This window comes from Mytilus galloprovincialis, chromosome 13 (assembly GCF_965363235.1).
Source record: "Mytilus galloprovincialis chromosome 13, xbMytGall1.hap1.1, whole genome shotgun sequence".
Lineage (NCBI taxonomy): Eukaryota > Metazoa > Mollusca > Bivalvia > Mytilida > Mytilidae > Mytilus > Mytilus galloprovincialis.
The window spans coordinates 22,828,445-22,900,533 of record NC_134850.1 but is presented as its reverse complement, the minus strand read 5'-3'; the positions used below and the strand labels follow the sequence as shown (position 1 = coordinate 22,900,533).

General features: G+C 31.6%; 1 protein-coding gene across 2 annotated transcripts; it reads right to left on the bottom strand.

The window, feature by feature from the left end:
• Nucleotides 1-19,405: 19,405 nt before the first annotated feature.
• Nucleotides 19,406-70,702, bottom strand: LOC143057120 (histone-lysine N-methyltransferase MECOM-like). Of its 2 annotated transcripts, none has more exons than XM_076230364.1 (7): nt 70,617-70,702; nt 44,178-44,428; nt 31,629-31,742; nt 29,065-29,176; nt 23,895-24,033; nt 22,535-22,631; nt 19,406-22,052 (listed from the first exon to the last, which is right to left on the bottom strand). In XM_076230364.1, the coding sequence occupies exons 2-7, from the start codon at nt 44,358-44,360 to the stop codon at nt 19,998-20,000; spliced, it is 2,700 nt and encodes an 899-aa protein (XP_076086479.1). In that variant the 5' UTR covers nt 44,361-44,428; nt 70,617-70,702; the 3' UTR covers nt 19,406-19,997. The 2 variants fall into 2 exon arrangements, with proteins under 2 accessions (XP_076086479.1, XP_076086478.1); XM_076230363.1 differs by having other exon boundaries at nt 70,497-70,651.
• Nucleotides 70,703-72,089: the final 1,387 nt, after the last annotated feature.

Genomic DNA, 72,089 nt, shown 5'->3' with positions numbered 1-72,089 from the left:
CGGAGAAGACCCTTTTATTTTAATCCTGTCTATACATAGAATGATATATCTTCCGTTGATGGTGTTCGATCTTGATTGTTTAAAGATAAATTGGAATTTGTGTCAAATTTTTATCAAAACTTTTGGAAAATAATGGAAAAAGAAAATGGTTGGTAAATAATACAGATAACAAGTTTGGTCTCGTTTTCGTCAGATAAACTGTACAATTCAGTCGTTGATCAGTCCACACTGGAAGGACAATGGAAGGCGCAAATTATTCAAGTGATTTTTATTTACATAGTTTACATTTATTCTACATTCAAATCTAATCCCGAAACTTTTATCACTATTGGATGAAATTTTAACAAAATGTAAATAAGTAGTGGGGAAAAAAGAATTAACCAGAAAAATAATTCGTCAGTTAGTTAGTTAGTTTCTGTCCAGTTCCAGGCGACGTTAAAACATATTCGAACCACAAAAGCATAATATATCCTGGTCTTCGTTTTCATCTTGCCGAAAGGAGTGGTTCAATCGCATTTATGAAATATTCTTAAATTTGTATATTTAATCAAATTTATACGAACCGGTACAATATAATTTAATATCAAGCTTTGTATATATCAAACCGTTTGATTACTTTTTTAAATCATTCCCAATTTTGTCATCCCGTGTCCTTTTAAATAGCCAACTACATATACAATGAAATTCGCGCATTGCTGAAGGTCGTGAGGTGCCCTGGAACTGATTAAATCTTTATCATTTGGTCATAATTGTCATATTGGCATTCATACCACATCTACTTATTGTTATTACAATATTAAACTGCCGACAAATGATGTATCTTCATAAGCAATATTATATTCAATTTTTAAGTGCATTTTTTTCTTCGTATAGACAGTCTTTTTGTTGTATTCGTTTTGAAGATTAGCTTTGAAAATATTTTATCTACATGCAAACGTATGTATTCATATATAAGTTAATAGGTTCATCGACACAAATAATTTGTATGGCGCATTTCTTTGTAAAAACGTGCACTGTCTTTGACTAATGGAGTGCAAAAAATATCAAAAAAATAATTATAATTCAAACGTGCCAATTTTTCTAAATTTCATTTTAGTGTCGTTATGTTGGTAAAAAAAAACTCATCTTTTTAGACAAAAGTAGTCTGTTTCTTTATCGAAATACCTTAAAATATAGAGACAAATTAATGTTCAAGTTGTGAATCGTCTCTTTGATGTTCAATCAAACTCGTCTGAAAGCGTTGTGAAGCGGCACCTATGTATTTAAATTCAAATTTTTGCAGTAATTATCCAAAATATTAGTCATATGTAAAAGCTAATAGCGAGTCAATTTTCAATCATTTCATCTGATAAACTAACAAATACGAATTGTTCATTATCTATTTGCCTGTGAAGAATAGAAAAACTTTCAACTGTTTTTTTAATTTATTTATTCATTAAGAATCTATTTTCATACAGGAATTAGATTTTTTTTGTCTTCGATAGGCCAAGGATAGATACTTTTTTATATTATTTCTGATTCATTCTCTAATTCATGAAACAAGATTAACGTGATCTGTCAGAAGATGAAAATAAGATATTTTTTTTACAATTGCGTCTGTAGAGCAAAGTTTTCTTCACTAGAAGCGCTCAAGCAAATATTTTAGAATAAAAATATAAAATTGAGGATGTATAAGTACCGAAACACATACTGTTTATAAACATCCTAAATATTTTTATTAAAGTAATAATAATTACTTTTGATTTTGAAAATACCATATTACAAATTTTTGGTAAAATTTGTAATATCATACCATACTAATAATATTATAATAATACTAATAATGATAACAATACTACTACTAATGATAATAATAATAATAACAATACTAATAATGATAAATTATATGAAAATAACAGCTCATTAAAATATTTTTACACGTGCTTCGTTATCAATTCTTAAGCCAAAATAAATTTTTCATATATTATCATATAGTTTTTTATTTTGCATATATTTCGCATTTTATCATTATCAATTCATTGACTAAATATAAATTCCATTCTGATGATTATTTCATGAGAAAATCGTCCAATTAAAAATTGAAGATATGGAACGCCCGCCATTAAAGTATGAATAAAAGACTGATTTCATTCCACAATGCTGTGTCCCAACTAACCCCGCTCGGTTGATAAAAACCGTTTTAGGATAGATATTATAATAAGACAAGATAAACTAATTTTATACCCGGTGTATTCACAGATCATAAATTGTACTGAGTGACCTTTCCTAAGGAGATTTTGGCACTATTCAATATATGAATGTATAAAAATTCTTAATAATGCGAGCAGCCGATCACAAAAAAGATGAAAATCTGCTCAATTATCACTAGATATTACATTTAACCAAATCACATTTCAAAAATAAAATACGTGCACTTATAGATATTGAAATTGATAAATAATCTAAATATTTTGACACTTTTTCAATTGATTTCTTTTTGAAGATTTGCTTATAATAAGTTTACTCTATCTATAATTGTGACCTTGTGAAATATTAATATTGATAAATAGAAAGACTCATTTCAACATTTGTCGAGATTAATTTAACTAGAAATGTATTTATTTTTTTAAATCGAATCCTTGTGCACGAAAGGAATTATTCTTTTCAAAATGCACATGCAAATAAAGTTAATGGAATATTATTCGAAGAAAATTATATTATTCAGGATATCCTATTTTCTTTATGATTAGTTATCAAAACCAGTTACTCTAGAAAAAATCTAAAAGAATATGAGGACGATATGTATTTCCATGGAGTATTTGTCCATGTTGGAGTCCCCCGCCTGATTCCATTCTTCAGTGTCTTTCCTTTTTTATGCACCCAAAATATTTTTTGTGTCAAAATGTATCGAGTAAGCGGTGATTTTGTCACCATATATATGCTGTTTTAAATAAATTTCTTCTTGAAACAAATACTTTTTTATATTGTGGTGTGTCAAGTTTATCTTTTTATAATTTCATAATTAATTGCTTTAATTTATCCTATATATATCCAATGTGGCTTTTTTGGGGGGAGGATGAGGGGTTACAATGGAGAAACTAACTTCAATATATATATTTTAGTGATGATTTTGAGGTATCTAATTCTAACCTAAGGCTGTGCATCTTTTTGTATTATTCGTATATTTATATTACTCCTATTTTTTATTTGTTTATTTGTTAAAACTTTTGTATAACAATCTTAGCTTTTAATTAACAATTGGGCTTTGAACATTTATTGAACTTTGAATGACAAAACAAGTGCAGCACTTCATTAATCTAATAACTATCATATGTCAAAATTGTCTTATTCCGTGAAAGCGTGAGAAATTAAAAGAAAAGATAAGTATTTATTCCCTAATTAGTTCCTATATTTCGTCAAATACTTTAAAATAACATTCAAAAATAACTTTTATTCGACCTGAAATGGCTGTCACTCTCAAAATGTCATTTCGATTTAATTGCACCTGGCATAAATAGTACTATGTACATGTGCAATTGCATGCATGATCGACAACAAACGAACAAGTCATACATGTACTTTCGCCCGCCTTTGTGCACATCATATATGGGGCAGTAGGTCAGTTGCACGTTTTCCCCGTATACTAATGTAGATCTAGGGCAATTAAATTTAAGTAAGTAAGAGGGAAGTCTACAATTATCTGACAAGATCATATCACAGTACATTTTTTGTACATTGGAAGAGTTCAGTTTAAGGAAATAAGTTTTTAAAAATCCGGGTGTGACTTCAAATTATTCTATTAATAGCTTGTCGTCTGCTACAGTTGGCATTATGATTCGTGCGTAGTGCCTTAACGGGTGTGTCCATAGTCACGTCTAATGAGAATAAGGATGCGAAAGGTGGAATTGTGTCATGTTTTGTTGGACGTTAAGGAAACTTTGCAACAAACTATTTGAGAGGTTTGTGTTGATAAAAAAGCAAAATAAAGTTGTTAAATTAGATGTATGCCTTTTTGTGCTTCTCTGTTACAATGTCCGTTTTATAGTGATTAAGATGATAATACAACGTTGACTGCTGTACCCCTATTTTTGGACATTTTCATCTACTGTGTCTGGGTTTTTTTTGTTCACGCAACGTTGTCAATACAATGAAATTTGATGCGACTGTCATACAAGTCATAGGTTTAGCTAGCTGTAAAAACAGGTTCAATCCACAATTTTCTACATAACAAATGCATGGACCAAGTCAGGAATATGACAGTTGTTATCCATTCGTTTGAAGTGTATGAGGATTTGATTTTGCCTTTTGATTAGGGACTTTCCTTTTCGAATTATCCCGAAGTTCAGTATTTTTGTGATTAAACTTTTTTCTTTCTCTTTGAACATAATTACCTTCAAATCCCACATTCAATTTAAAGGTCCAATACACTCTGCAGAACTAAAGACTTATAATACAAAAGACAACTTTCGCGATCGATTTCGTTGCATTTCCGTCAAAAAACTTTGGTCATGCGTTTTAGGGACGTCGTCACATTCATTCCCATGTTGAGCGAGTGGTTCAAAAAATATGATGCTATATTGCAGGAATTATTTTGGCGCCAAATCAAATTCTTATAATTGATAATCAGCACTGCTGTCATTTTGGAATTGCAATTGAGTACATACGAGAAAAAATATTTCTTGTTTATCCTGTATATAATGACGATCACGAAAACGCTTGATGAACTTGTAATGAACTGATAATGCATGGATACAGACGACCCCTTCTATCTAGAATCATAAAGGCGCGCATAATTGACGAAATTTTCCGGTGAAGGACATAACTCGAAAGTGGCACTTCTATGACAACACCTACGTATACGTGACTCAGTGGCGGATCCAGGGGGTTAAACGATCAATGCATTTTAATGGGGACATATAGTTGGAACCCCCCTTTTTTGACTGAGTTTGGAATCCTCCCTTTTAAAATGGCTGGATCCGCCCCTGTGACTGCAATATTGTCGTGTTCGTTCTCGTCCTTGGTCAGCTATGTCAACGTTAAGTATCAAACAATCAGTTAATTCCCCGAAAACCTCTTTCTCGGAAACTCTCAGGTTTGAACCACTTATACGACGATGTTGAAACCGTATTAGTTCTAAGATAAGATGTTAATAATAGCTTTAGTTAACTTATATATATATTCTGTGTCAATGTACAGTTATATTTGAATTTATGTTTTGCTCTGGCTTTAGTTCTATCATATGTATTTTTATCATCTTAAGGATGTTTGCTCCCCTATTTTGTGAAATTTTGACAGATTTTCGGATTCCTCTGGTTTTATCCATGTATTTCCATTAAAAAAAATTGCCCACTAACCCCTATTTTTCTTTTCATAATTTAATTACATAAAGTTTAAAAAGCCATATTTCAAAATCTTATAAAATCCTTGTTATTTTTTCATAGCTTTTGATCCAAAAAAGGTGCCAATGTTAAATGTATGAAAACGCTAGAGAGAATTATTTCCCGCCAAATTTTCAATGGCTTATATCTCGAAAACAAGCACACGGACCCTCCATTTTTTTCTGCTTTTTTAGTTTCTTTATTTCTACACTATCAATTCATTACAGTCTTTTAAAAAGCTTGTTATTTTTAAACAGAGTAGCTAACATCCTTAAACTTTCATGCACAATTTTATATAAGTAATATAAATTTCGAAAAAAATTTTTGTATTTGTTATTTTTAATTTATAAATGATTCATTATGCATCGATCCGGACAATAAGAACTATGGGTAATTTCATGAAAGTTTTAGGGGCCCAACCCAAATTTCAGTAGCATTTGTTACTAGGACCGTCCCTACTAATCTTTCCCATGATAGTGTTTGCTATTTTTTTAATCCCTATTGACGATATGTAGCTACTTTTGAATTGAGGTTTCTAGCTAAATATCGTCAGCTTTCATTTTCGTCGGCATATTCAAGTTAATGTTTGACTCGGACCAATCTTGATCTTTGAAAGTGATCTCTAAAATATTTATAATTATGTTACATGTATATTTCATTTTTAATACGTTGTTATGATTGGCTAACAGCAATATAGCCTCATTTTGAAATCATTATTCATTTACAAATGAATTGTAATACTATTGATGACACGAGCTTCCACAAGAAAGTGCACAAAAAAGTCATGTAAATAAAGGAAAACTTGATAGAAATTGTTCTTTCGTGATCTTAGCAAAACAATGAAGTAATAAGTATGTTTGAATGTCTTTTTTAGTACTTTTATAGCGTTGCAATTAAATCGTTGACTGCGCGTACATTTTTAAAATGCACTTCGGTCAACGCGTTTACACTCCAATAAATTTACAAAAAGAAGCATTCAATTCTGAACGAGTTTTGATTTTAAGCGTAAGTCTTATAGAACCCTCCTGATATGATGTATCTGTTAATTTTGAGTCCGTTAATATTTCAGTGTGAAAATAAACCAAATGTATATTAGTGCAAACATGTATATATTCCCATTGCCTTGAAACTTACAGTTTAGATATATTTAGTTCTAATGAAGAAAATAGATTTGTTTGACGTCCAGTGGCATATTTTTCGTTCAGAATAATTGGGTTGGAGTGAAAATCCTTTACACAACAACGTTGAATTCATGCATAAACAGTCATTCTTGTCTGAGTATATACAGATAGAGCCGAAATCAATTCAACATTATAATTTTTTTGGAGATTTTTATTTTCTAAAAAACAACATACTATTATTGTATAAAGTATTTGCCTAGTATGTAGACATTCTTATGATTTTCTTTTGCGCAAATTATTCAAAGTTATTTTTACATTCAAATCAATTATAGTGCGATTATTAACTAATTATTACCCAACAAACATTCATTTGACTCGATTAACAAAATATACTTAGCATTTTAACCAAACAGGCACTTAACCCATGTCGTAAATAGAAATAATAATTTATGGACAAACATTAAGGCTTTCCAAATGACTTAATTTGCAAGTATGAAACAATTACGAAAAACTATAATCACAAGATGGCGTAATAATATATCCAGCATCTGCGTTTAAGATGTGATTTTTCAAAGAAGATAACAATACTATCACCCATGCTTCATTTCACCAAGACGCTTAAGATGTTTTCCCGCAAAATCATTATTGGAAAAGGGCGTGTTGAAAAGGGCGATTTATTGGTTGAAGATGCTTTTTATTAAACATGGAAAATGACGAGTTGTTTGTCGATTTTCGAATTAATTCTTGTGCTATTAAAATCATTTGGTGGCAGGTGGCTGTTCATGCTATTTTTATAATTGATTGCGGTATTGTGTCATCGCTTATGAAATACGACGGATTATAACTAAGCTGTTTGTGTTCAAGAAGATGTAATAGCTACATATTCTCTGTAAACAATCGTGATAATTCTAAATACACTGTATGTACAAATTAAATTTATCCATCTCAAATTAAACGTTAATATCGTTCTCCTAAACTAAAACACTCGACATTTAAGCAATTTTTCAATTTTTACAACTGTCTTTATATTTTATCAAAAATGTAACTTTATTATTCATATTCTGAACTGTATATATGTATCAATTTTAAACCAGCAATTCAAATATTGTAGATATAAATGACACTACACATGGCATCTACTCATTACAAAAGCATCTTTTAGAATAAGTTTACTATCACGGTAGCACATATATCGGCGTTTTGCATTTGCGCCGATTTGCACTTCATTTGCGCCGATTTTTTCTTTCATTTGCGCCGATTTTTTTTTTTCATTTGCGCCGATTTTTTTTACAGGTAAATTACAGGTAAAATACAGGTAAAATACAGAAAATATATAAGAATACGTCAATGAGACAACTCTTTTTTTTTAATTTTTCATTAAAGACCTCTTCCGTTAGCCAGTCGTACACATTTTATGAATTGTCAATCATAACATGTATACAACTGTTGTCCCCTGCTCACCACGGGGAGGTGGAAGTAGGATTTCGAGCAGGATAAGTCAATTTAATAGCACTATATTCACATACTTTAAAATGAAGAAGTAAAATCACTCTGTTATCTTAAAATCACGAACTAAAATCCATAAAAACGGAAAACATTAAAATTATAAATCTGTTCTTGCAGAGTATTTGTAGGCAACACATCTAATGTATTCCTTTCTTGTTATTTCGTCACTTCTATATTTGGCATACTTGTCGATAACGAAGTCCATCTTTTCTTTGTCTGGCTTGCGTACGGATGCTGGCATGTCTAGAGTTCGCATTTTTACATACGTAACGGCCTGGATTTTCTTGATAACATCCATAAAAACATATATGTTGGGATGGTGTGAATAAAATTGTTCGTTGTAATGAGAATGAAAAGATTCTGGACCGTTATTCGTCCTCTTGCAGTTCTCAACGGGTGCAGCTGCCCAGAAATGAGGTGGATATCGTGACGTTGTGCATATATATGTATTTAGTACGTAGTCTAAGAATGTATGGCATTTGTCATCAGAAGGAGCGTCAGACATAATGTCAAACGTGAAGCAGTCCTCAATTTCATTTGGGGGAAGGAATGGTAACCCGAAAAATTGGGATAACCATTTACCTATCTCACTGGATTTGTCTTTGTAATCGGTACTCAGCCCAACAGCTATCAATAATTAACGAATTGACTCCTCGGCTCGTTTCAGTGTGCAATATGTCCATCGTGTTACAACGATGTCCCAGAACAATATGAAATAAAATTAACTTAAAACCCTAAGTGAACAACGTTTATAACCAGATTTTACCAATATACCTTTAAGGTATAGTAGATGTAAAAGTATTAACTTACCTGTAAATCCAATTAGTAGAAAATATAAAATCGGCGCAAATGAAAAAATGAAATCGGCGCAAATGAAAGAATGCAAATTTTCAAAATCGGCGCAAATGTCATACGCCCACATATATACCTTAGAATTGTAATGCAAATTTATTGTATAAATATATTGTGCTAAAAATGTCCAATGATATTTCTCTTTCAAAATTAGGTTTCATGTATATTTAATTAAATCTAAGTAAACTACATCAAAGATACTTTAGTTGTTTTTTTTTTTTTGTTTTTTTTTTCAGAGAAAGCTACGATAAAGTACCAAAGCTACTTTAGTTGGTGTTTTTTTTTTTTTAGAGAAAGCTACGATAATGTACATCTCAATGCTGATTGGTTCAATTTCTAATGCGATACCTGAACGGGACGGGACTTCTTTTCTTTTCCATTTGTTAATTTTCCTTTTCATGGTGGTTAATAACCTTTAGTTGCTTAGCTCTCAGATGGTAATATACATATTTATTTTGCAGGGACTGACTCATATTTAAACACTTGGGAAAGTGTTGGCTGTTCTTTTTCGCCCTTCTCAATAATTTCTATGTTCAAATCGACGCGTATGTGCATGGGTCTTCCTGTCTCGAAAGTACACAATGAAAAATACTAAAGAGACGTTTAATATATGTTCGAAACCATTTTTTTGTTTGCAACTACCGATTTTATACACATTTACCCCAAGTTGTTTCCCTTTTGGGCAATTGTTTTTAAACGGACAAATTGGGTTGGCACCCTTGTAAAGCTGTCTTGGCATCTTAAGTTTTAACCAAACACTATCGATATCAAACGTTTTAGCTTAACAAATTAAATATTACATGTAATTGAACGAATTTTAAAATCTTGCAGATTACACATATTATATACGCTTGCTCTTGTATACTGGCAATGAAAATGTTAATCCATCAGAAATAATCCGGTCAAAGAGATATCTAAATGCAGAGTCAACTACGGAATTGGAAAATTAATTTTATGTACAATATGCAGAGAAAAAAATGTGTTCAACAGTTCCTCTTTATCTTTTAACCTAGTCATGTTTTTTTTTAATCAACTAATTTATGTGTATTATAAATATTTACAATACTTTTACGTTGCTATCTAAAGTAATGGACAACATTGTGCATTTCCGGGACGTAAACCGGAAAAAAACATTCCACCGTTGTAATGCACGTAAGTGTCTAACGTATGATAATGATATGCACACGCGATTTCCGAAAACAATGAGCAAATCGAAAGGAATTTTAAAGTTATCATATCCAAGTAAGCCGCTTACGAAGACGAAAAATCCTGTTTTGACTTTATCTGTTGTCAGCAGCCTCCGGAAGCCATTCTCAAGCTACTTCTATTTTAACCTTGTAAGAGGAACACTGTTGTCAAATTGCGATAATGACTGTTTACGATACTAACATATCGTTTTAGATATGTAATATACTTAAAAGTACTTGACAATATCCGTCCTCATTGCAAATTGTAACTACTGTGTATCACATCCCAAAGATAATTGTCTTTCTTCAAGGAACTACTTTAGAGGGACTACTTTAAAGTGATAGTATTACACTGGGCGTCTATCTTATTTTCATTACGAAAGGTTTCAAGAACCTTTGTCCTAACGAATTTTCAAGGTCAGTGCAATGACTTTGAACGTTTTGAACATTTGTTTTCTACATAAAATTGAGAATGGAAATGGGGAATGTGCCAAAGAGACAACAACCCGACCATAGAGCAGACAACAGCAGAAGGTCACCAACAGGTCCTCAATGCAACGAGAAATTCTCGCACCCGGAGGCGTCCTTCAGCTGGCCCCTAAACAAATATATACTGGTTCAGTGATAATGAACCTGTACATCTTCTTTTTTGTGATTTGATTTGTTTCATTTTATACCGTTGACCACGCTCTTGATTTTTTGTTTTTTATTCTTCAGCAAGTGTTACGAGTTAAATTCGATGTATGCAAACCCTCTTCCCCTTCTCCCACCCTCAACAGTGTCCACGCTCTTGTCTTTTTATCCTTCAGCAAATTTCACGAGTTCAAATCCTTGATGTAAACCCTTGTCCCCTTCCCCCACCTCCAACAGTGACTAGAATGGATTAGCAAAAATGAATAAAGATTTGGGGTTTTTTTCAGATTCTTTTCGGTCAATTGGATGATCCCTTAAAAGATTATTTGTCAGTATAGAAATATATCAATCACTGGCGGCCATATTGATTAGCCGATTTAACCAAAGAGTAAATCTGTTCCTAACGTATGATGTTTTCGTGGATTTGATGAAAGTTTACTATAACGTGGATTTTTGATATTGTGGTTTTGACAAATATTGCAAGCAAGTCTACCTGAAAAAACACTGAAGCATGTGGTAAGCATGATTCCCCGAAACATACAAAGAATAGTTTCCCATGGATTATAATAACGATTCCATAATAACTGTATATTTTTGGATGTTAAATGCATATTTTCAATTAAATAAAATTGTGAATAGAAATAAAAGTGTTCAAATAAATCATAACTAAGATAAAAAATGAAAAAATAAAAACAATAATCTTATGTAAACTAAGTAAATTGTTAACAGCATTAGTTTGCAATTAAATTTATTAGTCACGTTAAAAAAAAAAATTCACGTTGTTATTTATTCTCACTGATATACTCTATGACAAGGCATACTGTAAAACATGGTATGGTACAATGGTATGGTATGTGGTATGGTATGGTGGTATGGTACGAATACCATCATACCATGGTATGCATGACTGGTACCATGGTATGGTATGATGGTATGGTACAAATTACTATACCATGGTACAAATTTTTATACCATGGTATAAATTGATGGTTACGGTTTTTCGAAGTAGGAAATTTAGAAAAGTCTATAAACCTATTCTTAAACAGGATTTTATTAATTATCTGTTTTCTTATTTTTCTTTTTTGACCTATTCCAAAACAAACTTTTTTTCAATAAGAAACAGGAACAAGAGTATTTGTTGAAAAACAATGTAAACAAATTATTCATTGGTTCAATTTTTTCAAGACATTTAGAATCAAAACAATTAATTTAGAAAAAAATTGCCCACACACATTCAAAAGCGGAGTCTGTTCTTTTAAGTTAGGATATTGACATACGTTAAGCAAGTTAAGAACTTCATAAAGTTGTAAGCAAAAATTAGAATTGTGGAAATCTTGATTTATTCTTGTCCTATCCTTGCCACATAGTAAAACTATCATGTTGAAGAAAAACAGCCAAAGTGTGGTTGGTGATTAGTTGTAGTTAGTAAGAATATAATCTGCCGTGACTAAAACTTTTGTTCAATTAAAGGACTTTTTTATTGCTATTTTTTTATTTGCTGTGCAAGTGTTATTTTGTCCACTGTAACTAATTTTGTCATATTAACATTTTGGTTATAGTCTGTTAAAGTCATTAAGTCAAATGGCTATCCTGCTATAAGAATAACATAGCATGTTCTCTAGGTCAGTAGTAAATACTTTTATATGATTTATATGTTTTATTTTTGTAAACAAAGAGTTGGAGAATATTTGGAGATCATTTAGGTCAGTTGGAGAATATTTGGAGATAGATGTATATAAGAGCCCTCTGTTAAAGTGTTAAGGAGAATTGAAGGCGAAAAAAGACCCATACAATATGAAACTTTAAAAAGGATTTTGTTATTCCGGACAGATTTTAGCATATCTTGGGAGAACTTGTAGATTCATAGAAGTTGTGTTACATTACTATTCAACTGTATTTAGTTTTGATATTTTTGTCCGCTCAGACTGTTGCGTGGTTTTGTCCGCATAGTATTGGACACTATGCGTGTTTTTTGTGTGTGCACAGTATTGGACACTCTTGCTTATTTTGATGCGGAATGTAATGAAATCCATTTGTGATGTGTGAAAGTGATGTACCGATGAATCTTTGAATGTACATTTTGTAAACTGTATATTATGTAAATATTCCTGAAATGGAGCTTTTAATAAATTATAGATTAGTCAATTTACTCGGATATTTTTTTGAACAACATGACTAGACAGCATTGGATTATTGGTCGTTAATTGTCTGTTATTTCAATGTACCAGGCCTGACCTGAAAGTTTATGTTACTCAACCGCCATGGCATTGCCAGCAAATTGTGTCACTTCTGAAAATCTTAGTTCTTAGATGTTGATGTAATTAAAGGTCAAAGATTTACAATACATGCCATTATTGACCTTGAAATACATTTTAAAGAAACCTATTCTTATCTCTATCTGCACAGAAATAGCTGTCACTCACTGCATGCATTTCGAGTACTATTAAAGGTGAAGACAGCAAATTAGAAACACAAGTGACCATAACAAATTAATAAAAATAATAACTAGAACTTTTGATGGAGAATTGAAATATCAATATATCAATATACACATAAATCATTTTCATATTTGATTATATTAAAATAATGCATCTTAATATGACCATCTCAAGCTTAATTGCCGCAACACTAAAAAAAATGTTGCATCCTATGGGATGCGTTGTTGCACTGGTGTTTTATAATTTTCTTTGATGCTGTTTATCCTGAATTTCAAGACATAACTGGATATGATTATATTATTATTATCATTACATATAGTATACAAAATATTCAAATTTTGCAATTAATTAAAAACAAAATGAAATAAAGTTGTTTAATAAAATCTCACATAATAAAACAAGACACATTCCTTGGTTGATATTGTGTATTCACTTCCTTAATGCTCATTGTTTTTATATATAAATGAAGAAAACAAAATACACTCTACAACATGTGCTTTCTATCCATATATCAACTAACATAGTATTATATTTAGTGACAGTTTAATTTGAAAGTATGGTGTTTTCTAATCCACACAGGAGATGCATTCACCTTTTATTCACATTTTTAGTTTGATTTATTGGCCATAGATGTAGACAGAATATGCAACTGTTTGAAGAGTCATATTTCAAAACAATACAAAAGTTGACCATTGACAGAAGATTATGCATTAAAACTTTAACTACATTATCTAGATTATAATCATAAGATATGCAGTACTTCCCAAAATTTCAAAGAATAATTGACAGCCATTTCAACCTGTCAGAACGGGACATTATATCTATCTATCTTATCTTAACTTAATAGTTATCAGATATGTTTAAATTGAGTTTTTTCTTGTTTTCTGTTCACAGCATTATGTAAGTGATAGTCTATCTGGTTTGTCTACATCTATTTATTTTGTAAAATTTTATTTTCCTAAATAAAACAGATATACATTATGTATGTACATAATGTCAACAAATAAAAAAAAAATCATATTTTAGATTTTTCAAAATTTCCTACTTCAAAAAACCATACCATGCTTCATACCATCAAGTTATACCATGGTATTATAAGTTGTACCATGGTATAGTTACTTGTACCATACCATCATACCATACCATGGTACCATTCATTCATACCATGGTATGATGGTATTCGTACCATACCATCATACCATAACACATACCATACCATCGTACCATACCATGTTTTACAGTATGCCCTATGACAAGGCAATACACATGTAGAGATCGTAAACATATTTTAGTTCGGTGATAAGTATTCCTCTCACGACCATATCGCACCTGTCTTAAACCACATAGTTTAAGATCAATATAAGACAACAAACAAGGGAAGATAACCGATGTATCACATCTTCCTTATATTTGTTTTGACAGTTTACTTTCACAATAATTCAAATACTTGAAGTAAATAGTATACTCAGATAATATTGATTCAATGACCAATGGTCATTCACACAGTTATTCTCGACACTTTGATGTTATCTGTTTTTCTTGTATTTGGTTGACCACCGGTGAGCAGTGAAAAGTTTCATTGTAGTATTACAAACATCGGTAAAAAGTTCAAAAGGCATAGGAAACTTCTGTGTCAATAAAATCTTCAGTGGCAATATGGCCATGAATGAAATTATTTATTTTCATATCCTTTTATATCCTATTTTTAGACATATTTGTGTAGTATGTCACTTTACACGCGGAAGATTTCACTAAAGCAAAATAAGAAAATATTGTAAATTCTAAAAACAAATCTCAAGAAAGTACAATTCAAATTGGGAAGTAGAGTTAAATTGTTAAACTTAGAAAAAATTATGTTAGTGGAGAAAATAAATGTTACCCAAATTCTTTTCTTTTGTTTTTATTTCGTGCTTTGTAGTTTCTATCCTAAACTTTGCTGCAATTTTATATTTTTTGGGAGGGGGGTTCTAAATTTGTTTATCTATTAATTAAAAATAAGATACAAGTGTTAGTGGAGGTTGCAAAAGTATATAAGTCAACACTACACCGTCAAAACTACACTGAGCGAGATGGATACAGTGGCGGATCCAGAAATTTTCATAAGTGGGAGACCACTGGCTGCCTAAGAGGGGGCCCGATTTCGTCACGCTTCAGTGATTCCCTATATAAACAACCAAATTTTTTTCTCAAAGAGGGGGCCCAGGGGCGTAAATCCGCCTCTGGGATCAAAACAGCAACTATACCGAAGGTAAATTTTTTTATAAAAAGTAAACCAAATCAAAAGTAGTGTAATTCCATCCAATACAACTACTATGACAATAATATCAAGCGCATACCAAACCTTCACCCTTTAACAAAAGTTTTGGAAAACTAAATATATGAAACATGTGACTACATAAGTAAAAAGGGTCAAACTATAAAACAGAAAATGTTGACTAAGATTACAGTTGCCTGAGAAAGTTCGACCGTTAGTTTAAAAACAATCGCCTGAGAAAGTTCGAATGTTAGTTTAAAAACAATCGCATTGATTTAAAGAACAGTCTAGATCTTCGACGATTGTGTGTGTTCTCTCCGCAAACTATGACCTTTATTGTTATTCCAATGATTTAGTTTTAAATGTAGGTCTAAAAAAGTGATTTGCCGTGCCAGGTGTTCATGTATGTTCATGTCAAATGTAAGAAACCTATAGTAGGTGCATGGTTGCAAAGTTGTATTGGTGTGCTGGTTGTGGTTTTTGTTGTTGTTTTTATATATTTTGTATTGAATCTTGAATGTTGATCGCAGATACTTAACATTTATATTACTTTTCTAGACTCCAGTAACATTTCAACTTTCCATGTTGCAAGGTCACCTGATTGTTGTAGTTTTGTAGAGATGTAGGGTATACGGGAATGTGGCAACAACGAAAAACGGGAAAAAACGGTGAAACCTGTCTAAACCCAATTACTTCGGTGCTTGAGATTTTGTTCGGTTTGGTCAGATGGTCAGATGTTCGGTTTAATCAGGTTCACAATACATAAAATTTGATATGAATGGACTTAAAAACATTGTATACTTTCGACAGATTTTAGATTTATGCAAGATTCGGTTTACATAGGTTTCACTGTATTTCTATAGTTGCGCATACTCCTCTTTTCACTCACAATTACACGTTGATTTATTTTGTAAAACAGTTTTTATTAATGTCATTTAGATAATAGAATAAAATATTCAAATGGTGAAATGTCAGTAGTTTTTTTTGCCATAACATTAAGACTTTGAAGACGGTTGCTTCTTTATCGACCTTACAAATTAGCATAGTTGCAGTTTCCAGCGGTTGTCACCATACAATTGATCGAGCTAGCCGACGTTGTACATGCAGTTATTATTCAAATAATTCTTATATTTAAACTGACAACTTTATATTCATGTGAATATAAAAAAATAAACGTGTCACTGAAACATTATGATGAACAAAAACCGAATGAGAAAATAAAAATACGAAGTATTAAGCAATATTTGACACGCAAACAATTGCACTCTACTTTCTGAGAAGTGGGTGTGACGGAACAATAATAAAACGTTGTCATCACATTGATCTAAGTTTAAAGCGTCTTAATGAAATGAATAGTGGGATGTTCGGAAACTATCCTTTATGATTCAGTCTCAATTAATGGGGAGCAGTTGACTTTTGTCCGAAAATTAAAAGTCAATAAACATTGTTTATTAAAATGACTTTTTACACAGAGGGGGTTGAATTGTAAACCTTAGATATACATGACAGGTCCTTAAAATGTTTGAATTAGATCTTCTTTTTGTTAAACTTATTTGTACATGACAAAAAATCCAAATGATTGTTATGGAAAATTGTATCGCAAAGAATAATGTCTATCAGGAAATCTGCCAAAAGTATTTTATTATGTCGTCTGCTGGAAGGCTGCTGATAAAACTGCCTCAAACAGACTCCCACGAAACTTAGTTAAACAAGTCAATATAATAGGTCTTTAACTGGGATTATTGTCGCCAGAACGTGGCAGAATTCATGCTCAAATATTTCTTACATTCGAAAGATAGGATCATCCTATGTTTTTTTCTTCATTTTAATCTACTATAGAACAGTATGGGACTTTAACAAAATCTGTTTAGAATACTAGTACTATAGTATTGTCATTTCATCGGCAGCCTCAATTTGGTGTTATGTATTGCGTCTGCTGTCTAAACGATACATGACACCATACAACGCGGGAAATTTATACTTAAGAAAAAATCATGCCCTTCCGTTTACAGCACAACATCAAACAGCTCTCGCCCAAACACATCGATGGACAAACTATACCTGCGCAATGAACTTGATTTATAAAATTAAAATATACCATGTCGACCACAATCTTGCAATAACAAACCCTAATCATGTTTGACATTTTTATCACGACTGTCGACAGTTTGATAATCTTGTTCTTCTTTTTTTTGAATGGCAAATAAAAAATAGAAAATCGAATCCATGCATAGATCGATATTGACATGGAAAAAATCGGGAACGTTGCACAATTTAACGAATAATGAATAAAACGATTCTGGTAATATTTTACATTCTTAGAAAAAAGGGGTATTAAAATATGTCAGAACAATAGGTTGGCGGAATATTGGAAAGCATTTGGTGAATCAGGTGATATGGTTTAAACAAAAATGTAAATTCCGCACGACTTACAACGATCCTTGTCTATTGTGAAAGAGCGTATCTTGTCCTTTTTGGTTGTGGTAGGGTTACTGCCTTATTTGTATATATATATATCATCTTGTATATTATTATAGAACATATTTTTGGCTTACTTTGTTTTTGTAGGGTTATTGATATGTGTATATACTAGTCTTTGTAATTAAGCATGTCCTGACCTCTGTTTTTTTTTTTTTTTTTTTGTTGTAGGTTGGCTGACATGTTGATATAGACATTTTCTATTGGCGTATATTGTCCTCTTTTGGTTAGTTGCATTGGTACAAGTATAGACCTGTGAACAATAGTGAATGTTAGCCTCTTTTTCTGTTTATTGTTGACATACTGTTTCATTGGTATATGTATATCGTTGTCTATTTGTGGTACGGTAACAGTATTATTGATATTGGTATACACTGGTCATTGGCGGATCCATCCGGGCGTTGGAACCCCCCCTTTTTTTGGCCGATCAATGCATTTGAATGGGGACATATAGTTGGAACCCCTCCCTCTTCTTAAAATGGCTGGATCCGCCCCTGCTGGTATCTTGTAAAAGAGCTCTCATGTTGACCTTTTATTGTTTGTTGTAGAGTTTCGGTCACAGATGCCTGTGAATTGTATGATGTCTTCTTTTTGTTTGTTGTGGGATTACTGTCTCATTGACATTTATACCGGCAGTCGTCCATTGTTACTTGTAGGGGTTCTGACATGTTGATATATAGAGACATATACTTTTCTATTGTAATAGAGCGTATACTACTGGTTTCATTGGTATAAGTAGTACACATGCATGTGTATTTAAAAAAATGTATGTTGGCCTTCTGTTGTTTATTGTTGGATAACTGTCTGGCATATGTATATCATTGTCTATTTTACGAAAGCGAGTGTATGCATTGTTTCTTTTTTTTCATTTTTCATAGAGTTGCTGTCTGGTTGATAATACGTCCCTACGTCTCCTTTTACCTGTGACAAAAGAAAATGAAAACACTTCCATTTCTTTTAAATGTTAATTGACAAAAAATGAAAAGGATATCTGAGCGTCAACCAATTGAACACAATTCAATTTGTGTCAGATTAGAAAGATTTTCAATTCAATATGCTTTTTTTTGTGAACTTTTCTAATTTCCCAATCTCAAATCCCGTCGTAAGTGAAATCTCGTCCTCAATCTGCATGTAATAATAGCCACGACATTAACCAAACAACAATCAATCATTCAAACAAACTCTTTAAACATTGATTATCTTTTTAAACTCGTCTTGCAACGTTAATTCAAAATGAAGAATGGTATACGGTATTTTTAACATTGCAATAAAAGCGGGCTGTTTGGCTAGCCATAAAACCAGGTTCAACCCACCATGTTCTTCTTAAAACGTCCTATACCAAGTCAGGAATATGGAATGTGCTATCAAATAGTTCGTTTCTATTTATTATTATGCATTGGAGTTTGTTTTTGTTGCACATAAGTATTTCTGTTGTTCCGTTCTTTTACTCTTATAGTTGATGTGTTTCCGTCGGTTTTAGGTTGTAACCTAGATTTTTTTCTCTAAATCGATTAATGACTTTTGAACAGCAGTATATAACTATTGCCTTTATATATATATATATATAACTTAAAACAAATTATATTTTAATATTTATTTTATTTCACAATATTTTTCTCAAGACAGATGTATAATAATTTATCACAGCAAACGCTTGTGTGTGGTTTTCAAACATGTGACAATCACGTGACGTGATGTTGGAAATGAAATTGGCAGTGATTGTTCAATAAATAAATGCGCATTTAATTTACAAAATGAAGAATGAAAATGATCAATAAAGCCTTATATAGGAATAATTTGATATAAAAAATGAAGCGATTGTCAATAAAAAAAAGGGGGAAACAAATAATGGTAAAGGTAGCACTTCAAACAAAAATATACAAAAACATCATAGCACCATTTGGCTTTTGGTTATTGGTATACAGAAAATTATAAAGCATATAAATAAATAAAGCATAAACAAAAATCAGGATAAAATAACCAACAAAATATATGTAAATTGAAAAGAAATTTCAGCTTAGAAGAAAAATATATATGTATTTGTTCCGTGTCCTTATCTTTTAAAATAAAATAAAAAATGGTATCATTGGAAAAATGCATAAATTGATAGCGAACACAATCTACTCCCAATAAAAATAAATGCAAACATATCTAGATTGATGTAACAATAACTAAAATACAAGTGGCCTACAGTCTTGTTCGAGTTCATTTTGATCTTCAGTCTTAATGACAGCACTGAACGGTTCGGTCACAGTTTTATCAACATTATTGTTGTTTACGAGACAGTTTTCTCCCTTTAAGAACAGCGATTCTTGCTGTTCATCTTCTTCTTCATCTAGTAATTCATCATCTGAACAGTCAATATTTTCCTCGACGTCATCTTCGTCAATTTCACCCTCAATACTACCGTCAATTTTCTCCTCAGCTCTTTCGTCGAGATGATCAATCGGGTAGTCCGTTTTCATATCGGAATGAAATGCGGAATGTGGATGAGGAATATTTGTCGCCTTTCCGATAAAGTTTCTAATTTCTGAAAAGTATGATTCGTCTTTTTCGTCCAAGTCGGGTTCATTGACCGGTGAATCAGCAACGATAGGTCCGTCTGTTTCGTGTTTTTTAAGATGGCGGTCGAGGTTCGTCTGTTGACCGAAACATCTCTCACACAATGGGCATTTAAATGGTTTCTCTTTATTATGAATGTTTCTCACATGTCTTTGGAGGTTTGATGAAATACTGAAGGACCTTTCACAGTATTTACATTTATACGGCTGTTCACCCGTATGTGTTCTCAAGTGACGGGTAAGATTAGCAGACCGTGGAAAAACCTTCCCGCAAAATTTACATGAATATCTTTCTTTGAGTTTATTAATGGGTGAAGTATAACGAAATTGCTCTCCTAGTTTGTCCATTTTAAGTCCATGAGGCACTGGAAAAGCAGCTGATTCTTGTTTGAACATATTCTGAACAAACGGATTGAAACCTGGGAAGGATGGGTTGGTGATTGGAAATCTCGGCATCGACAATAATTTTGAAGCTGCTTTCATATGATCATTATCCATTCTCAGCGCATGCTCAAACATCATTGGGTTAGGTATTTGAGGGTATGCATAATGTAGTTTGTTTTCTGGTAATCCGATACCGCGCATGTCACCGAATATATGAGTCTTTCGGGAATTATCGGGTTGTGTTACTTCTTTTGTTGTCGATTTCCTGGTTAAGTCAAGTGGTTGTTCTGATGTAACTTTTGTGCTTTCTCGATCTGAACTTACAGAAGCAGGTGATGACGAAGCTGAACCTGGCTTTGATAAATCAAATGGTGTCTCTTGTTCAACTTTTGCTCTGATGTTCGATTCTCTTTGTGGTGAAATTGGTTTAGGTATAACTATATGAGGTTGGAACAATGTTCGGCTAATGGGTTCGAACTGTGAATTTGGAATTTCCTGCTTTTTGCTAACACTACTTTCGCTTTCTGCATCAGATCCTGATCCAGAATCCCTATCATTGTGAGAACTAAAACTCAAATCGCTATGTTCAGAACCAGATGAATTTCTTCTCATTCTTTTCTCCGGTGGCTGATCATTCTCAGTGTGCATATGTGATTCGTATGACGTCACAGATGACTGATCTGGAGAACCTGCTTGTCGCATCTTTGCAAGAGCAGACGGTGTTAGTGATGATGGCAGACCTGGGAATGGAGAGCTTCCTGGAAACATTGGAAACGTTCCTCCTAAAGGCGGATAAAAGGGGTATGGTGGACGGTACATTGAAAAAAGAGGGTTCAGAACTCCAGCTTGTGATGTGGTTTGGTGGAGATTAATAGTGTTCATTTTCTCTGGTGAAAATCCTAAATGGAGCCCGTTACGTAATGCACCTTCGCAAAATCGCTTGTGCTTGCTCAATGACGTCATAGTTGAAAATGCCTGACCGCAATCTTTGCACTTGATTTGTTGACGACAATCAGCATGCATTCTTTTATGGCGGCATAAATTTGAAAACTGGGTATATGCTTTGAGACAGACTTCGCATTGGAATGGTTTAATACTGCTGTGAATGTGTTGGTGTTGTTTTAGACCACTAGATGTCGCAAATGTTTTTCCACATTCAGTGCAGGTGTGACTTCTGGCACCGACATGTTGTGACCGGATGTGACGTTGAAGATTGCTTGGATCTGTGAAGATTTTATTACAATTTTCACACGAGTATCTCTTCATAGCATCATGAGCTGCCTGTAAAAAAAAAATACTCAATCAAAATTATATTCTAAAACAAGGGGGTATATACTCAACAAACAACCTAACCATCGTGCATGCATATTCGACAAGCTATGGTCTCAATGTCTTTTCTAAGAAGTACACAGATTTACAACAAATATTTAAGTTTTTCCTAACCTGATTAGAGATTCACCTTAAGGATTCTTAAACCATTTCTGTGACAAATACATTTAAGCTGTATGTCTATGACAAATACATACCGTATACGTTTTAAAAGAGAATTTATCTATTTTTTTCAATTTATATCAATGTGACAGCAACAAAAGTAAGGTTATTTTTTTCCAAAAATTTGTCCATTTTGGATAAACATGTGTTTTGGGTAGCTGTCACTATTTAAAACTAGAAAATTATTTATCATTTAAGGACGTCTAAAAGGCTGAAAACTTGGGAATTTTAAATGTTCCTTTTTTGTGAGTAACGTGTTTAGGTTTGCTTACCTGATGCTTTAACAGATTGGACTTCCATTGGAATGATTGTGGACATTCATCACATCTATAGTCCCCTTCTCCACTTTCCATATATTCTGCACTATTACTGAAAAAAGAAAGGGAACATATTTATGATTGCAAATTTACGGGGAGTTAATAATCTTGTATACCGGTCGTTTACTATAAATGGGATTCCCCATCAATTTAATAAAATCATAAAATGTTATTGCCATAAACGTGTGTGGTGTAATTGTTTTTTTCAAGTACTTTCTTGGAAGTTTCTCATCAGATACAGTTATGAGTCAGTCTATTTCAACTTCATAACTTCATTTTAACTTCGTATATCAATACAAATAGATATGGTGGAATGTAATATAAAAAGTTCGAATACATTAATGATTGACATTTAAACTCATAATAGAAATTTAATTCTGTATGAGACCGTAATACTGAATATAATAATTGAACTTTATTGTAAAGAAGACTAGGTGTAATTCAGTGGCATTATCGTCTATCAAAAACAAGCTCCCATTTGACCCAGATTGTTCAAAGTTTTACAATGACTTGTAAGATATTGTCAAGTCTTTTATGCGTTTAACAAAAGGTAATTTTTCATAAGTCGTCATTTTTTATTAGAAATGAGAAATTAAGTTTGATTATGAAAATTCATTTAGTACATTTTGATTCGGAAATAGTTCTCCTTTCACAGTTGTATGGAACAATTTAGTGTCAAACTTAATTTATTGCTCAAATAATTTTGCTAGCTCTACTGAAGTAGGAGCCGCAGACGTAATCGCTAATTACTGTCAGAAGTAAGTTTTCAATCAGATAACATAACAAGTCATGACACTATTAACAAAGTGATCTTTACGAGACCCCGAATGTCAACAATACATGATATATTCATTGTTAAAACTTTTGATAGCCTTTTTGAAAGATAAACTTTTGAGATCGTATTTCCATGCAAATTTTAAGAAACATTATTGTGTGGTTTTTATGTTCTTGAGTAACTTAGACGCAGTGTACATGTTATTCTCTGTCTTGACAAACAATTTGTGACCTCTAAAGTAGATCAAATACATTTTTTTATTCATTCTTGTTATTGAGGGACATTCGATGCAATACTTCTTGCAGCAGCATATATATTTAGGATGAAAACAAAATAAGCATTTTAAGAGATCTGACAATAATGACACAGGAAATTGTAACTGCACGTCGAATATGGGTATGATGTACAGTAGCAGAACCTTTATCATTCAAAAGGACCCACAACATGCCTTCGAAGAGTAGAAATATAGCAGTAACAAAAAAAAAGACATTGTCGCCATTTTCCCATACCCAATTGGCAGTTATATTTTTTAATACATACCTTTTGCCCTCTTCATCGGAAGATCCCTGACCATTGGTTGGTATCATGTTTCTGGTACAAGAGAACGCTTGGTGTCTTTTCAATTCCTCTCGTGATGTAAGGATCGCACTACAATCTCCACAAGGATATTTTGCTATCTCTGAAATTAAAAATAAAAATAATTTAAGAACTAAGTTATAATGATAAATGGTCTGATATTCGTTTTATGTCTGATAACTTACAGTTTGATGATAAAAATAATTACAATTTATGATAATATTTTAAAATAATTCGTTTATTTTAGCTACTATTTGCTGACCACTCAAATACCTGTTAATTTTTCTTTGTTTTTTTTTAAACTTAAATTTATGGTGCTTTCTCCATGATTTTTATTAATCAAATCTATGAGATTACTTTTTGTTAGTGCCCTATGCAGGAATAAATCTTGTGCCTTTATAAACAATATGGTTGATAAATTCCCATAATGCTTAAATTTCCTCTTTTCAAAACTTTCGGTTTTATTTTCAAAGCATGATTCGAAAGCATCGTTTGATTATAAATATGTCACTTTTAATAAAACTCATTAAATCAACACGAAAATTCACAAAAGATTTGCACTGATACCCATAAACTTTATTTGAAAGGAATACAAATTTATCTCATTTTATAGCCTTTGTCCAACTTTCAATTATTCCTTATTCAGGTATGGATGCGGTAAATTTTCTCTTATAACAAAACATTTTCTCCTCTTTGAAAATGTAATAAGGAACAATAATAAAATTGTATTATACAATAGGATGGTGTCATTGCACCTTGAACACGCATCGATTCTGAACAATGGCGGAGCACCGCGGATGATAATTAGCGCTTGTGAAGACACTGACGACCCTCCCCTTTTGACATGTGCATACCTCAAAATCGTCCGTTCTTGGCAGATGTTGCATTAATCTTATCTAACAGGTTTATTGACAAACTTCGGTCTTACATCATAGGTGCAACGCTACCATCTGCCTCGGATAAGTCATTGTTATTCCGAATTTGTTTTGTAAATTTTAATTTTTGGAAATGAAAAAAGTCATCTTCGCGTTCCATCTGCCCCCAAAAATGATTAACAACTATCTCGTGTAATGAGGGATTAAATTTCAGAGGGTATAAATCTTATTATTGAGCACTTATTGAAGAGAAGATGTCACAGATTCAAAATTAAATGATTTTTTTAAACAAGCATCAATTCAAGATGTTAATTTATAAAAAAGAGATTTTAAAAGTGAACTTTTGAATTTAATTCTTTTGAGAGTGTTAAAAATTAATCCTTAACTTTGAATGAATTTTTTTATTTATGAAAGATAATTGAGCACGCGCCCTATGCACTTTTAAATCGATCTATAAAAAACTTGGGATCTGCGAGTTTGCATTAAACCTTTTATCAATAATAACATGGGATGCGGTTACAATTTAAAATCTGGAATAAATTGACTAGATAATTGTGATACACCGTGTGAATAATAGGGAATACAAAAAAATATGAAATCTACACTTTCAAATAAATTCAATTCGAATGTTTTAAATCAAAGAAGATTTCTTTTTCTGTCAATCTCCCTATTTAATAATATTGTATGATGTTGAGGGTCTTTGAAATTAAATATTTACCACAAAAGGAATTGAAACTAACAAGTGCAACTCATGGGTGAAAATATCTCGATCAAAGGAGGAAAATGAAATTATCTCATGTCTTTTATTATATATCTATCAAATTTAATGAAAGTGGTCGTTAAAAGTGTGATTTTGAGATATTTACACGTACTTATACATCCGTTTAAATTTAATGAAATTGATGAGCTCGCCTGTCTCCTCAAATATCAATTAAATTCTTTTAAATTTTAATTTATTTGGGGTTCAAAGCATTATTTGGTTTGTCATTCTGTGGTGAGTACCTTAGAAGGAATTTAATTAACCGAACTGTATACATCTTAGACTAGATATATCTTTTTATCCATAGATTCTCTTCACATATATGACACGGTGGGTGAAACAAATTATCAATATTTTGCATCGTCACTTATGATTACTTAGACCCTTTTACTACTAAACCATATAAATGAATGCAATTTCATTACAATTAGGTCTTTTTACTACTAAACCGTATAAATGAATGCAATTTCATTACAATTCGACCTTTTTACTACTAAACCGTATAAATGAATGCAATTTCATTATCATATGCCTTTTTGGTGAGATAAATCACGGTGGGTTCGAAAAGTACTTGTAATGTAAAGGTCAACTTGGGTGGTTTTCTGAATGTTTTCATTTTCCAATAATTGATTATAATCGAATACTCGTCGTAGTAATAAAATATCTATTAATAATAATGCAATAGTTTACCTGAAATGTTTGCACCTTGCACTTAACAAATGAAGTCGACAGTATAATGAACTATAGTTAATTACAAGTATTTTAAAAGAAAAATATATTTTTTTAATTAATTTATGTAATATATTTTCAGAGCGTCTTATTGAACAGTACATATCCCTTCAAGTGTCCCTCTAATCGCTTAAGGTACATAAAACCGAAATTCTGCTCGAAGTCAATTCCAAACAAAGTTTTAAGTTAATAACATTTACAAAGAAAAATAGAAGATGACAAAACAAAACTACCTTTTCTAATAAATACTAACACAAATTGTAGAATTTATCAGTAAAGTGCCACTTATGTTAGCATTGCATCTCTAAAACTTTTAATTGGGCCACAACCCTTTAAACACAAAATTTCTGAAACCGGCTCTTTTTTCTTAGAACGGCTAGACAATTTTGAACATGTTTTATAATTTAATGTGCTTATTTTTTGGTTTAGTTCTACGAACTATTTTTCCTTAATTACTATGAATACATGTTCTTTTTTGTTACTTTCTAGTGGTGTGCCCAAGACCATAGATGTATTACATCTATGCTGAGACGAAGGTTTTATGTATACTCCTATATATATATATATATATATATATATATATATATATATATATATATATATATATATATAATAATACATGAAGACTGTTGTCTCTTATTTGTGTTTGTAACTATGTATACTGTATTGTTTATTATATCTGTAAAATAATAATATTGTAATGATATTATATCATGCTCCTTGTGAGCCCATTTTATGGAAATAAAGCATCTTCATAGAAGCTTGAAGTATTGCAAGGAAGATTTCAAAAATATACCTCTCTATATGAATAAACATATTATATAACACCGTAATCTGTTAATTGGACTTTATGGAATATAAATACGATTAATATCAATTAGCTTATTTGTTGCTATCTTAAAAGAGACAGTTTAAGATAACATGTCATATTTCTCCCAAAATCTTCTTAAAGTTGACACTAACCACGTGACACTAACGATACTCACTTTTTAACAATATATGAAGACTTAAAAAATCTCTTATTCTAATAAATAAACAATGACGGTCCCAAGATAGGATGATTACGTGTGAAAAACAATATATGAAGACGTCTAAAGTCTGTTGTTCTAATTAAAAAACTATGACGGTCAACTCTGTGCTGTTTACGTGTGAAAATAAATAGTAGAATGAAGACATTTGCTTCTTACAAGTTTACTATAGTTGTAGTAATTTTTCGGATGATTGATTTTGAGGTTTTTGTGGTATTATGTACCTATATGTTTACCTTATTTTCATTCACAATAAAGAAATATGAGACTCATCTTACTACGTACCCCAAACATTGTTCGAAAATAATACTGCCAAATCATGGTTAAAAACCACTAGCTGGGGTTACCGAGTACGAATTACAGGTGGGCGTGGCTCAACAATTACCTGTTGATTGCCTTTCAAGTTGATGATATTTTTATCATCCCATATTGGAAAGAAATAATAATATTAAACGGTACCAATTGGAAAATCATTCTTACAATATTGTCTTAGATTTTTCTAGGTTAATGTATATTTAATAAACTATGGTAACCAATTAGCTAGTATCAATTCGGATCTTTATGAATTAAATAAAAAAACATTAGATGGTGAGAATGATTTAAATAAAAAGAAGACTGCCAACAGAAACTGAGAAAATATGAACATGTTAACTATGGTAGTATCTCTGAATTTTATACTGTACAATGTATAGAACAATTATTTTTGAAGGTCCAAATGATAAATATTGTATTTTTTTAAAAATTTCTTGTAATATATGATTCTTTTACATGTATGTTTAACAATATCTTGCATGCAGAGTCTTGAATGCGTGATGGTTACGAATTGATATTAATAAAAAATAATAATATGTACATCTATAACAACTTCAAAAGATATTAATGTTTAAAAATTAAGAAATGTTTCTTTGCACATAGTGTTATTTATCTTTTATTTGAATTTTTCAAATTACTTTATTAGATTTCTTCAAAGCTTTTATCTATTTAGATAATTGTGTATTGCAAAGAATCTTCTGTTGAACTTTTCCCGTTATAATTGACAGATCAAAAGATGACACGAAGATTATTTTTTGGCGACAAATAAATAAATAAGATTTTTCTCAGCATTCACAGGGATTCCTTCAGAATATAGTTTAACATAATCGGACAATTAAAACATCACAGTTAACACATCAAACAGATATTTTATGGAACATCTGAAGACGCCTGCAACAAATGCATTTTCGTCAATTGCATTTTTAGCATTAGTGATTAAATGTATTACAATGTTTGACGTAGGTTTACTAAAAAACTTTCACTTTCAATAAAGAATTAATACATTAATAATTTTGAAAATCAAACTACCGGAAATAAAGGCATTAAATATGAATTGTTTTTAAATGTCTTTATTGATTGTGAGGAAATAAATTGAAATTTAGATTATTTCGTCTTCTTCCCGATTTAATGTAAACATTTAATATTATCTTACAAGACGAATAAAGTTTTTATTTTCAAATTGTATTTTTTGATCTACGGCCGCTACAGTATGCTCTTCTCTAATTATTGACATTAGTTGATAGCCATCATGATCAATTACAGTTGCAATACACACACACACTAATTCTTGCATTATATATTATAGGAAAATTAACATTTTACAATAAAAAGTATATGCATATATTCATGCAAAAAAAATAAATAAACAAGTTGTCACAAAGACAATTGTATTATAAATTAAAAAAAAAAACATTTCAGTTTCAACTCACCGTTATCAAAAGCTGAAAATCCCTCTGTCTGTTTTTCCGAATACACTGGGTCAGTTGAATATAACAACATCTCTTGACCGGCTTCAATGTCCTTTATAACTTTATAAAATACCTAAATAGATGTGTCAATAATAAAACCTTTTTGACAACAAACTACTTTCATAATGTGTAACCGATAATAAAATCCAAATTTCAATGAAAAAGAAAAGTATTGGTTTTGATTGGTTGAACGCTTGTCATTTCAGAATTGATTAGCCAATCAGATCGTCCCTCTTAGTGGGGTGATACCAGTTGATTGGTGATTATCTTTACCCTATCTTCTGTAAGGTATCACATTACGGCTTAACGGGATGATTGACAGGTGGTTAAACACAGTGGTTTTGTAGAAAAATAATAAAGATAACGGATTTCTCTGGTTATACAGTCAGATAAAAAAATGTATGATATTGACCAAAATTTTAATCACATGAGTATTTTAAGTGTTTAAGAATAATGAAATTGTTTTCAATCATTAAAATTTCAAACAGATTATTTTGCTTCTCGCCTACATTAGAGCTATTTATTTCTCTGCATAATAAACTCATATATTCATAAAAATATAAATTATTGCGGCATTTCTGTTATTTGGCGATGAAAAATTCCAGATCATATTCACAATATAACAAAAACAGTGAATTTATGCAGAATTATATATTCTTTTTCCTCGTCATCTTTTTGTTTCGTAGAAACAAGGATTTGTGTAGTAAGATGCTACTATACAAACTTTGGCAGAAAGGCATACATTTTAATTTTCATTTTCATTACATTTATTCATTTGTTAAAATTGATTTTATTTTGTGTTTTTTGTTTTGTGCATATTGTTGAATAATTTACATGGACATTTGTGAATGTACATTATTATTATTGAAATGTGAATAAAAAAATGCAGTAGGTAACGAAATATTTCATAAATGGATTTCACAATTTTATAACTTTAAAACATGTCTTTCTACTTTGGTGTAATTCTAATAACATCTTGTAACCCTTTTTGAAGCCGACGGAATGTTTATTTATGAGTTCATCGTTCTGATGGAGAAGGAAATTTAACTTAATTAAAAAAATCATAAAAATGTGACACAATTTTATAAAAATATCTCTTTCTCACGAAATTTCGTATCATCAAACGAAATTAAACACACGTGTTTCTCTTAATGTTCCTCGAGAAGTTTCCATTAATTATTTAGTACTACTTGCAGTGCGAACAAGTGGCGTATCATCAACTCAAGGACCAAATATTTGCTATGTTCAACATTTAATAAGTCGTTATAAGATTATTAGAAACACATATCGCAATCTACAAGTGGCTATAAATTTCAAGCATCTTTCAGTTAGACTTTTCCTGTCTCGAATAAACGCGATGACATTCTGATACTAATTAGAATTCTGCATGTACTAAGTAAGGAAAAACACTGTCTAAACTCCAATACATTCAATTAGTGTCATCAAGGACAAAGAAAGATAGTTGATGAAACTGACATTTTCTTTCATTTTCACGCGCAGAAATAAATTTTATTTGACCTGACTTTTCACGGGGGATAATACGAAACAGTGTCTAGCTTTACTGGATCCCGCCGCGTGATCTATGACAGCTTATGACAAGATGAAAGAAATTTACATTTAATCATTTTAAATTGGTGTATTGTCTTTACACATATCTTACACATATTTCAAATAGTTTTAATTACTGTCTCAAGAAGTTGTCGGTTTCAGAGTAAAGTGATTCAGAAATGTACATATTTTATTTAACTTGTCACCACAATAGACAGATAAAATCTATATTTATTATTCGTAATTGACGATTTTTAAAAACTGCTCAACATGTGCGGAGAACTTAAGGGTCATTGAAGTACAATTTGTATCCGAAGCTTTCAGTGTCCGATTCATCTGGGAAAATTGTAGAATTAACATGAATGAACTCATTTACATAAGTTTACAACAAAAGTTCAATAGTCACATTCTTTTGCAAGACAACACAAAATCTATCTTCAATTACAAGATTGAACAAAACAACTTATCCTGAACACACATGAAATATTTGCCACTGAACAGTAAACACTAAACAACCAATCTTGCACGATACAAAGTTTTGGAAGGGCAAGATGTATGCATATATACCAGCTTCCTTATATTAAAGTGAATATATATAGATTTGATTTAACGTACTTTAAAGAGAAATACGAGGGAAAAGGGTTACGATCCCACACCCTCAATTTCGATCAACTCGTTGTCAATATTAATTTGATGCGACTGCCATGCACGTAAGAGGTTTAGCTAGCTTATAACACCAGGTTTAATCCACCATTTTCTATATAAGAAAATGTCTGTACAAAGTCAGGAATATGACAGTTGTTATCGCTTCGTTTGATGTGTTTGAGCTTTTGGTTTTGTCTTGTGTCTTTTTTTTAATTTTCCTCGCAGCTAAGTATTTTTGTGATTTTACTTTTTTCTATATATAAATAGGTTTTGTGAATGCCCATAACATTTGTATGTTCGGATACTCAAATAAATAGGTAATATGTATATACCTTGCCATTTATATGTTTGGCCATCATGTTGGAGTTTTCGGAATCTGTTGACCTCCGAATGAAGTTCAGCCATTGGAGCTCCCCTTCCTGTTCATTCATTGCCATGCTTGAACCCTAAAAAAATACAATATGTTGTAAAACATCTAGAAAGGGGTCTGAATGTAATAAATATTAAAAGGTACCAGAATATATGTGAATATGCAAGAAAAGACATTTCGCTGATAGCCATCAAACATATATAGAAATGACAACGGTAAAAGAATATGATAAGAAGTTCTTTATGTTAAATTAAAAGACATCCTTTTTATTCGTTTTAAATCATTTTTGTAATGAAATTCTAAGATAAAAAATTATGAATTAAATGTTTACAAATGACTATATATTTCTCAACTTTATGACACCTAGCCTTGTTCTTAATACAATCCTATAATTGTTTTAAACACTTGGGGGACAGTTGTTCTTAAATATCATCACATGTTATAACAAGTAAACAAAACAAAGAATTTTTCAAGATCATTGACTACCCATACAAACAAATATTAATGCCATCGCATGACTGAAACCCACTATCAGTCGTGTATACAACGACTGTCCGTTATGAGCAACAAAAAGGCGAGTCCGTAATATCGCCTCGAAATTCGACCCTCGACCGAAACCATCACTCCAGTGCAAAATCATTAAAATCTAGTATGAAATCATTTTCTTTTATTTTGAATCAATGACTATCTAAAATGAAACTTCTGTTTTTACCTCGATCTACATGCCATTCTGCAAAATTTTTGAAATGAAATGTGAAAAGAATTTGATATCATGTGATATTTTGACATTTGTGGATAGAAATTAAAAGGAAACTAACATCTATGACTAGTTTCATTAAGGAAATATTAAAGTGTCCATTTCAGATGATTGAGATGTCAGCTCACTGTTCATGCTGAAAGGGGGAGGTTATATATATGTATCACCAAATTATATCACCAAATTATATATACGAGGGTCTACGTAGGACGGGGGTAGGGGTGGTCTTCACCATTTTATTCAGATTTCTTTTTTGTTGCTAGTTCCTCTGTAGTTTTAAGTTTATTTTTGACAATTATCCTGTATTCATTTTTTTGTTGTTGCTTGTCCCTCTATTTTTTTTTTTTTTATTGAATTTGATAATTTTTCTATATTCTTCTATTTATTATATGACAATTCTTCTATATTTTTAACACATTTATTCTCAAACTTTATGCTCTATGTTTTAGGCTTTTTTTTAGTATGTTAACCCATTATTCTCAAACTCTCTCTCTATATATATATGCTATATGTTTTATGTCATTTATACTCTTTATGTTTTACCCATGATTCTACACAGCTACTTTTGCATAGGTACTATTTCTGTACTAAAAATCTGTTGTACTGGAAATTTACTTTTAATATTCAATACTATTTTGTTACTTTAAAATTATTGTAATATTAAGGTACCTGTATTTTACAGTACTTTATTTGTAATTGAAATTTAGGTACTACAGATTTTTGGTTACTACTGTTACATTTTCAGCATTTTGAAAGTTTTTCTATTTCAGATCTCTTAAAATTATGATTTTCAAACATGGAATATTGTATTATTTCTGTACCAAAATATTAAGTACAAATCAAGTACTGTAAAATACAAGTACCTAAATATTACAATAATTTTAAAGTAAAGAAATAGTACTAAATATTAAAAGTAAATTTCCAGTACTACATATTTTTAGTACAAAAATAGTACCTATGCAAAAGTAGCTGTGTATATATTCTGTAAACTCAACACAGCCGTCCGGACTCTTCTTTGTCAATATAGTAAAATGTCAACAGATATTGAACCGATTGTTTATAGCTCAATATTGTCTCTGGTATTAAAGCATTCTTGTCGGTGATTTAACATATTAAACAAAACAGTTCAAAGAGAGAAAGAAGATATATACCAAGAGGTCATTTATCTATATATAAAAAGGAAATTCTAAATAAATTTGAAACTTTATGTCAACCTGTGACTTTTTCTCTACACTTCTTTACTTTCTTTATTCGCATGAACGGTAAAAATTTAGATCTTAGTGCAAGGGAACAATAATTAAATCATGATAGTGTATAGTTGAAGTATTCATGGGCGCTGTCAATCATTAAGTTACTAATGTTCAACTCTTGAAAGCAAGGCTGCTCTGACCTCAGATGGACTTGGCAATTGTCCATGTCCCTTTTGGTCATACAGCTTCCTCAATATTCAACTTTTTACACGTCACTGGCTTTCATATTTTAGGGATTTAGATTTATAATAAATGTGAAGCCAGCAAAAGAGGGGCTAAAAAAGACAGACAAATAATAGTACACAAGACACAACATAGAAAACAGAAGACTAAGAAACACGAAGCAAACCAGAAACTGGGGTTTAAGGTGCTCCGGAAGGATAATCAGATCTTATAGTAAAGTGCTTTGGACGCACCAAGTTGATACAGTGTTATTTTGGTTCTATGATTTTAAGCCACAATTATATCATGGTACTGAGTTCGGAATGGAGGCAACCAATAAACAAACAAAAAAAAAAAATAGAGTAAGGCTTAGAATATGACACCACAATTCTTCGGTTCAAGATGAGTTCATAAAAGTCGTAACGTGGATGCCAATAACTATTTGTCACCGTAAGGCCTTCAATAATGGGAAAACTTCAGAGTGAGCCCCCTAATGACCAAAAGCAGCTAGCGTGTGTACACCAAGTGCAAGTCAACTGTAGTAAGAATAACACAATGAAAGTTTAAAACTACAGATTAAAGCACATGCTACATATTTAATCGCATTATATGCAAATTTTCACACTAGTTTCAAATAGGCACACACACTCACTTCCCTAAACATATTTGTACTCCCGAGGTCAAGTCATTATTGTTCTTTGTGTGATCCCAGTGTGCAAGATCGAGGCTCCAGCCAGATTCATCTTATCTTGTATTAGAATATATGACCGTGATGAATTTGTCATCTCAAAAATGTTTGTGTATTTGACAACCATCTTAGACAAAATATATAGGTATTTTATCTTAAGATCAAGATCTACATTGTCCGGGAGATGTCACGGGGAGCATGCGACCATATGATACTAGTGGGATCCTAAGTGACATCTGCAGGCCAATCCAGAGGACATCGAAGTTCAAATTTAAATATAAAAATGTAAATTCAATTTTACCTACTATATTGAAATTTTGGGACAATTTTATAAGTATAATTCGAAAATATGTCCGGATATTGGAACTTAATCTTTCAGAGATCGTTCAACAATAAGATGTTCCCCCATCGTGATCCCATTTTTAGCAACTGCAGTCATAAAATAACTCATATTCATTTCAGAAATTATACGTTATTTCGTTGGATGAAACTAAATATCGACATGTAGCAACAGAATTTAACTCTATCCACAAATTTTGACAATATAGGAAATGATAAAAATGTAATTTAATTCCAATTTAATTGGATTAATTTTCCATCTGCCTATTTTATTTTTAGTGTCGTCCGTGTATGTTTCATGGTGCAATTGACAAGAAATTTATTTCCTTAATTAAATCGATTTAAACGATTGGTTTTATTTGTAAACAAATTACTGTTATCTGTAGGTGTCAAGAATTAAAGGTCACCCTTAAATTTCAAGATTGTATTCATAAGGGTATATGACAGTAAAAGAACGGGGGTAGGCCACCCAACGATTTTTCAAGATTTGTGGCCCGATACAGTCGTCATCCTACAAAGGTAAACAAAAGAGCCTGTCTTCGCAGACACGTCATTTTTATCTGGATGATATATTTGGAAAAAAATCTTGATTTTGTCGTTGACGAATTATCCTTGGGTTCGACTATTCCTTGTTTTGACAATTGTCTGGGTCGAGTTTATAAATGCAATGAAAACTAATACATCTTGAACTACATGTAAGTGCACTTTTCAGCCTCAAAAATGTCAAAACACTGTCAAAAGGTCAAACCGCAAGATATAGTAAAACGTCCGCCAGAATATGCAGTTAAATTTTCAAACAAAGCACGCAGAAACCCCTATATAGCTCCCGTTTGCATATAACTGTATTTTATACTAAATACTTAAAATGATTATATCTATATCTTTATATTTTTCTTACCAAAAAAAAAAGAAAAAAGGAAATATAAATTGTTTCAGTAACTTGGCTGAAAACTTAAAATGTTTTTAAGTTTTGCAATATTACATTTAATGATGAATCGAGCAATTACTTCAAGTGTTTTGAAGTGTTTTTGTGCATGGTGTTTACATAAAAGTCTGATACATAAGTATGATTTAAAGAATACATTTTTGAATCCGCCGTGACTGTATAAAATAAAATAATGCTGTTCCCCCCTCAACTTTTACAGTTATATATAAATATAATCTAACAATATGACTTTTCGGACAGAACGGTTGTATGAATTGTTTTATGTTTATATCTATTCAAATTCATTCAAACTATACATGGAGATCGCTTTGTTTCATAATATTTGTTCACGAGATGAACACTCAGTCAACACTTAAAATGGGAAAATAGGAACAAAATATTTTTGGGTGTATATATATTTTTTCTAAATATGCATATTGTTTCCGAATTTGCAAACAATTTCTGTTGGAAAGGAGGAGAATTGCCTCATTGACATATTCTAAAATATCAATCACATTATTGATGCATATAAGTTTGATTTGTCTGCAAGCATTTTGCTGATGTACCATAAAAAAAAACTTGAAAAATCGAGTAAAATTTTATCTGTAAGTATATATATATATCAATATCATAATATGTAACAATATGTTGTCTCGATATCCCAATAGCACGATTTCGAATCCCGGCGAGGGAAAAACAAAAATTTGATTCCACAAATTTGCAGATTTAACATTGTTGTGCTGATATTTTGAGTATATATACATTGTAACAATTATATTAAATGTATATGTAACTTATTATTAATTAATGCAAGTCATATCAATTTTAATCTAACAATAAAAATGAAATATTTGCCATTTTTTATTGGAGCTAGAAAGTCTCCAAACTTGGGAATTAACGTATAGATACCTGCATCATTCGGTGCAAAATTTGTTATCAAAATTTCAAATCATTCATTTTCCATTTTTCATTCAACAGAAATTGACAACCAAGATAAGACAACCAAGGTTACAAAATTAATCAAATATAAGTTACATTATAAAAAGATAAAGCTATCAAATCCATAATCAGTAATTCGATTTCACTTTTATTCGTCTATCTCGGGTTAAATTGTCAAAATGTCGGAGTTGCACTGACATGCAAGACAATATCTCGTTGCAAAAATATTACAAATAAAATTACTTTTCTCATATCATCATGTCACATTTATTGTATGTTTATCATGTAACTTTTTTGTAACAATGAAAATCCATCAAAAGATATGAAAATTGAAAATTGCAACATTTAATTTGCAATAAAAAATATTAAATAGTTAACCCCATGCATGGAATTTAATTCACTATCAAATAATAATTTAATTTAGTCATTTTGTCATTATCAATGTCATATAAATATGCTTATATTGCATTAACTCGAATAATTCAAGCCCTTACCGTCTCCGATTCTAATGTCTAGTGATCGATAGGGAGCGTAATATAACGACTGGATTATTCGGGTTAATATTGCATCTAATTCAATATATTAACCCAAAGAGTTATTGTCCTTTGCTAGCTGTCCTTCACTCCGAGCGAAAGAATGTTATATATTTGGTTGATAATTTGATTTTGTTGGACTCCTGTATAAATATTTTCTTCTTCTGAAAAAGGCACGACTGACCAAAGGTCTAAATAAGATATCATTGGATAAAACATATCGATTAAATTTTGAAAAAGATTATTACTATTCAAATTCGTTTTTGTTTTATCAGTCTATGGAAGAAGCGTATCGATAAAAACTTTTCTTATATCACATAGCGATATTGTCTAATATCAATTGTAAATATGCAGACATTCCATGCGGAAAATTTTGTTTTCGGCAACGAAAAATTAAGAAAATACTAACTTTAAAACTTATTGTCGTCTTAAATGTCACCCTGTTTTAAGAAAAGAGTCATTACTTTATGCCGAGAAATCTGCCTTTCTTCGTACAAATGCTAACATTCGTCTGAAATTTCCCACAATGCAACTCGTTGATATAAGACAATATCGCTCGTTGATATAAGAAAAGTTTTTATCGAATCGATTCTTCCATAGACTGAAAAAGGTGTTATAACTTTGTAAATATAAAAAAAGAAGATGTGGTATGATTGCCAATGAGACAACTCTCCACAAGAGACCAAAATGACACAGAAATTGACAACTATAGGTCACAATATGGCCTTCAACAATGAGCAAAGCCTATACCGCATAGTAAGCTATAAAAGTTCCTTATAAATGACAATGTAAAATAAAACAATTCAAACGAGAAAACTAACGGCCTAATTTATGTACAAAATAACGAACGAAAAACAAATATGGAACACATCAAACCCTTGTTTCAATCAAGTATTCGGATTTAATAAAATTTAAAATGGGATAGAAGTCTTTTTTAAGTTTTATAAATTTTTAAACCTAGAAATTTGCCAACCATTTTACTAATGCAAATCTTCTTCAGCTTTCTACATCAGCACCACGTTGCAGCGACATGGTTCCTCAGTGGGATCTTCGATCTGGTTTTTTAATTTCTCTTTATTCCTTCTTAAAATGACAAAATACGACAAACAAAATGCTAATTTAATCATCTAAGTAGCCAAAACCTGTAACAGATGTATTTTTTCTGTCATATTTTCATTTTCATTTTATCATCATTTATTCTTAAACTCGTCCATCAAATGCGAGACAGATTGCATTAATATCAATACAGAAGTTTTATATATTGTCTAAAGATTTCATGATAAGAAAAGCCGTTATGATTTACCTTTTTAAGTCATTAGTTTATTTTTTTTTTAAATCGAGAAAAACATTTCTGATCTACAATTTTTCATCACTTTTTTCTGACAATTTTCGTTATTCCAGGGTTGGTTTCAAGCTTACAGAATAAGGTGCATGTCTTTCTCACTTTATTTTGTACATATGTGTATTTTATTTTGCACATAGACAGTTCATCAAACGTTTGGGTTAAAAGTAAACTAAAATTGTATTGTATACCACTTTCAAATACTCGCCGCGTAAACTGTTGACGTGGGAAAGTTCCATATGTTCTATTCTTTACATAATGGGAAGTTGGTCAAGTATCTAACTACGATTTGCGAAACAGTAATAATTATGTAGTACCCGGTTATAGACTAGACATAACTAGAAAATCCTTTTTACCATTCACTACTATTGAATTGAATAGCCTTAATCCCGACATACGTACGTCCAAAAATATAAATATTTTTAAACGAAAGATGAAGGTCAAATTGATACAGCCACCTTCCTATTTTAGTTGTGGGGATAGAAAACTAAATATCATTCATACACGCTTGAGAAATATGTGCAGTTCTTTAAATTCAGATTTACATCGTGTTAATATTAAACCCAGTCCCGCATGCAGCTGTGGTCACCCTGTTGAGGATAGTATACACTATTTTTAGAGTGCACTTTTCACAACGAAGCAAGAGAAATACTGTTTTCAAAATTAGAAAGATATGCTATATCCATTGAGCTTCTATTGACTGGTGATTGACCTTTCCTTTCAGCAAAACAAAGACATTTTTGAGTCCGTACAATCTTGTATCAGAATAACACAAAGATTTAAAACAATCAATTTACAATCTAAATTTCTACTTTACAACCCTTCACTCCAGTCCAGTTTTTTCATTATTATTCCTTATTATATTGTATTTTTTTCTCTTTTTGTTTCTAATTTTCGTCTGTAGTATGTATTACATGCATTCCTACTATGTTTTTTCGTCATTATCTAATGTACGTTGTGTTTATATTTATGTTTGGAGAGGACGTCTCTAATGTTGTTATAAATTGTGTCCAATCCCTTTTGCTATTTTTGCAAATAAAATATGTTTAAACTATTAAACTAGAAAGTTTGTAGGAAAAAAAGGGGGGCTTTGCATAGTTTTTGGATATTTGGATACGGGCGTCCCATTTATGCATCTTACTCTGGACCACGAAATATGTTACATGCGAAACACATCTTTTTGGAGAACATTTGTCCTGTCATATCTTCAAATGCATCACTGAATAACGTAGCGAATTGATATATAAGCATATTTAAGACCCCTATACAAATATTGTATTATCATTCTTTATTTCTTCTCCTAATTGTAGGACAACCTTACACATTCCCTTCTATCGATCAGGCCTCTCCACATGTTGTCCTTTTACACCATCAAAATTATTATTTTTTGAATGAAGACAATAATGTCTTTATCATGCCTCATCTAACCTTTCTTCAGACACACTTTTATACGGTACTTAATATCATTTTGATGCTTTTTATCATAAAATTGAAACGAGGTACGCACACAGAATAGCTTCTGTAAATATCTACTCATCCGACGAAATGTTCTTTTCCCTTTTGAAATTGACAACAACTGCCGCGCGCATCAGCTTGAGCGATTATTGCTTACTGAGGACCGATGAAAATATTTACATAAAATAAATCAAGACTGTTAACTTAATTTTTATATAAAATCTCAAAACCATAAAATGCTACAATATATAGGCTGGTCGTTTAAAAAGCCGACGGTATTAATTACGCATATTTATGCACTTGGATTATGCATTAAAAACTATTTATCTATATACTGAACAAACTAATGCTTTGCAGATTTGCGCAATGTAACCTAATGCTGCAAAATTACAACATTTAATCAAAATCGATTTAATCGAAATGCTTCTCTTTTGTTAATCTTTCAAATTAGAGCACACATGTATGGTTTCGTAAGTAAAAGTGTGTTCGTCTATATACTAGTATATTAAGTGCATAAGATCCTGGTTCGATTCCCGAACAAATCAAATCAAAAGACTTTACAAAATATTGTTTGCTTCTTTTCAATTCAAATATATCGTTGAAGTAAGAGTATAAAAGCAACAAATAATTGGTTCTATCTACAAAAAAAGAGTTTCCAATATATATATATATATATATATATATATATATATATATATATATATATATATATATATATATATATATATATATACAACAATACTATAAAGACTCGGCAACAAGAACCCAACCAAAAACTTAAATTGTAAGCAAATCCTGCTCCTCATGTTGCAACTGTTTTGTTGTTGATGGTTAGTTCAAATTCAGTTGTATTTCATTCGGGGATGTCAAGTTCGAGAATAAGAATACAAAATTGTGGCAATACGAAAAACGGAGCATATCAGTGGTCATTTGTGCTAAAGATACTCTGTAGGCGGATCCAGGGGGACCGGGGAGCCGGATCCCCTTTTGTGACAAAAGTTATTAACGACCTTGACTGGCTATACAGCCCTCGTACGGTCGGCCCTGGCTTGCGCCTTGTTGGGCATCTAATAATTTAATTTCTACCATATGGTAATTGATATGATTTAGAGTGACAAAAAAAGTTCCCTTTTGTGGGAAAAAATTTGGTTGATTATATATAAGGAATCACTGAAGCGTGATTAAAGCGGGCTCCTCTCTGCTATTTCTGAAGCCGCCAATTCCTTCACTGTAAATCAAACATGACGTTATGTCCGTTAAACTTTCGAAGGACTCAGGAGTGCTGTGTATGACAGTTGCATTGGTAAATGAAGTGTACATTTATTTAATCATTGCTTATGTTGAAATGTTTAGTTTGTATGGAATGGATTGAAACCAGCAAATCAGAATGTTTGCAATTAAACGTAAAACATACATATGATATTAAAATCTCCATCAAGATAGTGCATTGTGACAAAAGCTCGATGCTTTTATTCACGTGTATATAATAGCCCTGTAACTTTTGTCTTACAATAAAAAAAAAAAAAGAAGATGTGGTATGATTAAACATGTATGAGAATAACAAAATTATTTCTTTCTTTATTTATAATCACCGAAAAATAGCCGAATTAAGCATAGTACAAGAAAAGAGACTGGTAGAGTTATTAAACTTTTTTAAGTTTCTAAATTCATATGTAAACATCATTTGTTAAAACTTTTTACGAATTAACAGCTGTTTATGTTTGGGAACATAGACATATATGCACCGACCTTATATATATTTACATAAGTAAGTCTTAATGATTTTTGTAGATATGAAAAACTTATACGGTAAAGGCAAATTTGTTATCACTTTTACAAGTTTATATTAGGATATTTTAAAATAGTACAAATTCATGTCATATTCACCGTAAAACATAGATAACCTGCACTTAATGTCAGTACGGACTATCCCGTCCCAAAAGTTACCAAAAGTGACAATGTACCTAATAACAGAAACCTGATACGGGGAAGAACTGTCATGAAATGCGTGTCTCCGCAAAATATTCACATGTTAATTTACAATACCTATTACATGGTTGATTTATAAAATATTACATGATACTTAAACTGGTTGGGGATGAATAAAACTAAAAATGTCTTATCTGTGGTGATACATCAATATGTCAGGACAATATTAACCCTATACGTTTTTACACAAGGAAATGTATTTTTGAATACACATATTTAGAACCAAGACACACCCCAAAAACTGGATGGGGATGAATAAAATTGAAAATGTCTCATCTGTGGTGAAACATCAATATGTCAGGACAATATTAACCCTATACGTTTATACACAAGGATTCTGGAAATGTATTTTTGAATATCCAAATATAGAACCAAGATACACTCCAAAAAAGAAACCGTAGAGTAACATAAGATAATTACACCATGGAAGTAATATTACTTCCATGATTACACCAACAGGAGTGAAACGGCTACAAACAAATACGTTGTGGAAGTCCAGATAACTATAACGATTACAAGAGATGCAGGATTTTTGAAAAACCAAAGACTACAGTAACTGATGCTGACGAAAACAACCGAGTACCAGTAAAAGTCACAGCCACCTATATAACAAAGTTATAGTAAATCACATAAAGTACAAATAATAGATTTAGACTCTCCATCTAAGTCACAATTTGTAATAGTAAACCATTATAGGTCAAAGTACGGTCTTCAATACGGAGACTTGGCTTACACCAAACAGCAAGCTATAAAAGGCCCAAAAATGAATAGTGTAAAACCTTTGCAAACGGAAAAAACAACGGTCTTATCTATGTAAAACGAGAAACAAGAAGCATAGGAAAACCAAGACAAGAAAAGACAAGACAAGATTATAAAAGCATGGCAAGACTTTTAAACATCATGATCAAATTTATTATATATGTGCATGAGTCTAGACAAAAACGTGATCTTTGTTTGTAAGAGCCAAACTTTCGTACCCGAGTCGTGGAATTCCCAATATCTATCAAGATGAAAATTATGTAGCACCACTTTCACTTTTTAAACAAATATTACGTAAAAAAGAAAAAAAAAGTTTAATCATGTAAAAAATGTTAACAATATAATTTATGTTGTTTGCCTACCTGCATATTAAGACATGTAACGATCTCAAGACGGAAAAATCCAAATAAAATAGATAACCGAAAGGTAAGCCTTGTTTGTCATATCTAAACGAAATCAAATGTTTTGGACTTTACAACCACTTGAGACTAATGTTTTATAAATTCTTTGTGCATACTTAAATCTTAGTGATCTATCGCTCCGTCTAAACAAAAGGTATAACATGTATTAAGAACCATCAGATTTATGAGACCTGCCACTTCTTCGTGATTTCGACGCCCATCTTCGGTGCAGGAATAGATATGAATGTAAACTTCCTTCTTTTGACTTTATCTGACATGTTTTGTTTTATACCATGCAATACCCATTGATATTGTCGTGGTGGGGTTATTTTATAAAAAATAATAAGATGTGATATGAATGCCAACGACACAACAACAAACATGCTGATACCACATGAAATATAGATATAAGAACCTATAAAGGCCTTCAACAATGACCAAAATTAATACCGAATATGCTGTAGCAAGCTTAAAATCCCCCAACATGCATGTGTGACTTAGGTAGTACCGATATGAAGGTCGCATTGTTGTTCAATACGCAATTTTAAAATCCGCGTGAAAGAAGAGTTTGCAATAAAATCGCAAAACTATCAATGGATACGAATGTATTATCAGTTAAAAGTTTAAGATTTCATCTTGTGAACAGGTTTGAAAAGACTTCATTGTGACTGAACCCCCAAATGTTTCCATTTGATATACAAAACTTACAAAGAAGTAAAGGAGTAAGATCGATTGATATAAAACTATGTCGATGCTCAACACATAATACAATTGAGAATATAAATGGGGAATGTGCCAAAGAGACAACAACCCGATCAACCAGCAGAAAACAGCAGGAGGCCACAGATAGAAAGAAAATCCCGCACTCGTGCTTCAGCTGACCCCAAAACACACAGATATCTCTATAGACAAGGATACAGTATATATTATAATTAGTATGATATCATGAAACGAAAATATGGACACACTTACCCCTGGAAGACTCTCCGACTTCACGAATTTTTTGGGACCATATATTCTGCCACTTGAGACAACGATTTTAGTAAAGACTGAACAGGTACCAGATCCGGGAACAGGCTTAATTTCAATGTCAGCTGGAAATTCTGGTTTACCCATCACCGGCGTTAGTTTAGGTTTTGATGACGCCAGATTCATAAATTGTTCACTGCTTTCACTGTTGCAGTCTAATTCTAAATCTGATTCAACATTTTCTTCGGGTTCTCCTGAAATACAAACAAATACTATGAACAGCGTGTGTGTATTTTTTTTTATTTTCCCGCAAAATGATGCTTAAGGCGTCGTAAAAGGGGAAATAAGTGTACGGTATGTGTTTTAAGGAAAGACATAACAAAATTGTGTCATAATAGCGATGTCGGGAACATACGCAAGTTTATGCTTTGCCTAGTTTTAGTAAATTTGACAATAATGTCCTTTGAGTGGTGTAAGTTACTAGTATGCATATTTGTTTAGGGGCCAGCTGAAGGACGCCTCCACCGGGGTTCGGGAGTTTCTCGCTACATTGAAGACCCAATGGTGGCATTCGGCTGTTATCTGCTCTATGGTCGGGTTGCTGTCGCTTTGACACATTCCCCATTCTCAATTTTATTGATAATTAAGGACAATAAAAATTGAACCCATCAAGCAAAGTATGGAAACGAGGGTAGAAAGGTAAAACCACGAATAGTAGTCTGTAGTCTGTAAACGCGTAGCAAAGACGACTTGAAAGTTCAGTAATTTTAGAAAACCTTTAGAGATTGGAACTGTTTAGTTTTATAAGTAAATCAAACAGGATACCTAAAACAGAAATGGTGAGAATTCTGACACTTATGAACTTTAAATTGTCTTAAAAATGACAAACGGTGACAAGAATTTAAGTCAATGTTGACTCTTAGCTACAAAGAACTAGCACTTCAGATCACGGACTTTCAACATATGCAAGTCAAGTACACCGATATGTTATATGTCACTTATGCTTGAAATGTACTCAAAATGTATGCTTTATTAAAAGATGTGAGCTTATATATTGGTAGTAAATTAAGATTTAGTTTCTTTCATCATAAGGCAATAATCATAATGACTCGTACAAAAAATGCCTTTATATAACAGGTTGTATAAACATTTCGGAATTATTGTCAGAATGAAGCGTGCTTTCATTTTTATATAAAGAATTTTTCATGCTCAAGTAAGGATGTTTATAAATCTCTCAGTATTAAAAAAAATTCCCACGATCCATCTTATGCACGAGAAGCATATAACGCGCGTGCATCAACTTATTATTAAATCGTGTAGTGCACCAACCTTGAAAGGAATTGTTGTAATTAACATTCAGATAGTTGGCTTCTCAACATTTTCCCACAAAACAGACAATGGTTTGAATTAGGTCGGTTGCATTTTGTTCTAATGAAAAAATAGTTATCTTTTCAGATTCATCAATTTTTCTTCTGCATCATGCTTTGAAAATAATATTGATAATTTTTAGATAATTTGTTTTCTAAACTGCAGATCTGGTTAGTAACACAAGGGTTTTACAAAGCAAACATTTAGCTATATTAATTATATTTGTTTGAAGAGAAAACCATGAAATTGACAAGCATTTATTGTTAAAATCAATATAATTATTAGTAATTATATACCAATTTAGGTGAAACTGACAAGAAGATAAGGTAAATTTATTAAAACATATTGAAACCAATGCCATATTGTCAATGGATTGGATGCGAGTTTTATCAATCAGCTGACAGACGGCCGGAAGTGACATCAGGGAAGGATTAAAGAATTTTCATAAATGCAGGATATTCCGGAATAGATGCGACGGGTAATTCAAGAGTTTAAATACCTTATAATGCTATTGTGTAATTACATTTTCGATATGTATTCAATAAAACTGCCTTATCGAGAAACATTTATCTTCTGGTGAAATTGATCTTTTTCTTAGTCTGTTGTATCTTTCGTTTTTCGCATTGTGGATTTTAATAAAATCAAAATGGGCGACGATAAACCCTTCTAATATATCATTGTCATTAGAAAGGAAATACGAAGATTGTCTTTCTTTCTAAATAAGTCTGCGACCAAAATTACCCGGGGAGATTGAATCACCGGAAGTTATTTCGAAATAGCGGTGTGCATTATCAACGACCATAATTTCTTTTATCGCCATTTTTGTCTTCCTTGGTGCAAATTATCTGATTTTTAAATTACACAAAAAATTAGATTACAACAAAAAATAATCGTTCAGTTTTTGAATAGTCATGATGTTTCAGCATTATATAGGACAACCATTTTTTTATATTTACGTCTGTTAAATAGAGATATTTCACAATTTAATCTGAAAGGAGATGTCGATCAAAAACTTTCAACTGCTTCCTATGTCACGTTCGTTTTTGCCATTTAATATGCTGCATAACACATTTCAAAGAGAGGCGAACGATACCAATGGGATATTCAACCTTACAAGTCGAAAACAAACTGACAATGCCATGTCAAAACACTTAAGGTGGTACCTAACACTACAGGAAGATAACTCTGTAAAATCAACTAAACGTTTTAATTACATTGTATTGTTAAGAGAATATAAAGCTTTTCAATGATTAAATTAAGTGTTAAAAACTTTGTCAAATTGCTATATAACCAGTGTAATTTTTCTGACAAAACGGTTGGTTCAAAAATTTTGAAATTTTTATATTTTTGTTTAAGGGTCAAAGTAAATACTTTGTAAAAATTTTATGAAAATTAAACGAGCCAAATTAATTTTAGTGAAAGTGTTGGGTACCACCTTAAAACGTCAAAAAGACAATCAAAACAATCAAATATAATATATCATATGCGTTACACATTTTCTTCATATGTTTACGTTTTCTATAACGCAAACATAGGAAGAAATATTTTTTAAAAAGTTGTGTGGCGCTAATGCGCTTCCGTATCAACGTGTCTGTCATGAATATATTTTAGGAGCTATGCAATTGCTTTAAATTGTTTATCTAGGTATTTCAAAGTTAAGATTGCATGACATTAAATAAAATACCATTACACAAAAATTCTTTTTTATTTTATAAGCTCCCGAACGATAACATTGTATCTGTTTTGAATAAAACCGTAAAAAATAAGTATGAAAGAATCCGAATGTCAAGATCTATTGCGACTACAATGATTTTTGACGTTTTTGAAACCCATTCCTATACAATAGAATAAATTAACATGGTAATGAGACATCAACCAAACAACACAAAACACCAACTTGATGACGTACACGGAAATGAGACATCAAACAAACAATACCAAACACCAACTTGATGACGTAAACGGCAATGAGACATTAACCAAACAATAGCAAACACCAATTTGAGGACATAAACGGCAATGAGACATCAACCAAACAATACAAAACACCAACTTGATGACGTAAACCGCAATGAGACATAAACCAAACATTACAAAACATCACCTTGATGTCGTAAAAGGCAATGAGACATCAACCAATCAATACAAAACACCAACTTGATGACGTAAACGGCAATGAGACAACAACCAAACAATACAAAACACCACCTTGATGACGTAAACGACAATGAGACATCAACCAAACAATACAAAACACCACCTTGATGACGTAAACGACAATGAGACATCAACCAAACAATACAAAACAACAACTTGATGACGTAAACGGCAATGAGACAACAACCAAACAATACAAAACACCACCTTGATGACGTAAACGGCAATGAGACATCAACCAAACAAAACAAAATTACCAACTTGATGACACATTCAGATATTTTTACGGTTTTTGACAGCAGACATGTCAGGTGAAGATCTAGAAATTTTAAAGGAGAGAGTGGGCTGGCAAGACAACGTTAGAAGTAAGGCTAAATAAAAGTTTACTGCAAAAGACAATGACCCATACATATGTTGAGTTAAGCCTTTTTCAACTTATTTTTATAGTTCGTTCTTATGTTGTACTGTTTTACCACTGTCCAAGGTTAGGGGGAGGGTTGGGATCCCGCTAACATGTTTAACCCCGCCACATTATTTATGTATGTGCCTGTCCCAAGTCAGGAGCCTGTAATTCAGTGGTTGTCGTTTGTTTATGTGTTACATATTTGTTTTTCGTTCCTTTTTTTACATAAATAAGGCCGTTAGTTTTCTCGTTTGAATTGTTTTACATTATCTTATCGGGGCCTTTTATAGCTCACTATGCGGTATGGGCTTTGCTCATTGTTGAAGGCCGTACGGTGACCTATAGTTGTTAATGTCTGTGTCATTTTGGTCTTTTGTGGATAGATGTCTCATTGGCAATCATACCACATCTTCTTTTTTTATATATATATGTAGCCGTTCATACGATGGCCTACTTGCCTTGTCACTCCCAAATCAGCCTACGGCATGGTGATTATATAATACAAAACCAAAAGTCCATTACTGAAAATAAGTAAAATTCCAACAGCCCGAGGATAAAAAGGTGTTTATAAATATGACGGAAACACTAAGCTATAAATCCGATGATACTTTTTTTTTGGAAAAAAAAAACAATTTTATAACTATACATATTTTAATTGAGTGGTTTTTAAACCAGGAGAGATACAAAGTCGTGGAAAACAAAACCAGTCATCTTAACAACGAAATATCTTAAGAAAAACGAAAACTCCCTGGGAATAAACTTGATAGTGTTAAAGTCATTCAATAGAAAACAAGATATATTCATGTTTATTTTAAAAGCACAAAGCAAGGTTGTAAAATGACCTGCTTCAATGAAGATCCACCCTGAAACTATGAATCAAACTTACAAATCATGTAACACGTACCCAAATTTGATCATCAACCCCTTACATCATAGATAATTACCGCTTATATCAAAGATAAAAATCTTCACAGGTGTTTGAAATCGATCCTCGTTAACAGCTCTTCAAAATCGGAATTATCAAAGACCCAATCAAAAATTTGATACATATTTGTATTTGATACCATTATACTCATATCTAATAATAATAAGGCCTTTAATAACTTATTACATCATTATTAATTGAGAAAATATGAATATATAATCTCAAATTGTTCTGCACGAGACAGGTCATCGCCGGGTGTTACATATCAAGAAATTCAATAATTTACTGAACGATGATCTATTTGTTTATAAGGATACATTTTGTCATAAAAACATATATAAGAAGGTACTTGTTATGATTCCCATGATATTCATAACATTGTCAATTCTAATTCGAACGACATAGAAGAAGATATCGTTGTTGGCGGTCCGTATATTTTGTATCTCCTTTTACTTTTTCACACGCTATTATAAGCCTTGATATGAAGGAAATGAAAATGAAATTTCAGAAAAGCTGACACACACATTGAAACAGGCTGGAGTTTGAATGCAGTCTCAATTTAAATTTCTAAAACTGACCTCATTTGGCATGATTTCCATGTAGGCTTATAACACCAGATATATACTTTAGAAAACTAGCACGTCTTTAATGTCATTAAAAATTCCAAGATCTATATAAAAAAATATATAATTTTTAATTTTAGAAATTTTACTTTTAATTTACTTTAAAATTCGACAAGTTTAAACATATACATACCAACCAAAATCAGTGAATGTTCGAAGACAAAAGAAAAAGATAAGCTTGCCACGACTTCTTTCTATGATTTTAACGTTAATAAGATCAAAATAAAACATTAAGCTTTATTTTATTGTATAATGTGATTTTGATAGAATTTCGTCCATCTGTCATCTTTTATAACATCCTAATTTTAATACTTGTTTTTAGGGATTCGCGACTTAAAACGTCTTCTAGTGTTTGTGCAACAGGTGAGAGAGATTATTAAAACTTTTTTTTACCTCAATATACTGAGCGTGCAAAATTATTTCACTGCCATTGACATCAAACGGGGATATAACCAAATTGCAAATGTCAATCCGACCTCTAAGTTTTACGAAATGAGAATGTATTCATTTATGATGGTCGAATAGGCTGATGATTTATAAAACATTTGTCCTTTTCGGTGGCGTTTAAAATATAATGATGAGGCAAAGATAAATATTTTGTTCAAATGTACAGTCAAAAATCCTATAAAGGTCACCTGTATATGTATATTAAGTGAAAAAAAACATGTCCATCATATAAAAAAGAAGATATGGTATGATTGTCAATGAGACAACTCTTCACAAGAGACCAAATGACACAGACATTCACAGCTATAGGTCACTGTACGGCCTTCAACAATGAGCAATGTATGCTACTTGTTATTAATATCTGCAATTTAAAGGTCAACTCTCTTGAAAAGTCAGTTTTCTCCGTTCTAATGGACGACCATTATATACAGGTTGACTGTACTATTGTACTTTTTTCAGCAGCATCAGATGGTTAATAAAATTTTGAAAGTAAATATACCGAAACAAAGTATTGAGACATTAACTCGAAAATATCTTTAGGTACAAATTTTGGAATCAGAACAAGATTGTGATATACAGATTTAAAAAAAGAGATATACCGTGTAAAAATCCAATATTTCAGTTAAGGTTTGCTTAACATGCTTCACTACCCAAATAAGAAATAAATATTAAAGAAAATTTTCATATGGATAATATGTAAAATGGGTTTTAAAATGGTCAACCAATCGGTTCATTTGTATGCTATGGAGTAATAGAATACATTCATGTACCAAGTCGGTTATATGACAGTTGTTATCCATTCGTTTGATGTGTCAAGTTGAGATTTTGATTTTGACATTTGATTAGGGAATTTTCGTTTTGAATATTCCTCGGAGTTCAGTAATTTTGTGATTTTACTTTTTGCTGCGGTAGATGAGCTGTTCAGTATATTTACTGATGGCATATTTGATGTGTGGCAGGTTAGCAGTAATCGTTGCAATTGTCTCTATTTTACTGCCTCAATATCATTCAAAGATCGATCCTTCTTAGGAAAATGATTTTCGTTTGTCAAAAGCTGGCGCACTAATACATCGTTGACATCAATGTATTTAAAGACAAGATGTTTCTAACAACATTATAGCTAAACATGCAAAATAAGTCCTTTTGAATATCTACTTATGATGCATAGTCTGGTATAATATAGACATTTTTACAATTGATTTTCGTCTTTTATGTGAAAATTTATATCTATTACAAAAATGCATTGACTGTTGATGTTATTAAGACTATATACATGTATGACGATTGATGTTTTATATCAAAATGTGATTTTTCGTTGTTGCAGGCCATACGGTTGCCTTTAATTGTTTACATCTATGCACTTTATTCGAACTTAGTAAATAGTTGTCTCATTGACAATCGGCATACCAAATCTCCTTATTTTCATATAATAATTTGTTTTCTCTGTATTATTATTGTGACCATTTATTTGTTGTCTTCGGTCGACATGTTGCGTTTTCTTAGGTTTTTTTTTCCTTCCCTTCTTAAAACATAGATTAGAGAGAAAAGTAAATATTACAATGCTTAAGAGAGTACATGTAGGTAATCCGGGTTCTGTATGTGTGAGTCAACAGCAATTTAACTTGATATTCTGGGTGAAAAAATATACAAAACAATAGAAATAAACAGGTCTTTTCCATTGTTGATCATGACCAAGTTTAATAAGTGTTTTATCTTTATCTATGAGGTCAGTCAGAGAAACTTAATTAAAATTTCACATGGTCAGTATGCTTGAGTATGCGTGGAATAGAAAAGAATGTAGCAAACACTAAATATGAAGATCTAATGATATGATTTTCTCACTTTGAATTTACAAGTGTAATTTTACGGTATTTCATTTTTTAAATTATTGAATGAAGAAAACTGTGAAATATTACAAATTCCCGTGACAAAATTAAAAGGTCACTTGAGTGAAGTTTCGCTACCGGTAGGTTATCTACAAATCTAAAATGTCAAATTCGATTAAAAGATTCTAAATGACTCTGATTGTTCTATGGATTGTAAAACGCACAGAAGGTCCTGACAGTTGACATGCAAACGTTTCAAGTACCCGGATCTTTTACTTCGCAGCAAATTGCTTGTCTAATCTTCGGTAAATGTTGTCTTTATAAAACTGTCACTACAAATTTTATGATGTTAGGTCACGAAAGATTCACCTAGGGTCATAGGAGGCGAACCTGACGTGTACCTGTCACGGACAAAACTACCCATTGGTGATTTTAAACTAATATATTTTATCCCGCAACAGGACAATAAACTGATAAATTGTTTTTATTTCTGTTCGAACTGCTGGATCTCTCATGTTCCATAACATTTGATATCTTAAAGAGAAATTATTGAAATAAAAAAATAGTTTGGACATGATTATCTTCTTTGTTCAAAACGGGTGCCATCTACGTAAGCTGCAAGATATTGTTATGACCGGAACACCTGAATAACCCTTCATTTTAACGTGTTCACGACGACTGCGCCAACTTCCCATAACAACAACATGGAAAGCTTAAGATCGAGTATATAAAAGTAGCCAAATATTCCTATTATATAGGAAGCATATTTTATTCTAATTCGATTAAAAATCAAGTATACAATGAAACAAAACAGTATATTTCAATCATTAAAATTTGAAAAAAACACAATCAAAACCAGATTGACTTTTAAACTCAAATCTTTTTCCTGTTTGTGATTGAAAAGAAAATCCTGTTTTTTTCCAGAAAGAGAAGAAGTCTGTGCCTTTAAAATGTTGGATCAAACAAGTAACATCGGTACATTTTCACACCCTTCCACCCACCTCTATTCCTTGTTTTTTTTTATACGTACTTTTTTTCTATTTTCAACGGTTAACTTTTTTTTGGTAAGGACTCATGAATTATGTACCACTGGACGTGAATATAATTAGATACAATTCAAAATTAGAGTAAAAAACCTGAGTTTTTTCCTTTTCCTTTTTTTTTAGTTTCATCTGCATATCTGTATCCAAACTGACATTCAATGTGTGGACACGTTTCACGAAAGTAGGAGGAGTTATAACATACGCCTTGCTTAACTTAATAACATGTTCGGGTGTCCTGATTACTAATGTTGGGTATATTTAACTTACTCATCACTCGGTCATCCAATAAAAACCTTGTGATCATAACCAAATCATCTTTTTATGGTCGTTTAATTTGGCAATAATAATAACCAAAAGGCTGTAATAACATCGCATAGATAAACAAAGTACCAAACTGTTTTCTTGGGTCAGGATTATTAAATGAAGCTTCAAAACATGTAAATTTACAGAGAATGGGTCTTTTTACGTGTTTTATTCTCTTTTCTGTTTTATTTTCTTTGTTAGACAAAAGAACAATTTAGTTTTAGGCGCTAATGGAACGACCAAACTACTGGACCTTATGATGAAATTATCAGACCATTAAAAGGACATGATTATTATATCAAAATTAAAAAGTTAATAAATAGACAAAATTACTATTGGTCATGTAGAAATAACTGATGTCTATTCATTCAGATAGCCGCCTGGACCTACAGCGACCTCTTTTCGACTAAAGACTAAATAATTGCTTTTATGTATATAGCATTCATTACTTTTCCTTCTGAGCAAAAATATGATTTATGAACATATACCTGCGCTTTAAAGGAGAGCACGTGTGTATCTGTTCTTGAAACATGCATGTACACACAAGGTTATAAAGACAAAATTGTTCACGCACTAAATCTAGACCAATAGATATGGGAAGATGTGGTGTCAGTGCCACTGAGACAACTATCCAAATAACAATTTATAAAAGTAAATCATTATAGGTCAATGTGCATAATATATTGACGCAAGAAATAAATAACGTGTTGTTTTCATTTTTTTATTTTGTTCATTGCATTTCATAGCTAACTTATTTATGTGTAAAAGGGAGATGGCAAATTTAATTACATGTATTAACTGCAATGGTACATGTATTACAAGTATATTTAAATTTATAAACAGATTATAAAATAAAACAAAACTTTTATTTGTCTGTAACCGTGAGGCGTACTAACTGAATTCATGTTTATGAATACACATAAAATGACAATTTTCTTTTTTCGACCTTCAATTTTAAAGTAAGTTTTCGTTATAGGGAAATTATACAGGAGGAAGAATTGACATTTGGCCCCTTGCTATCTTTTCAACTTTCTATATAATATAATAGTTATTTAGTTAATTAAGAGACATTTACTTCCTCCTGTGTCTTTCCTTGTTAACATAAGTTGTGAAATTATTCGCTCATTCAAGACAGGAAATATAGTCTTCACTTTCATACTTTCCCATACACGGACGAACGAAACATTCATATGCTTATCTTGTTTCGGAGATTCATTGTAAAAGCTAAACATATTAATTTGAGGTTCCCGCGTTTCATATTTTCCATACCGTTTTTCAAAATATAAGAGACAGGTCGAAATAGGCATCTGCTAAGATAAAACTGGCACCTTTTACTGTAATTCAAGTAATACGTATACCACAAGACATAAAACAACCTGACAAGGTCTGTACTCAGTCTATAGTTGAGAGAAAAAAAAAACTTATCAATACAACTTTGCTTGGTCTAGATTCCAATACTTGTAACAAAACATGTCATTGTACTTTGTGATACACATTTCAGTCAAATATTGCAAAATAAAATTCTTTTGTTATTTACTTAAATGTCCAGTGGCAAATACTTCAGGCATAATGAGGACGAGTTCAAATATATGTAATTCAATTTATTACATATATTCTTTGTTATTGCAAAAGCAATAACAAGTTTCAATTATTAGATATGATAGTTTTATGATGACCATTTAACCCTGACGCTCTTTTATCAATTTAATTTTATCAATTTAATGTAATGAAATGAAATTAAAATACAATATTTTCTCAATATCTTTGAATGTTTATACAAAAGCAATAAGTTTTTCTTGGTGTAAGAAAGAAAGTTTTACTAACCCGCTAAATCTTCTTGATATCTCCCATATTTGTTTAAATTTGTTTAAAAAGGACTAAATTTAACCATTTGAAAACCACACATAAATTTAACTTCACCATAACAGGGGCGAATGTCTTATACAAATAGTTTCTTTTTACAAATTGTTTATAAGGAAAAATTCAAATAAATTATCCGGTTTTTCAAAACGTCTCTTAAGATATAGATATAGAACAGTTATATGATAAATGATCTTAGGTGGTTTGGCAGTATACATTGAAAATTCGTTTCCGCGTGTCGTTATCTTTGAAAGGTGTGCGACTTCTGTCCACTGATGACAGCAAACGGATTACGCGACACAGTCAAACAAGATAACCCTTTTAAAGTAGAGGAGCCACGAAAGATCTCTCCTCATGGCTATAGTCAAACGTTGCTATGATATGATAGACATTACCATTGAGAGGAATCTCCAAACTTAGTCTACTATTTAAGATAACTATGTATCTTTCTATCAATGTTAAAAGTTCAGTTTGCATACGGTGATATGTATAGATTAAGACTAATTAACAATATAAGTGAATATAAAGGATTAGATAATTGTGACGTTAAGAATTTTGCAAGATCCAGCTTGTGCGTTATGTTGGCAAACTATTTTATGGGGTTGCATGCTTCGAAAATATGCAATAAAGTCGCTTGAACAAAATATAAAGTTAACGATAAGACAGGAACCTAACACAGCAATTAACAGAACAAGGGTTAGGATAGGTCATGCAAACGATAAGCTTCAAGTTTGCTTGTTCACAAGGTAACGACAGTCCGTATGAAGATATTGCCTACTTACCCGGACACACTATTCTGACTTCGAACCGACCATGCAGATTGTGCTCTTACTCCTTAAGGTGGTACCCAACACTTTAACTAAAATTATTTGGCTCGTTTAATTTTCCTAAAATTTTTACAAAGCATTTACTTTGACCCTTTAACCAAAATATAAAAAAATAAAAAAAAAATAAACCAACCATTTTATCAGAAAAATTACACTGGTTATATAGCAGTTTGACAAACACTAATTTTGATCATTGAGAAGCTTAATATTCCCTTAACAACACAACGTTATTAAAACGTTTAGCTGATTTTACGGAGTTATCTCCCTGTAGTGTTAGATACCACCTTAATGCCTTTTGTTTAACAGAGAAGTGGCAAATACCAACCTTTTTAAAGTCTTTGGTTTGACCAAGCCGGGGTTTTAACACAATCATGCATTAGACATTACTGTCATCAAATCCCTTGGATATTAAATTGACCCTTTCTGGTAAAGCTACGCTAAAACCCTTGCCAAATAAAGAAATTATAAAAGTTAAGAAGATTGTCTTCAAAGTTGCCTAAAATTGGTCGTCAACACAATGAGAAAATCCAACACCCGGATGCATGCTTCAGCTGGTCCCTAAAAACAAAAATGTCGTCTTCTTTTCAAATAAATATATTATAATAGAAGTAATTATATAATGTCAGTAAATGTTGCATTAAAGGCATTGCAAAAGAGGAACGAAAGATACCAAAGGGACAGTCAAACTCGTAAATCTAAAACAAACTGACAACGCCATGGCTAAAAATGAAAAAGACAAACAAAAAACAGCATGCATGACACAACATAGAAAACTAAAGAATAAACAACACGAACCCCCCAAAAAACTAGGGGTGATCTCAGGTGCAAGATGCTTTAAAAATGCTAATTGTTTGTACCTCCTTGGTCTAGTTGGGAAAATTTCAGGGTATTTTTTTATCTTTTGTTTACTTTGTGTCTTGAATACACATGTCTATGTATATGATAATAATAATTAATGATTTCATTGTTCTGTGTATGCTGACAATCCAGATTTTGAATTTTATATCAATGAAATCTTGAATTTTATAGTGAAATGTCAAATATATCGAAAATCTTGAACTTTATAATGAAATGTCAAATATATCGAACGGTGAAATCGGTATCTCTGAAATCGACATCACATCAATTTCAAGTCAATCAGCAGTTTTCCCATGATTTTAAAAACATAACTGTCATTCAAATCTATTATTTCAGGGAGGAAAATATCAGGTAGATGGCTTAAATGGTTCCTTTGTCACCTTAATAACACGTTCAATGTTTTGTTAGACATACAACCCCGTTTTATGTTCACAGGTTAATAGTCAATGATGAAAACAACACCCAAGTCTTTTTCTCTTTGATTGGGTATATCTTTATATATTCTGCTCGTTATCTTCAAATCAGTTGTGAGAGTGAGTAATCAGATTATCACGACAAAATGAACCATTGTTTGTATTATTCATTCAGAAAAAAAGAAAGAGAGAAAGAATGGACAGATATAGATAGAAAGACAAACGACAGTTGTACACATCAAGGCTTATTGTTTAGGTTATTATGTCGGATCCTAGACTTTCAACTTTAGCTCAAAAATCAGAAAAATGCAAATATTTATTTTTTATTTTTTTAGGGATACGACTGTGGCCTCCAGGTGAACAATACATGCTCAGGATAGGTTAATGCCAGTATTTGAAGAAGACAATAGATTACAATGATGGTTTGTAGTGGCAGAAACATGCATATTTAACACTATAAAAAAGTCTAATCGGACATTCAATCAAGTATATTTATATGTTGGTGGTCAATACCAATTAATTTCAAATAAAAAAACCCGTTGTAATCATATGCTTGGGATAAGGCTACCCATGCATATGTGATGATCTATGTCAAGAAATAATGCTTGCGTTTTTGTAAGGACTGGAAAAAATTCCTAGTGAATATAATTCAGTTGTGTTAAAAATACAAAAATATAGCTAAAATACCAAAAAAAAAAAAAAATAATAATAAAAGACTAAACGAATCAAACAATTCAAAAATAAATAAAAGCCAACTTAAATTTTTTTGTTTGTAATTTACAGTTATTTCTCTACATTGCCAAAATGAATAATTTGATATTAGTAATAATAATAATAAAAAATGTCATGTTAAGCAAAACACAGAAGGTTTCTTTTTTTTTCCTTTTTTTTTATTGGTTTCTTCCTGTTTAATTGTAACTATGTGCACTTGCTAACTTCAATTTATTATCTAATCTTAAAAACATTATTAATTGATGCCAAGTTTTGTTTGAAAGGAAAAACCTCTACGGAAGTCGCCTTTTTCGTGATCGATCCATTTTCGTTATCCGAATCCGCTCTTCGGCCTTATAGAAGCCAGACATTCGAATAAAACAGTTTCAAAATAAATTAAGCCCCGATGAAATAAATCTTGTACGTCTTTTGTAGGGTGGAGATAACGTTCTTACAAAAACATACCATCAATTTAGCTCTTCTGGCAAGAAGATCAGACGGAAACCATACAAGTAGTTTATATAACGTTGTCAATTTCACCGAAGCCTTTTCATTCGGAACAAAATTGATGAGTCGCGTTGCTACTATTATTATCAGATTTACTTAAACAGCCAGAAAGACAAATTAAGAACATTGTCATGTCCTTTCAAATTAGTAAACCAAAGATAGAACTGTTAAAGAACTTCTTTTTTTATCGGAAATTATAAAATGCCTTTAGACATGAAGTCGTGGAAATTGATTTGTTGTTTATTACACTGATTGAAAACCGTTATCATCTGTTTCGTTGTATATTTCTCAAATTAATTTCTTACTGCGAATATGTCTCTTATGTTAAACGGATGGTCATTGCTAAATTAACTGGTAATTTAAAACTAATCAAGTGTGAAATAAAGTGATAACTAAATCAATTGGTGATCACACTTGTCCATGTTTTCCCACAGTCTATATTTTAATGCGGTCTATATATATATATATATATATATATATATATATATAAGAAAAGATGACTGCACGGATTTAAATTTTTTCTAGAATTACCAAAGTAAATGTGTACAGAGAAAATTTTAAAAGGAAACGGTCACTTAACTACTTATTTTTTTTCTATAATGATACCCAATCCCCCCCACCCACCCCCTACCTTATAGTGTTAAATATTGAGAGAAAAAAATTCCGAGTGATCGCGTTGAAAAACAAAATGAATTTGTTCGCGAAAAAAATTTCGGACTAAAAAAACAACATATACGCTCCTTAAAGTTAATGCTGACTCCCTAAAAGATGAAGAATTTTGGAATTTTCTGAATAGTTTGTAATCAAATGTACATTGTTTAAGTTATTCCGGGAGCACGGCATCTTGTATGCATGGAAGCATGTCTGTTTAAGGGGTTGGGGATAGGTTCTCACTTAAACAAAAACGGGTGTTTGAATCATTTTGTTTTTAGAAAAAAGATTGTTTCAGGAGGGAAGTGCAAATATGGTAATATATCATAATGGAAAAAAAAGAAAGATTGTCTCTGTATCCAGAAAAACAAGATCAATCAAGCATTCCCCAAAAAGATAAATGGTTGGTTGCATTGAGAATTGTTTTTAAAGTAAAACAAGTTGTTTGCACCGAGAGAAAATAAATCATACCCCACCTAAGATGAGTGATCGGTCCCATAGTACTAGTACTAGTGAAATCAGATGTCCTCTTGGGGAAAAGAGTTGTAATGTCGTTATTCAATGCCAATACTAGTACTGGTATTGGTAAAGCTTATATAATTCCCCAAACTTGCTTAATTAAAAGATGTGCAGGAATTTTGCTCCTATAACTACTTTGCATTAATTATGATTGAGTGTTACAACATCCAACCATTTCATTAAAAATATTACTTCAATTAATAAAAAAATATTTCACCGTGGTGTCATAGTTCAAAAAGACAGTCGTAATTTATTTAATTTGAAAAATAAATGTATATTATTATCAGGCCTGGCATGGGTAAATGGTTCCCAATGGTTTTCTCGTTATAAATCTTATACAACTTGTTAAAACTGTGCATCCCCGCATGTGGAAATTATGAAATACATTCAAGATAACAGCATTCACAGCTAATATATTCTTGGGTCACGGTGTTTAGCAACTATGTGGATGAGAAATTCTAATTTCTACTTTTCTCACATCTTCTTTATCTGTTAGGCATATGTTTGTTATTAATTTCATTTTCTCAATAAGAAAAACAGGATGACTTTAATTTTTGTGGCTGTTTCATGGTGTTTTCAGATGTTCATTTTTATCTCGTCGGTTTAAAAGATCTAAAATGACATCTCAGCGTCATCCACATTTTTCACAGTAACTAACAGAGGGCGCTCTTAGGGTTGTCCAATTCTTCAACTATATCATTGTTTCTTGTATCTGTTGATTTTGTAACGAAGAAGATTTTTAAGAAAAGTTTAAAAATTTCATTATAATTCCTACATTTTTGTTAAATACATATTGTGTGAATCGATTTCGATAAATGATAGATTGTGTCCCCTATAAGGAAGCCCCATGATTGTAAGTGCACATTTTGGATGATTCGTCCCAACAACAATTTTAATTGTTGATCAAAAGAAAATATATGGGACAAAATATTTGATGAATCTTATGTTTATTTCTACAAAAACACAAATGAACCCTGAAAAGGCGTTTGCTTAAAATTGTTTCATCACCTTCAGAAACTTCTGTTTTAGAACTGAATTAACTCCATAATAAACCGAATCAACTCGAATTTGTTTTGTTTCTTTACTGGTTGTCATTCGTTGTCATTAAATTCTTCGAGACTCAAAATCCTAACTCTTTGCGTATATCTTTACGTATCTTACTTGATTCGGTATTGGTCTCAGGTCGGTCTCAGGGCACCATGCTTAGTGTCGCGATAAACCCCATCATAGCTGCCAATCCGATTTAATGTTAGGTGTAATGGAGTAAGGCAGCCTTAAGTTGACCCCCAAGCAAAATATGTAAAAGTGTAAAGGGCACAACAATCACTTTATAGTGAACGGACATTTTATTGTTAACCTATTCGACAAAAAGAAGATATTTTTACTCATACAAGTTTTTCTTAGTATGTCCATAATTGGCATTAATGACAATTTAAGTTTTTTTTTAAATCCGTAAGCATTTCTTTTTTTTCCGCCACTAGATCCTCACACATTTCTCTCATAGCAAGTCTAGCTCCATAAGTTTATCAATGATGATAACGATAAACATACTGCGGTTGATGATCAATTGATCTATCAGATAAACAACTCATCCCACAGTTAAACTGACAATAAAATCAACAACCCATACACTTAAACTCATCGTTCTGTGTCAATACACTGTTAATAGCTGGTATGTAGTAATCAATAGGGTGGATATTTGGAACGGACTTGTCAGCAATGTTATGGCTTTGGGACTCGTGTGTTTATAATCGATTCATTCACGTGGTGATACGATAATCGACACATCAAAAAGTAAAATAACAAAAATACTAGACTCAAAACGGATATTCTCTTATCAAAATGCAAAATCAAAATCCCAAACTCATAACACGAAAGGTAATTCACAGCCCAAGCAGGCTGTGTATTGTGTCTTTCAATTTCTTAACACTTTTAAGTAATGGGCACTATGATACGTATAATATTTGAATGCCGGCAACTACGATCGGAAAGCAGATCATTTGTCGAATCATGTTTCGAAACACCAAATATCTCCATTATAAAAAAAATGATGAAAATAATCACTGCTCAAGTAGAAGTCTAGCTATGGCTTGCTCACTTTTTATGCATAAAATCTGTACATTTTAAGAACTTCAATAACTGTATAAGATACATGTTCGTGGTGAATGATTGTTAGCATGAACAATTTGAAATTCGAAAAATTGCAAACAAGAAATCCAAACGGTTCAAATACAGAAAACTTCAGGAGCCTGTAATTCAGTGGTTGTAGTTTGTTTATGTGTTACATATTTGTTTTTCGTTAATTTTTTTTTACATAAATAAGGCCGTTAGTTTTCTCGTTTGAATTGTTTTACATTGTCTTATCGGGGCCTTTTATAGCTGACTATGCGGTATGGGCTTTGCTTATTGTTGAAGGCCGTACGGTGACCTATAGTTGTTAATGTCTGTGTCATTTTGGTCTTTTGTGGATAGTTGTCTCATTGGCAACCATACCACATCTTCTTTTTTATATTTCTTATCTAAACTCTCGGAAGAAATGTTTAGTGGAAGTACATTTCTAAAAGAGATTTTCCATTAGTTGTACAATCCCTGAAGTGAACTGTATTTTGTGTGCATGCATGTATTTGTATTTCCAAATAGAATAATTATTTACACTAATGGTTCAGAATTTGCTTTTGAATTTTCTACCAGAAGCAATGGCATTAATCAACTCCTAACACATTTATTGACAATCTATAGAGAATCTAAACACATCTATGCATGCTCCATCTACAAAATGCAGTTCTTGTTTTAGTATATGCCATGACTGATGATATAGGGATGTTCATGTGATCTGTCAATAACAGACAAAGAACTTTTTATCTACGCCTATTAATGTTTCTATTTGCAGAGTGAATCTTCCAATAAGAGGGTTTCCGCTGTAAAGACATTGAAAACTGCGGAAATTTACTGTATTCTTTGTTTTTGCTAATGATTTTTTTTATTTCTGATGTTTTTAGAACATTGGAAAAATCAAGGAGGTTATATATATATAATATAACCTCCTGGGAAAAATCAAAGACTGTACAAATAAACAAACTATTATTTTAACCCATATACATGAATTTATTTTACCATGAAGGCATTTGCAATTTTAACAGTACTATATTCTTTCATGATATAGGGCTATACAATAAAAATAAAAAATAGTCTAAATAATTATCAAAAAGAATGGATGACAGAAATTTCACTTAAGTAAATTCAAAAGATGTCTCTATTTCATTTACAATACATACCATACATATACAAGTCATAACTAATTTTGAGATTTTCTTTAATTTTCGTCAATTTAATTTTAATTTTCACAAAGTGCGGACATGTTTCTTTGTATTCTTTCTTATATGTGTTAATATTAAAATCGATCTATCTTCTTTGTCTCAGCTATAAAAACTGCTGAATTTAATAAAATAAAGCCTTATTAAATGTTTGCACTTATTTTTTTCTTTTGAAGGTTAAAATGTCAAGATTAAGAAGACACTTATGTAATTCTTTTCATGTGTTGAACCAATACACATAATCTACCATTATTATTCAACAATTCTTAACACGCGCAAAATAGATTAAAATTGAATGATATTTAATACATGAATTACCTATGGATTATGATGAAAATTATGATAACTGTCAGAATTTCATTAAATATTGGTGTGTCTTAAGGGTCAGCAGAACTGTGAAGGGTTAGGTAAGGTGTTACTCTGAGAATGTGATACCTTCACAAAAATTTGACTAGTGAATCATGCACAAATTTGACCTTTTGTTTAAGAAAAAAATTAAGAATTTTTGAAATTTATTTATTTTAAAAGTAAATATTAATTTTTGAAAAGGTTCTCCCTATTCTGCACCTCAATTATAGACAAGATTATAGGATTAAGAATTATCTCCGCGGTGATTTTACCAGATACACACATTTCAACGGATTATCTATTTAAGAGAGAAAATCAGATTAAAGATGATTAACAAGATAAGTAATAGATTAGGTAAATAATCAGTTTATAAATCGTACTATTTGTGACGAGTTTCTTGATTCTTAAAGTTTTGTTTGTTCAATATCTATATGTACAAATGTATATTAAAATTGATTTTCTAAAGATAATCAGATTAAGTCACAAAAGACATAAAGATTTGTTTCTGAGTGTTACTAAGTACGCCGTGTAATATGATATAAATGTCTTTTGAAAATAAATGATTTGCTTTCAAAAGACAATGATATTTGCCGCTGAACACGGGCTTTTTCTAGCTTCTTAGAATCCTTTTAAAATGAGGAAATTTATTTATATTTTTTTTTTACATTTATCATAGGATCTTTCTCAATTCGCAAATCCTTTCAAAATGACAAAATTTATCCTATTTAATTTCTTTTCTATACACGTATTATTGTCTAATTGCAGCAATACCAAGTTTTTATTAGTATATTGAACCATTATTGTTATACTAAACGATGTACTCATATAAGTCTCTGCAAATTGAACTGTTTGTCCTCATAAGATATCAATCCATTTTTGAAGAGAAAACAATGATCTTGCAACAATTTTTATGTGGGAAGTAATGTTGAAATTATGTAAATATTACTCAAAGCGAGACAGCTTTGTGCAGCTTCACTCTGAATGACATCAACTAATGAGCTAATATGCGGCGGAAAATTATAAGCTCTATATATATATATTACAAAAGAGAGGCAAACTATAAAGATGGGATATTCAAAGGTCGAAAACTAACTGACAGTGCCATGACAAAAGACAAACAACAGCAGACAGTTGCATCAGTAGATTCTGCTCCACATGTGGCACCTGTTTTGTCATTTAGTTAGCATTTAACATAACGTAAAGTTACCAGCAATTTGGAAAAAAAACGATATTTTTAATATCTTTAGTGCTATATTTAGATACAAATTATGTATATAATATATAGTTAAAAGAATGATTTTTAAAAAACAAACACTGTGAATCAATCAAATACAATTTTTCTCCTTTATTTTTTTTTTTTAGAAAAAATGGTCACAGTGACAACCTCCAACATCATTTATTAATGAAGTCATTAAAGGAAAATCTCGCAAAATAATCAAGAATAATTCAAAATCTTACAGAATCATGACTGTATATATATTTTTTTCAATATCTAATTATTTAGGGGAAAAAATGAATCAGTGTTCTGTACTTTATATTTTAATCCTTCGTAATAGATTGAGACGGATTAAAAAAAGGTTTCTTTTCAGGGTTATTATCAAAGACTGATAGTAGTATTTATTGTTACTTCTAAAATCAACATAATGTGTCAATTACTGAAAATATTTGATCAAATATGGACAAGGGGCGAAAATACACGAGTTAATGCAAACAGTTTAAACTAACAAAAAATTCGATAGAAATTTCACACATAAAACTTATGAAAAGTGAACAATACTACCTATTTATGTATTATCTATACATTTCCATTTTGTTTGTACAATGATGACCCAAACCGCGTCAGTGTGGCCACTTGACCACATAAATTGTATACATTACCACTACTTTATAACGGATTGTCCGAAATCCCAAGCTGTCACTGAAGTCACCTATCATAACAAAAATGTCGTTTTTAATGTAACACCTAATTGAAGATATTTTGTTTTGAGAATTAAATGCGAGAAATGCTCCTCTTTTGATGAATCCATTAAAGTGTGTTTTTCTAAGGTCTTAGACCACTATCCTTGGTTCAAGAAAATATTACTTAAACAGTGTCATATTACAATTGGTCTTAGATAAATATTTAAGTGTATACTAAGCCCCATAAAGATCCTTTTCTTTTCGATGCATTATCACCCAGATGCCAAAGTAAAGTAAAATCCATTGAGGAATACTTCTGAACAAATAGAAGAAGTATTGACTCATTGTCCACCTTAAGAAAACTTGTTTTGGCAAGAAATGGCCAAAGGATTTAAGGGTTAATGGGTAAATCGTCCACTAAATCTAAAGAATTTATAATTACGATCTTACAGATACATCGTAATCTACATTTAACGACACATATATGCATTAAAATAAACAATGAAAACGTTAAATGCACAAATTACAGTGTGTCATGCAATCAAAATAAACTCATCACATAAATATTAGGATTGAAATTGTGTACGCCATACTAGATTTTCATCTTTAAAAGACCATGATGCTCGAATAAAAAGGTTAAACTATAGAACGAAGTTGAAGACGTACCATCGAGGACCCAAAATTTCGAAAGGTTTTGCCTAAAAAAGGTAATAGGAGTGAGATATCAAGATTCATGAGAGAGAAAAAAATCCGAAACATTTTACCAATAGAAAAAGCTGTAAATCAAAGTATGACAGAATCAAAATTTTTACACATTTTCCCTGTGTATTTCACAAGAACAAATGAGCTCTATATTTGTGTTTACGACTGCATACCGTCATCATAAAATTTAAACAGATCTGAACATCATATTGACATAGATTATCATTTATATACAGCTGCATACATTATACAAATAGTTAATACCATATGCACATTTTTGAATTTATATTGCCGGATAAAATGAAGACGATAATTCTAGAATATTGAGAGGGGCGCTTGCCTATTACTGTGTTTGATGTATACACGCACAGTTACGTAAGGTAGGAACGGTGAAATTCAATTTGATACCCCTGGTATGGAAAACAAGTGCCACACTCTTTCCGCGTTAGAAACCCACACAACTGTTTGAGAGGTCCGTTTACAGAAGTTCTCTGTTGCAAATGACCAAATTATTATTTTCTTTTCCCTATTGCAAATCTTCATCCCGGGCAATGCACTTGTAAAACCTTCGAATGCAATGATTTATTGTAAATTTGTTCTGCTTCCGAATTTACAAGTCAATTGATTAGCTTTTGTTTGCTTAACGTCCAGTGGAAAATATCGCATGCGTTTAATCAGGACGATTGTTTGCAAACATGTTTTAGCTGTTATCTGCCAATGCGTTTAGAATTGACAACATGATGGCAGACGAAATATTGGATACGTTTATGTACAAGACTTGTGTTCGGAGGATGGTACATTTTAAAAAATCAAGCAACATCATGGATGAGTTGTATAGTTAACCTGTTGTAAGTCAAACTGTTAAACGGTGCCTATATAATTATGTTTGCTACTGATATTGAACAATATCGAAAAATAACAAGCAAAGCCAAACATCAGATAATGCCATTCATTTATCTTTTTGTTTTTTAATTCAACATAATTATGTGCTTCAGGACGTCTGGACACACGCACACACATTATACATTCAAAAAATATGTAACTGCATATATATATAACACTATTTGACAAGGTTCTCTCCTTCAGCATGAAATACAACGCAAAATGTACTTTTCTAAAAATAATAAGATGTGGTATGATTGCCAATAAGACAAATCTACACCAGAGACCAAAGAGCATAACAACTCTTGGTCACCAAACGGCCATCAACAATGAGCAAAACCCATACCGCATAGTAAGCTTGAAAAGGGTGAGTTCTGATTGAAATTTAAATACAAAGAAACATTCACTATTCTATAGATATAAGAAGATGTGGTATGAGTGTCAATGAGACAACTTTCCATCCAAGTCACAATTTGTAAAAGTAAACCATCTTAGGACAAACTACGGCCTTCAACACAGTGAGCCTTGGCTCAGACCGCACTGCATGCTATAAAGGGCCCACAAATTACTCTATGTTTTTTTTTTTAACTTTAGAGAAGAAAAACAGCAAGCTTCGTAAAGTACATCAACACGATGACTAAGTCTTAAGTATGACAAATACATGTCCCTTTGACATCTAGTAATTTCACTTTCTCATATTGAGTTGGCAAGAAAAGCGTATCAAATAGAGATATTCATTGAAAAACTTGTTATCTTTTCTATCATATGAAGCATAAACAATAGTTTGTTGTTATTCATAACTTGATTAAAAGAAATTACTGAAAGGTAATATAAATATAACACGCCATTTGACTCATATCAGCACAGGCTAATATACTTATATCAGCCCTGGCTAATTTATATTTTTACTTATCGACAGGACAACCTACCTATTGTAGTGAAAATCTGATGATACATGTTGTGCTATATGGGGTGTGGATTTTAGTTTGATATTATGTTAATCTTTTTGAGGATGTGAACTCAATAAGTCTCTGTCCGTTTTTACCTTTAAATTTGATAATAACAAAATTCAATTAGTAATTATTAGGTAGAGCAGCAAATCTTGAAACTGTCCCATACATTTGACTAAATGAAAGGTCTAGTCATTATTATATAGTGTTCTTTAGGCATGATTTAGTTTTCTAATTGAAATACTTATAATTATCATACCTCTTCTACCACCTTGTAACTTCCTTATCTTTATTCTTTAATATGTGTTTTGTCTCTTATAAGTTTTATACGTTGAACAAATGAACACAATTCAAGAAGAACTTTTTGATGCGATGGTTTTTATATTATCGTATATAAGTTATCATGTAGTTTTGGGAAAAATGTCGTCTAAAAAAGCAGTCAACTACACTTATTTGGAATCGTCTCATTTTGACTGAATTTATGGACGACATTGTTGTTGGTTACTGAACAGCATGTTGTTTTAATGTATTTCTTTTTTGATTTACTGGCATAAAAATAGCGTGTACAAATGTCTTAGATTAAAAAAACACCCATCGAACATTTCTTGATTGTACAACCATTTTAGCAAACGAAGGCCTGCTCAACGCGCGAATTTCTATCTGGAAGCTAAAAGGCCATACGACTGAACCTTTGCTACCATCAGCATACAACTGAAGTAATGTTTTGTATTATTTGTATATTGAATTTTATTAGTATTCAATTTAATAACATTTTCAAATGGACAGTCGTATGAAAGGAAAGCAACAAGCAGAGCAGACGACAATACATGCAGTCATAGACATAAGAACCGAAGTGTTCAAGTAAATGGTAAGCATGCAATGGACCTTTTTTGTAGCATTTTTTCTTCGAAACTCGAGCTCACAATGTTTAGAATTAATTATCAATATAACAATAAGGGTATTTGATATACAGTAAAACCTGAATGGCTAAACCGAAAACGTGTATAAACCAAACATGAACTTATGCACCGTCATGTCAAAGTGTATGCGTTGTGAACCTGATAAAACCGAACATCGGCCAAAAAAGAACAAAATCTTCCAAGTCGCGAAGAGTTCCGGTATAAACAGGTTTCACTGTAATTGCCAATGGTACAACTATCTACAAGAGATCAGGTTTGTTGTCACGTGCCATCTAATATACATGACTTAAGTTTCAGACAAACAACATATCCAGCTGTTGTCGTATATATCACAGTTTAAGAAATGAATATCATAACATGAAAACATTGATTTCTTGTATCTTTTCGTTTGAGATAATGCATTGGAATAATTTAAAAATCTTATTGATAAATTTTGCATGTCAAAAAAAGTAAAATCACAAAAATACTGAACGCCGAGGAAATTTCAAAAAGGAAAGTTGCTAATCAAACGGCATTATCAAAAACTGAAACATATCAAACGAATGGATAACAACTGTCATAATCCTGACTTGGTAGAGGCAATTTCTTTTATAGAAAATGTTTGAATGAACCTGTGTTTTAAAAGCTATCTAAACCTCTCACTTGTTGGAGAAAACTGCTGTTCAATGAGTATGTAACACACGTGGTAATTATTTGAGGACACAATACGCGCGTTTTTTAATGTCATTGTGTAAGATGAATTCCAAATCTTGAGCAGCAAGTTGAGAGAACCAAGACCTAAACAGATTTGAGCCAATATCGTTCAAGGTCAATATATGTGAGTGTTGGCTGCAGTAAGGCACGTCTTTATTTAATTAGATTTCAAAGCATTTGCCCTTTATACGACTAAAAGTACATGCAAATACAACATGTACTTATATACAAAGGCTTTAAACCCTCCAAACTGCACACACAAAAAACACTTTCATCTGTAAATAAAAAGATATCCCTCACACAGATGATTTGCTTAAAAAAAATGACAATTAGTGGGTCTGATGAGCATTTCTGGATTGATCTTCATCGTGAACTCTTATAGCCCCCCATCCCCCACACCAAAAAAAAAAACCCAAAAAACAAACAAAAACACCTGAAAGCCAAGAATCAATTTACACATGCAGGTTAGAGGAGATTTGTATAAATATGGACATGAATTTATACAATTAGCATATCTGCTATTTTTTATTGTATAAATTAGCTTTCCATGGGTCCATTTGTGCAAAATGATAATACACGAGCATACATATAGAGTATTCATAAACTATATCTTATCGATACTAACCGAGTGAATGTTTTCAATAGAAAACGTACAATACAAACGATTTCATGTCATGCACAAAGATTGAATATTACACTTTATATCAAGACAAATAATTATTAAATATTAAATAACTTTGTATCTTCCTTTTTTAAAATGTCAATATGGTTGTTCTATACATGTGAACAAAAATGATACGTAGAATTAAAATGACAATCACATCAGAGTTACGGTTATTCCAAACACTGTTTTGAAATTTACACTTTGACCAATAATTAATTTCCAATAGCCGAAAATAGATTAGGGAAAGTTACTAAAAGGACAATATTAAAGCAATTACCTGTTACAAACTTTTAGCAATTTATTGAAGAAATCGATCGAATTATGTTAAGTCTTATTTTATTGTTAAATATAGTAAAAAAAGCTTGTACTTGTTGTATTTAATCAAATTCGATGTCAAAACGACAGGTGGTTATAATTGATACAGAATCTGAGGGATGAAAAAAATAAAAATAAAATTCAAAATGTGTGTTTGTGCGTTTAAATGTTTGTGTGTGTATTTTGTCACTTACCGTGTGTTAGTTTTCTTGCTTTAGACTTCGATCTCATGTTTTCTGTCTTTGATGTTCCGACTAGCTATCATATACCACTCATACAAGACAATACACAAATAAGCAAAGATTAACTCTCACCTGACACGCATGCGCTTTGTGTATCAAAAACTGATATTAAAAGGAGAACACTTTCTTTTCTTGTCAATAAAACCAATTAAAGAGAATTAATATTACAATCATGTCCAAAACTTTGATAACGATACGATAGGTTTAAATAGTCTAACGGTATATATCTATATATAGGTAAATAATGAAAAGAAGTGTTTGGATTAACGGGACAGCAATGTTATTTGTAAAATTAGGGATTATCTCTTTTATTTTCTAAAGACTTAAAAGATTAATCAGCCTGCAATGTTAATAAAATACCAATTTTTAGGAGTGCAAATTAATATGCCTGTCATTTAATGTTTTAATTACCCATTAAGATAAAAGGTTTTGAATGAAAATGACCCATTCTTTGATTTGATAAGAAGATGAATGTGTAACTCTTTAATTTTTTAAACAATAATTAGCCTATATTTGCAGCTCAAAACTTGCTACTTTACTGTACGGACAGGCAAGTATTGTTTACCGCCTTAATTTGTATGATGTGTTTTTATACAAGGGTACCAATGGTAATATTGAATGTACAGAAACACATCATTTGTCCTATTGATTGATTGATTGTTGATTGCTTTACGCCGCATCATCACAAAAGGCTATATCGCGATTGAAACAGAGAGCTTGAATTATAAAAACATTGCAGTGCAGAAAAGTGCAAAGCTCCTTGACCAACAAGGAAATAACAAATATTTATAATTAGTGGGATTTTGTTTGTCCTACATACATGTATGTATGCACTATTTGACCAGGGATAACTTTCTTTTTACCGTCTATAGTTAGTGCACTCTGATGCTTAAGAGACTGTTCCATGCAGATCTTCTCAGTTTTGGTGCCCCCTGATGCTAAAGTGACTGTTCCATGCAGATCTTCTCAGTTTTGGTGCCCCCTGATGCTAAAGAGACTGTTCCATGCAGATCTTCTCAGTTATAGTGCCCTCTGATGCTAAATAGATTGTTTCGTGAAGATCTTCTTAGTTTTGTTGTCCTTTATTGCTTAAGCGACTGTTTCAAGCAGATCTTCTCAGTTTTGCTGTCCTCTTATGATAAAGAGAATGTTCCATGAAGATCTTCTCAGTTTTGGTGCCCCCCCCCCCCCCCCCCCCCCTGATGCTAAAGAGACTGTTCCATGCAGATCTTCTCAGTTTTGGCGTCCTCTGATGCTAAAGAGACTTTTCCATACAGATCTTCTCAGTTTTGGTGCCCTCTGATGCTAAAGAGACTGTTCCTTTCAGATCTTCTCAGTTTTGGTGCCCTTTGATGCTTAAGAGACTTCCATTCAGACCTTCTCAGTTTTGGTGCCCTCTGATGCTAAAGAGACTGGTCCATGCAGATCTTCCAGTTTTGGTGCCCTCTGATGCTAAAGAGACTGTTCCATGCAGATCTTCTCAGTTGTGGTGCCCTCTGATGCTTAAGAGACTGTTCCATGCAGATCTTCTCAGTTTTTGTGCCT

Excerpts from the sequence above, each read along its gene's own strand:
- LOC143057120 (XM_076230363.1), bottom strand. The coding sequence starts at position 70,533 with ATGAGATCGAAGTCTAAAGCAAGAAAACTAACACACG. Across the intron at positions 29,177-31,628 it reads CCAAACATATAAATGGCAAG|GTATTTTATAAAGTTATAAA; the intron begins GTATATACATAT and ends ACATCTATTTAG. Across the intron at positions 22,632-23,894 it reads TCCGATGAAGAGGGCAAAAG|TAATAGTGCAGAATATATGG; the intron begins GTATGTATTAAA and ends TTCTTTTTTCAG.